This window comes from Dasypus novemcinctus, chromosome X (assembly GCF_030445035.2).
Source record: "Dasypus novemcinctus isolate mDasNov1 chromosome X, mDasNov1.1.hap2, whole genome shotgun sequence".
Classification (NCBI taxonomy): Eukaryota; Metazoa; Chordata; class Mammalia; order Cingulata; family Dasypodidae; genus Dasypus; species Dasypus novemcinctus.
In genome coordinates this window covers 163,067,434-163,139,522 of record NC_080704.1, presented here as the reverse complement: position 1 = coordinate 163,139,522, position 72,089 = coordinate 163,067,434, and the positions used below count along the sequence as shown (strand labels likewise).

The 72,089-nt window shown below is 37.5% G+C and overlaps 1 pseudogene; it reads left to right on the top strand.

Annotated features, from left to right (window-relative positions):
• Window positions 1-38,760: 38,760 nt before the first annotated feature.
• On the top strand, window positions 38,761-48,363 carry LOC101426677 (kinesin-like protein KIF13A pseudogene; annotated as a pseudogene).
• Window positions 48,364-72,089: the final 23,726 nt, after the last annotated feature.

The window sequence follows — 72,089 nt, the reverse complement described above, 5'->3', positions numbered from 1 at the left end:
GTACCTTTAGCAAGACTAACCAAGAAATAAAAGAGATAAGTCAAATTCTTAAATTCAGAATTAAAACAAAGGATATTATTTTTTTTACTTTTTAAATTTTTATTTTATTGAAGTATATCACTCATACATGTACACACATAAACAAGTGTATATAAAAGATTGTGAACTTACAAAATAAACATACATAACATCACACAGGGGTCTCATACATCACCCCTCCACCAACTCTTTGCATTGGTGTGAAACGTAAAACAAAGGATATTATAATAAACCTTGCAAAAATGTTTTAATAAAGACTAAAAGATAATTCTATGAACAACTGTACATGGAAAAATTAGATAACTTATAAGAAATAATCAAATTCCTGGAAAAACACAAATTATCAAAACTGACTCAAGAAGGAATAGAAAGTAAGAATCAACCAATAGCAAGCAAAGCCATGGATTCAGTAATCAAAAACCTTTCAAGAATGAAAATTCCAAGACCAGATGGCTTCAGTGGTGGTTTCTTCCAAATATTAAAAGAAGCATGAGCACCAATTCTTCTCAAACTCTTTCAAGAAGTATTAGAGAAGCGACTGCTTCCTAATTCATTCTAATTGGCCAGAGATTCCATCAAGAATCTGTAAAAGCTATTGAATGAATTTTACAGAAGTAGAGGTCAACATGCAAAAGTCAGATGCTTTCCTATACACTCTCAGTGAATACCCAAAAAGGAAATTAAGAAAAATACATTTACAGTAATATCAAAAAGAATAAAATAATTAGGAGTAAATTTAAACACAGAGATACAAGACTTGCACACTGGAAAGTACAGAATATTGTTGAAGAAATTGAAGACCCAAAGACATTCAAAGACATCCTGCATTCATGGATTGGAAAACATAATGTTGATAAGATGGCAATACTATCCAAAACACTGTAAAAAGTCAATGCAATACCTAAAATATACCAACAGCCATTTTATCAGAACTGGAAAAGCTGATCCTAAAATTCATATAGAAATGCAATTGTTCTTGAATAGCCAAAACAATCATGAAAAAAAGAATAAATGTGATGGATTCATACTTCCCCAGTTTTAAACTTACTACAAAGCAATAGCAGTCAAGAAATCGTAGGACTGGCGTAAGGATAGAAAAATAGGTTGATAGAATAATATTGAGTCCAAAATAAATCCTCACATTTATGGCCAAGTAATGTCTGACAAGGGTGCCAAAACAGTTCAAGAGAAATAAAAACAAAATATGACATATATAAACCTAAAGAAATGGCTAATGTAAGTACTGACTAGACAGTAATAAAGCTGAATGTTAATGGATTAAACTCTCAAAAGACAGAGATTGGCAGAATGGATAAGGAAAATGACCCATCTATATGCTGTCTATAAGAAACTCATCTTAGGTCCAGGGACACAAGAGTTGCAAGTGAAAGGTTGGAAAACAATTTTATAAGCAAACAATAACCAAAATAGGCAGGAGTAGTATACTAATATCAGACAAAATAGATTTTAAATATAAAACTATTGTAAGAAACAAAGGACACTATATATTAACAACAGGGACAATCTATCAAAAAGAAAGAACAATCAAGAATATTTATGCACCTAACCAGGATGCCTCAACATGCATGAGACAAACAATGGAAAAAAACTAAGGGGAGAAATAGATGCTTCTACAATTACAGTGGAGGATTTTAAAACACCATTATCACCATTCATTGGAACATCAAAACAAAGGGTTAATAAAGAAACAGAGACATTGAATGATATGTTAGAGGATCTGGACTTAACAGATATATAAAGACCATTACACCCAACTACAGCAGGATATACATTCTTCTCAAGTGCACATAGCTCAATCTCCAGGACAAGCCACATGTTAGGTCCCAGAAAAAGTATCAATGAATTAAGAAAGATAGATATTATAAACAGTAATTTCTCTGAACACAACAGAATGAAGCTGGAAATTAATAAGGGGCAGAGAACCAGAATAGGCAAAACACACTTTGAACAATCAGTGGGTCAAGGAGGAAATTGTAAAAGAAATTAGTAAATAACTTGAAACAAATGAAAATGAGAACACAACATATCAAAACCTATGGGATGCAGCAAAAGCAGCACTGAGAAGGAAATTTATAGCCATAAATGCTTATGTTTAAAAAGAAGAAAGAGCTAAAATCAAAGACCTATCTGCACACCTGAAGGAAAAAGAAAAAGAAACTAATCCCAAAGCAAGCAGAAAGAAAGAAATAACAAAGATTAGAGAAGGTCTAAATGTAACTGAGAATGAAAAACACTAGAAAAAATTTACAAAAGCAAAAGCTGGTTCTTTGAGAAGATTAAAAAAGTGACAAATCCTTAGCTAGACTAACAAAGAAAAAAAGAGAGAAGATGCAAATAATAAAATTAAGAAACGAGGGAGGAGATATCACCACTGATCCTACAGAAATAGAGTATTATAATAGGATACTTGGAAAAATTGTATGCCAACAAGATGGATAAATTAGATGATTTACAAATACAAATCTCTAGAAACACACAAGCAACCTACTTTTTTTTATTTTTTTATTGACTTTGTAATAATATTACATTAAAAAATATATATATATGAGGTCCCATTCAACCCCACCACCCCCACCCCACCTCTCCCCCGCCCCCAGCAACACTCATTCCCATCAACATGACATATCCATTGCATTTGGTAAGTACATCTTTGGGCACCTCTGTACCTCATGGTCAATGGTCCACATCATGGCCCATACTCTCCCCCATTCCATCCAGTGGGCCCTGTGAGGATTTACAATGTCCGGTGATTGCCCCTGGAGCACCATCCAGGGCAGCTCCATGTCCCAAAGATGCCTCCACCTCTCATCTCTTCCTGCCTTTCCCCATACCCATCAGCCACCATGTCCACTTTTCCCAATCCAATGCCACCTTTTCTATGTGGACATTGGATTGGTTGTGTCCATTGCACCTCTATGTCAAGAGGAGGCTCAGATTCCACCTGGATGCTGGATGCAATCCTCCCACTTTCAGTTGTAATCACTCTAGGCTCCATGATGTGGTGGTTGTCCTTCTTCAACTCCATCTTAGCTGAGTGTGGTGAGTCCAATAAATCAGATTGTAGGAAGCAACCTACATTGATGAAAGAAGAAACTGAGTAATCCAACAGAACAATCACAAGTAAGGAGATTGAATTAGTCATCAAAAAACTCCCAACCAAGAAAATTCCAGGTTTCACTGAGAATACTGAAAATCGTTCTGGAAAAATTGAAGCCAATCCTGCTTAAACTCTTCCAAAGAATAGAAGTGGAAGGAACATTAACTCATTCTATGATGCCAACATCACCCTAATACCAAAAGTACATGAAGATGCCACAGGAAAATAAAACTACAGACCAATCTCTGATGAAAGTAGATGTTAAAATATTCAACAAATATTTGCTAATCATATTCAACAACGCATCAAATTAATTATGCACCATGATCAAGTGGGTTTTATCCCAGGTGTGCAAGGATGGTTCAACATAAGAAAATCAATCAATCTAATATACCACATTAAGAGATTGAAAGAAAAAAGTCACATGTTATCGCTATTGATGCAGAAAAAGCATTTGACAAAATATAGCATCCTTTCTTGATAAAAAAAACTTTAAAAGACAGTAATAGAAGGAAACTTCCTCAAAATGATAAAGGGTATATATGAAAATCCCACAGCTAACATACTCAATGGTGAAATGCTAAAAGATTTCCTATCAGATCTGGAACAAGACAAGGATGCCCACTGTCACCACTCTTATTTAACAATGGTTAGAGGTACTTGCTGGAGCACATAGGCAAGAAAAAAGAAATAAAAGGTATCCAAATAGGAAAGTAAGAAGTGAAAATTTCACTATTTGCAGGAGACATGATCCTATACATAGACAGCTTCAAAAAAAACTACAACAAAGCTTCTAGAGTTGACAAATGAATTCAGGCAAATGGCGGGATATAAATTAACATGTAAAAATCAGTAGCATTTCTATAAACTAATAATGAGCAGTCTGAGGAGGAAATCAAGAAAAAATTCCATTTACAATAGTTAACTAAATAATCACATATCTAGGAATAAATTTAATTAAAGATGTTAAGGATTTTTATAAAGAAAACTATACAACATTGTTAAAGGATATCAAAGAAGACCTAAATAAATGGATGAATATTACATGTTCATGGATTGGAAGACTAAACCTTATTAAGACATCTGTCTTACCCAAATTGATTTACAGATTTAATGCAATCCTGATAAAAATTATAACAGCATTTTTGTCTGAACTGGAAAAGCTAATTATAAAATTTATTTGGAAGGGCAAGAATTTCTGAATAGCCAAAAACATACTGAAAAAGATAAATGAAATTGAAGCAATCACACTACTGGACTTTAAAGCATACTACAAAGCTATAGTGGTCAAAACTGCATGGTATGTATATCACTAAAAAAAAGCTAAAAAATGTAACATGGAACTGTATAAGATAGTAAAACCATATTGAAATATGAATAAGGGTAAAATTGCCTAGATAAACTATTTCCTTTGAAGCTGAACAAATGTATGTTAATAATGCAAGATGTTAATATCAGACCAAAAAAAACACACATTATGCTAAGTAAAAGATGCCAGACACAAAGTACTACATATTTTATGATTCCATTTATATAAAATGTAAATATATATCTATTTATAAGGGTGAAATTAGATTAATGGTTATGTAGAGCTGGGCAAGGACTGCTAAGGAGTGTGGGGTTTTTCTTTTTGAAGTAATGAAATTGTTTTAAAAATGTTTGTGGTAATGAATGCACAATATTATGATTATACTAAGAGCCATTGATTATACACTTTGGATAGATCATATGGTATGTGAATTTATCTCAATAAAACTGCTTAATAAACAAATAAATAAATGTGCAAGAATAGCAAGAAATAGCAGAATAGCCAGCTATAGCAGGGGAAGCATAGAGAGATGGAGAAGTCAAGAATAAAAAACAAAAAACAAAAAAACTGCATGGTATTGGCACAAGGATAGACATACTGACCCATGGAAGTAAATTGAGAGTTCTGATATAGATTCTTGAATATATGGTCAACTTATATTCATAAGGCCACCAAGCCCACTCAACTGGGACAAAATGGCATCTTCAACAAATGGTGTTGGGAGAATGGATATCCATATCCAAAAGAACAAGAGAGGATCACCATCTCATGCCCTGTACAAATATTAACTCAAGTTGGATCAAAGATCTAAATATAAGACTAAGACCATTAAAACTTCTGGAAGATAATGCAGGGAAGCATCTATGAGATCTTGTAGTAGGAAATGGTTTCATAAACTTAATGCCCAAATCACAATCAATGAAAGATAAAGTAATTAAGTGAGACTTCCTCAATATTAAGAACTTCTACACATTAAAAGAGTTTGTCAAGAAAGTGAAAAGGCAGCCTATTCAATGGGAGAAAATATTTGGGAAACACTTATCGGATAAGGGCCTAATATCCTGCATATATAAAGAAATCCTATACCTCAAAAACATAAAAGCAAGCAACCCATTTAAAAATGGACAAGACATAGTAGTTGCTGAGGGCAGGGAGAGGGAAGAAGAGATGTGATGTGGGGGCATTTTCGGGACTTGGAATTGTCCTAAATGATATTGCAGGGACACATGCTGGACATTATATATCCTGCCATAACCCACTGAATGTACTAGGGGAGACTGTAAAGTACAATATAAACTATGATCCATGCAGTGCAGCAGGGCTCCAAATGCAATGAATGTGTCATAATGATGAAAGAGGTTGTTGATGTGGGAGGAGTGGGGTCAGGTGGGGTGGGGGGTCTATGGGAAACTCTTATATTTTTTTTAATTTTTTGAATGTAACATTTAAAAAATAAAAAGGCAAAAAAATAAGATTAAAATAAAATAAATAGAAATGGGCAAGAGATTTGAATAGACACTTTCCAAAGCGAAAATACAAATGGCTAAAAAGCACATGAAAAGATGTTCAACATCACTAGCTACTAGGGAAATGCAAATAAAAACTACAATGATATGATGATTGACCATCCTCACCACCACACCAGGGGACTGAGAGAGACTACAAATACAAGCAGGAGAATCCCATTCCCAGCCATGTGGAATCTAAGCCCCCTCTCAATTTAGAGTTAGAGGGGACATTACCATCCCAGGGTCCTCAGGATGGAGGAATAAAATATGGATTAGAGTGGACTTACTGGTATTTTACTATAGAATTATTGTGACTCTAGCAATGGAAGAAAATCTATCATTGTTGTTGAGACAGTGGCCATGGGACTTGCTGAGGGCAGGGAGAGGGAAGAAGAGGTGTGATATGGGGGCATTTTTGGGACTTGGAGTTGTCCTCAGTGATACTGCAGGGACAGATGCAGGACATTATATATCCTGCCATAACCCACTGAATGGACTGGTAGAGAGTGTAAACTATAATGTAAACTATAATCCATGTTGTGAGCAGTGCTCCAAAATGTATTCATCAAATGCAATGAGTATGCCACACTGATGAAAGAGATTGATGATGTGGGAGGAGTGGGGGGTGGGGGGTGGGAAATGGGGGTATATGGGAACCTATTATATTTTTAATGTAACATTTTGTGTGATCTATGTATCTTTAAAAAAGATTAAAAAGCTACAATGAGATATCATCTTATACCTATTGATTGGTGGCTTTAAAAAAAACAACAGAGACTTACAATCATTCAAGAGACATGGAAGGGAATTCTCATCCACTGCTGGTGGGAATGTAGAATTTGACATTGTAGACCACCGTTTGGCGGTTCTTCAAGGACCTTATAGGGAAGTGGATTTGGCTCAACTGATAGAGCATCCATCTACCACATAGGAGTTCCAGGGTTCAAACCCAGGGCCTCCTGACCCCTGTGATGAGCTGGCCCACGTGCAATGCTTTATGCGCACAAGGAGTGTGGTGCCATGCAGGAATGTCGCCCATGTAGGGAGCCCCATGCACAAGTAGTGCACCCTGCAAGGAGAGCAGCCCTGCACAAAAAAAGCACAGCCTGCCAGGAGTGGTGCCGCACACATGGAGAGCTAATGCAGGAAGATGATGCAACAAAAAGAGACACAGATTCCCAGTGCTGCAGACAAGAATGTGAGCAGACACAGAAGAACACACAAGCGAATGGACACAGAGAACAGACAATGGCATTGGGGGGAAGGGGGGAGGAATAAATAAAAAATAAAAAACAAAAAGAAAAAAAGAACCTAACTATAAAATTGCTATATGATCCAGCAATTGTACTGCTGTGTATATATCCAGAATAACTGGAAGTAGGGACATGAACAAATATTGCACATCAATATTCATAGTAGCATTATTCACCGTTGCCAAAAGTTGGAAGCAACCCAAGTGTCCATCAGTAGATGAAAGGGTAAGTAAAATGTGGTGCCTATGTACAATGGAGCATTACTCAGCTGTAAGAATGGATAACGTTTTGACACACACAACAACACAGATGAAAATTGAAGAACTTATGTTGAGTGAAGTAAGCCAGTCATGAAAGGAAAAATATTGCATGACCTCACAGATATAACCTAAGCCTATTGAGCAGACTCACAGAGATAGAGTCTGGAAGTTAGGTTATCAGGAGACAGACAGAAAGGAAGTAGAATGTGGTGAGCCAATTCACAATATGGGCAGAAATTATAATGAGCTGAAAGGGGGTGGTTTGACAGTAGAAGGAGGTGATGGTGGTGCAGGACTATGAGTGGGATCAACAGTGCTAGAATGGGAGGGTGAGCGGGGTTGTTGGGTTGAATTATCCATGGAAATTGGGGGAGGGCTGGAGGAAGGAACAGGTGAATTCTGGGATTTGTAGGTCTGTGGTTGGAACTACAACAGTGGGAATGTCCTTTTGGCAAATATGGGGGGAGGGACACTGGTGCAGGGCATCAGTGGTGAGGGGATACATGTGATAGGGTGCACCTGGGGCATGCTCTTGTGGAATATTAATGCGTTCATATCCATTTCATAGGGTGTTATCTCAGTGGGTGGAGACTTACACAATAAACAAGAAAATATTAAACTTCCATCCTGGGGAGTCCTGTTATGCTCTCAAAAAGATGGGTGAGAATCTCTCAAGTATATAGGCAGTGCCAAATAAAAGAAATCAGACCAGTATGTCAAGCACTTAGTGGTTACCATAGTTTCTGATGGGAGAGGCAGAGAAGAAAGGGTGGAACATAGTACATTTTTAGGCCATTGGAATTGTTCTGCATGATTTTGTTGTGGCAGATACAGGCCATTATATATTATTTCAAAACCTATAAAAGTGAACAGTGCAAATTGTAAACCATTTACCATTGTTAGCAGCAATTCTTCAATTTTTGTTCATCAATTTTAACAAATCTACCATATTCATGTAAGATGTTATTAACAGGGGAAAATGTGAGAGTGGATGGGAATGGGGTATATGGGAATCCCCTATATTTTTATATGACTTTTCTGTAACCTAAAGCTTCTTTGAAGATAAACTGAAAAAAAAATAAGACCATTGGGGAACATACTGAAGAAATTGTCAGTCTTTTCTACACATGCCTCTTCTGTCACTTTTACTGAACCTGTGGTTGGCACTAGGGATGGTCCATACTCTGGAAACTTAAATCTCCGGACTGCCCATGTGCCAGCTGGGCCCTGAGACTCAGCAGAGTGGCGACTCCTACTCTCTGGTTCGTTGGTCTTATCCAGGTCAGCTAACTGGGGGGTGAAGATGGTCAACCACCACACCAGGGAATCAAGAGCACCTATAACTGAAAGTAGAGGAATTGCATCTATCATCCATGTGGAATCTAAGCCCTCTCTTGATCTAGAGGTGGAGAGGACATCACCATCCCAGGGTCCACAGAATGGAAGAATAAAATATAGACTAGAGTGGACTTACTGATATTCTACTACAAAACTATTGTGACGAGTAATAGAAGAAATTGTAGCATCGAGGTGGAGAAAGTGGCCACAGTAGTTGCTGAGGGCAGGGAGAGGCAAGAAGAGATATGATGTGGGGGCATTTTTGGGATTTTGAGTTGTCCTTAATGGTATTGCAGGGTCAGATGCTGGACTTTATATATCCTGCCATAACCCACTGAATGTACTGGGGAAGAGTGCAAACTACAGAGTAAGCTATTATCTGTGTAGTGCAGCAGTGCCCCAAAATGTGTTCACTGAGTGCGATGAGGATGCCTCAATGATGATGGAGGTTGCTGGTGTGGGAGGAGTGGAGTGGGAGGGGGATATACAGGAACCTCTTATATTTTTTAGTGTAATATTTTTTGTGATGTATATATCTTCAAAAAATATAATTTACAAAAATGATGTGGTGGGGGTGGGGAGTGGGATATATGGAACCTCTTGTTTTTTTTTGTTTTTTATGTTTTTTAATGTAACATTCCTTGTGATCTATTCACTTTAAATTTTTAAAAAAAGAAAAACAATAGCAGTAATGGTCCAAATTAGATGGCCCAAACTGCCCACGGCCAAAAAAAAAAAAAAAAAAAAGATAACGTATTACAGTGATGAAAGGCACAATGCAAAAAAATTTGGTTTTCTTTTGTGGGAGGTTTTGGACGACATAAATGTTACAACTATGTCAGGGGAGGAGCAATGGTGCAGGGTGTCAGTTGTGGGGGGATATGTGAGGAAGGACGCACCTTGCAGCATGCCTCTATGGCATATGAATGTGTTCATGTGGTCTTGGGGTGTTATCTCAGTGGGTGGAGACCTACACATAACCAACAAAATATTAAATTTCTATTCTGGGGAGTCCTGCTACATTCTCTAAAAGAGTGGCAAAAATCTCTAGAGCACACAGGCAGTGCCAAGCAAAAGAGGACAGATCAGTATGACAGGTCCTTGATATTAAAGCTTGTACTTATGAATCTTATTCTTGTAAAATTGAAACTTAGCCTAGTAGTATATAATGTCTGAGAGTTACCTCCTGAAAACCTCCTTGTTACTCAAGTGAGTTCACTCTGTAAGCCAATCCTGGAACATAAACTCATTGCTTCCCCCCACCTCCACCTCATATGGGATATGATTCCCAGGGATGGACCTCCCTGACACCAAGGGATTATTACCAAGGACAAAGACCTTGGCCAAAAGGGGGAAATATTAAATACAAATGAATTTTTATAAATGAGATTATGCTTATGCATGTCCAAGGAGGATCTCACTGACTGCCATATTAGACAAAACCTCAAGCAGGGGTGCTCCTGAGGGTTCTAGAGACATCTGGACACTACAGTGAGAGCAGACTACCCCCAAGAAATTGTCACCCCATCAGTGGGCTTTACCTTGGAATATATGATAACTTATCTCCCCAGTGTTTCAGAGTCATGCTCATTTATAATTTTCCTACACTTGGTTCTTCTGTCCCTTTTATTTGTACCTATAATTAGCACTATAAGCATTAAATATATGGCCCAGAGACTTAAGTCTTAGGTCTGTTCACATGGGGGTGGACAGATGATAATAGAAACATGCATCCAAAAAACAGAATATTTACGACTGTTCCATCCCTCTGCCCCCATGGGATCTAAGCCTCCTCTCAATCAGAAGCAGAGTGGGCACCACCATCCCAATATCCTCAAGATTGAGGAATCAACAAACATAAGAGAAGAATGCAACTATGGACCAAAGTAGACATACTATTATTCTGGTAATGGAAGAACTTGTAACATTCCTATAGACAGTTGCCACTAGAGTTTCTGAGAGGAGGGAGAGGGAAGAATAGGTGTAACATGGGGCATTTTGGGGACATTTGAATTGTTCTGCATGAAATTGCTATGATGAATACAGAACATTACACATTTTGTCAAAACCTATAAAATTTTGCTGTGCAAAGTGTAAACCATAATGTAAACAGTAGACTGTGGTTAGTAGCAATAGTTCAATATTTATTCACCAATAGCAATGATTGCACCATACTAATGAAAGACGTTGTTAATGGGGAAAGTGTGACGGGGGAAGAAGTGGGGTATATGAGAATCCCCTATATTTCTATGTAACTTTTATGTAATCTAAACCTTCTTTAAAAATAAAGCAAAAAACTTACTACAAAGCTATGGTCATGAAGAAATTGTAGGACTGGCATAAGGAACGAATAGATTGATGGAATAAAATTGAGTCCAACATAAATCCTCACATTCATGGTCAATTGATGTGTGACAACAATGCCAAGACAATTCAATAAGGAAAGAATAACCTTTTCAACAAATGGTGCTGGGAAACCTGGATATCCATACACCAAAGAATGAATGTGGACACCAACCTCACACCATATGCAAGCATTCACACAAAATGGATCAGCGACCTAAATGTAAGACCGAAAAATATAAAACAGAAGGAAACGTAGGTGTAAAGCTTTGTGACCTTGGATTAGGCAATGATTTCTTAGATATGACATCAATAGCACAAGCAACAAAAATATAGATACATTGCACTTCATCAAAGCTAAGAATGTTTGTGCGTCAAAGGACAATATAAAGAAAGTGAAAACACAACCTGCTGACTGGTAGAAATATTTGAAAATCATTGTTCTATTTTGCTAAAAGCTGCCAAAAGCAACATACCAGAAATGAGTTGGCTTTTACAATGGGGATTTATTAGGTTGTAAGCTTACAGTTCTGAGGCTGTGAAAGTGTCCAAATCAAGGCATCATCAGGAGATGCTTTCTCCCTTAAGACTGGCACATGGAGGTATCTGCTAGTCTCTCCATCCTCTTTCAGGCTTGATGCTTCAGCTTCTGGCCTCCTCTCTCCCAGATTACATTGATTTCACATCCTTGCTCTCATGGCTTTCTCTCTCTGCTCCTGCAGCTTCCTCTTCATGCTTCTGTGGGTTTCTCTCTGCCTGCTTTAGGGGGTTTCTCTCTGTGTCTCTCTCTGCATTCATTCTGGTTATAAAGATCTCCAGTAAGAGCATTAGGATTCACCTTACTGTAATAACCTAATCAAAATTTCCCACCTACAGTAAATTCACACTCACGAGTGGATTAACTCTAAGTACATGATTTTCTCATGTCCATCTGGCTTCAAACTGTCACAATCATATATATGATACATGTCTGGATACTAAACCAGAATATACAAAGGATTTTTATAATTCAATATGCAATAACTCAAAAGACAAATAATCCAATTAGAAAGTGGACAAAGAACTTGACTGAACATTTTACCAAAGAAGATACACAAATTATCAGCAAGTATACGAAAAGATGTTTGACTTCATTAGGAATTAAGTAAAGGCTTATCAAAACCAAAATGAGATTATGGGAAGATGGTGGAGTAGAAGGCTCCAGGACTTATTCCTTCCACTAGAATATCTATTAAACAGGCATGAACTGTCTGAATCAACTATTATGAAGCTCTGGAGCCAGAAGAACACTGTACTACATCTAGGGAAAAGGCTGATAAACTATGGTGAAGAAAAGTAAATTACTATATTCTCATGGTGTCTAAAGACACCTATGTCCAATCTGGTGGCAGGCTGCCATAGGAAGCAACCCCTGGCTAATTTACTGGAGACAGAAAGGAACATAAAAATCCTCTTCCCCAAGACCAGGGGTGGGCATGATTGATCCCTGATCACAGCTTTTGATTAGTGACTTCAGATCACTGGGGGCCTTGTCTGAGAGTGGCCATCATTACAACCTACCCTGGACAAAGATTATGGAATAATGAAATAGAAAATAATAATAGAGAGACAAAAGCAAAAGTTGGATCTTTGAAAACATCAATAAAATTGAAAAATTTTAGCAAGATTAACAAAGCAAAAAAGAGAGAGGATACTAATAATGGAAATTAGAAATGAAATGGGGACATTACTACTGTCCTTGCTGAAATAAAAAGGAGTATAAGAGGATATTATCAAAAATCTATGCCAAAAAGTTAGCTAATCTAGATGAAATGGACAAATTCTTAGAAACACACAAACTACCTACATTGGCTCAAATAGAAATATTACTAGAAGATCTCAACAAATCAGTTACTAGTAATCAGATTGAATCAGTAATCAAAATCTTCCCAATAATATCTATAAAAAAGTCCAGAATCACATGGCTTCATAGGGGAGTTCTACCATATATTCCAAAAAGATTTATCTCCAATTCTGCTCAAACTCTTCTAAAAAAATTGAAGAGGAGGGAACACCCCTTCATTCATTCTACAAGACAAATATTAGCCTCACAGCAAAGCCAGATGAAGATACCACAAGAACTACAGAACAGTATCTCCTATGAATATAGACACAGGAATCCTCAATAAAATACTAGCAACCCAAATCCAACAACATATTAAAAGAATTATACACCATGATCAAGTAGTATTTATTCCTACAAGCCTGGTTCAACATAAGAAAATAAATTAATGTAATACACCAAATCAACATAATGAAGAACAAAAACCACATGATCATTTCAATTGATTCAGAAAACACTAGGAATAGATGGTAACATCCTTAACAAGATAAAGGGTATATATGAAAAACCCACAGCTAACATCCTACTTAATGGTAAAAGCCTGAAAACTTTCCCTCTAAGATGAGGAACAAGACAAGGACGCCCAATACCATCACTTTTATTGAACATTGCACTAGAAGTTCTTACCAGAGCAATTAAACAAGAAAAAGAAATTAAAGGCATTCAAATTGGAAAGGAAGATGTAAAACTTTCCCTAATTTCAGAAGATATGATCCTCTATATATAGAATACCCTAAAAATCCATAACAAAGATAATAGAGATAATAAATGAATTCAGCAAAGTGGCAGTTAACAAGATCAACACCAAAATACCAGTAGTGTTTCTATATACATGCAGTGAACAATAAGAAGAAGAAATCAAGAAAAAAGTCTATTGACAATAATAACTAAAATAATCAAATATCTAGGAATAAATCTAACCGTGAAAGTAAAAGATCTGGACACAGAAAACTATAAAACATTGCTAAAAGAAATAAAAGAATACCTAAATAAATGAAAGAACAATTCATGTTCATGGATTGGAAAACTCAATATTGTTAAGATATCAGTCCTACCCAAAGCAATTTATATTATAGATTAGTACAATCCCAGTTGAAAGCCTAACCATCTTCTTTGCAGAAGTGGAAAAGCCAATCATCAAATTAATATGGAAAGGTAAGGGGTCCTGTAAAACTGAAGCCATCTTGAAAAAGACCAAGTTGGAAGGCTCAAACTTCTCTATCTTAAAACATACTACAAAGCTACCATAATAAAAAGAGCATGGTACTGGCACAAGGGCATACTTATAGACCAATGGAATCGAATAGGGAGCTCAGAAATCTTCCTCACACTTATGGCCAATGGATTTTTGACAAAGAGGCAAAGATCACCCAATTGGCAAATAGTATCTTTTCAACAAATGATGCTGAGAAAACTGCATCTCCAATTGCAAGAAAAAAAAAAGTAGGAAGATCCCTACCTCACCCATTACATAAAAATCAATCCAAAATGGATCAAATATCTAAATAAAAGAACTATAACTGTCAAAATCCTAGAGGAAAACAGGGAAGCATCTTCAGGACCTTGTGTGGGACAATTGTTTCATAGACTTCACTCCCAAAGCACAAGAAATTAAAAAATAGATAAATGGAACCTCATCAAAATTAAAACCTTTGCGCTTCAAAGGACTTTGTTGTGAAAGTAAAAGGAGAACCTATATAATGGGACAAAATATTTGGAAACCATGTATCTCATAAAAGTTTAATATTCAGTATATATAAAGAAACCCTTCAACTTAACAACAAAAAGGTAAACAACCCAGTTAAAAAAATGGGTGAAAGCCCTGAGTAGATATCTCTCCAAAGAAGATGTACAAAGGGCCAGAAAGCACATGAAAGGATGCTCACCATCATTAGTCATAAGGGAAATGCAAATCAAAATCATTATGAAATAGCCTTTCACACCCATTAGAATGGGTGCTATTTTTTTTAAATGCAAAGTATCAAGTGTTGGAGAGGATACGGAGAAATAGAAAAACTCATTCATTGCTGATGGGAATGCAAAATGGCAATAGCCACTGTAGAAGACAGTTTGACAGTTCCTCAGAAAGCTAAGTATAGAATTACCATATAACTGGCAATACCACTATTAGTTTTTCACCCCAAAAATTGAAAGCAGGGACTCAAATATACATTAGCAAACTGTTCATAGCAGCATTATTCGCAATTGCCAAAACATGGATGCAATCCAAGTGTCCATCAACTGACTAATGGTTAGATAAGATGTGGTATATAAACAGAGCCAACCAGTGATGTATTTAGAAAAATACCTTGGCCAAAATGGGGAAATATTAAGTACAAAAGAGTTTTTTTGGATAAGAGATTTTCAAAGTGATGGGGAGATCATTCCAGAGGTTGTGTTTATGCATGTCTCAAGCAGATCTCACTGACTGCCACAGTAAACAAAGCCTCAAACAGGGCTGCTCCCAAGGATTCTAGAGACATCTGGACACTATAGACAAGGAAACAAGTGCATGAAATCAGCACCACATCAGTGGGCCTTACTTTGGAATATATTATAACCTATTTCCCAATTATAACAGAATTAGACTCATTTATAAGTTCTCTACTCAAGATTCTTCTACCCCATTTATTTGAACCCATAATTAGCACTATACCCATTAAATATATATGCCAGAGACTTAAATCTTAGGTCTGTTCATATGCAAGTTGAGCCCTGAATCTCCGCAGCATTACTGCCAACATGTACTCTTCGAGCTCATCAGATTCGCCCAGGACAACTAAAGAAATGATGATGATGGACAACCCATATCCCAAAAAGTAAAGAGTATCTACCACTGCAAGAAGAACAGTTCCTTCCACCTGCCCCTTAATATCTAAGCCCCCTCTCAATCTGAAGCACAGTAGGCATCACCATCCCAAAATCCTCAAGCTTGAGGAATGAACAAACATAAGGGAGGAAAAGAACCATGGACCAAAGTACTTATTACTATTGTAGTAAAAGAAGAACTTGTAACATTGATAAAAAGATAGTGATTACCAGAAGTTCTACAGGAGGGATAGGGAAGAATAGGTAGAACACAGGGGACTTTTACGGTATTGGAATTGATCTGCATGACATTGCAATGAGAGATACAGGCCATTAAATATTTTGCCAAAACCTATAAAATTGTGTGGTGCAAAGTGTAAACCATAATGCAAACTATAGACGATGGTTAGTAACAGTGCTTCAATATTTGTTCATCAATTGTAATAAGTATGCCACACTAATATAAGATGTTATTAATAAGGGAAAACGTGAGAGGGCTGGGGGTGGCATATATGGGAATCCCCTATATTTTCTATGAAACTTTTCAGTAATCTAAACCTTATTTAAAAATTAAATTAAATTAACCCCATCCTCAACAAAAAGAAGAGAATATGTTGTTCAATTTCCCCGCATTTGAGAATTTTCTATTTCTCACTGTTGTTGATTTATAGCTTCATTTTGTTTTGACTGGAAATTATACACTGTATGATTTCAAATGTTTTTAAATTTATTGAAACTTGTTTTGTGAAATGAAATGTGGACTATCCTGGAGAATGATCCACGTGCACTCAAAAACAATCTATATTGTGTTTTTGTTGGCTGCAATATTCTATATGTATCTGTTAGGTCTACTCCCTATCAAGTCCTGTTCTTCCTAATAAATTTTCTAATTAGAAAAATAAATGTATATACATGTAATGGAATATTATTCAGCCAAAATAAAGAATTAAGTACCAATAGACATGAAAACATGGATGAAACTTGAAGATATCATTTTGAGTGAAATAAGCCAAACACAAAAGGACAAATATTACATGATCTCAGTGATTTGAAATAATTAAAATAAGCATACTCATAGATTCTGAATCTAGCATATAGGTTATCAGGGGATGGGGTGGGGATAGGGAATAGGAAGTTAAGGTTTCAAATTATAGGTTTCCCATTTGGAATGATAGAAATGTTTTGGAAATGAATGGTAGTGATGGCAGCACAACACATGCAATTAACAGCATCCGAATGTAATTAAAAACAGAAATGTCGGATTATGTATATGGTAACAGAATAAAAATGAAAAGATTATACTTGGAACTACACTACACAAACTGTGAAACTTATGTAAAACCATGGAATTTAGTTAATAGTACAATTATAAAAATGTGCTTTCATCAATTGTAAGAAATGTTCCACAAAATTGCAAAGCATTAATACCAGAATGATCTATGGGATCCTATATTTTATGTGTGATTATTCTGCAAACCCACAATTTCTCTGATAAAGAAAACAACCACAATGATTTCACTTCACACCAAATTGGCTATACTCTAATTAGATAAATACATACATACATAAATATATAAACAAACAAATAAATAACAAAATAACTATTGGTAAGGATATGGAGAATAGAACCTTCATACACTGCTGATGGGGATACAAAATGTTGCAGCCAGTTTAGAAGCAGTTTGGAGGTTCCCCTGAAGTTAAAGATATCATTACCAAATGACCCAACAATTCCATTTCTAGGGATATTCCCAAAAGAGTCAACGAATACTTGCACATGAATGTTCATTTAGCACTATTCACAACACCCAAAAGGTGAAAACAATCCACCTATCAGCTGATGAAGAAATAAACCAAATATGATATATCCATACAACAGAATATTATTTAACCCTAAGGAAGAAATGAAGCGCTGATATATGTTACAATGTGGATGAACCTCAAAAACATGAGGCCCAGTGAAAGAAGTTAGACAGAAAAGGTTACGTATTGAACAATTCATATGAAATATCCAGAGTAGGTAAATTCATAGACAGAAAGCATATCCGTGGTTGCCAAAGGCTGGTGAGAGGAGGAGTGACTGTTTGATGAGTAATTTCCTCTTGGAGTGATGAAAAAATTTTGGAACTAGATAGAAAAGGTGGTGTACAACATTGTGAAGATACTAAATGCCATTGAATTGTACACTTTAAAACAGATAATTTCATGTCACATGAATTATACTTCAATTTTAAAAATTAGAGTGGGAAAAAAAAAACACGTCTATTTTTTTTCCACTAGCCTATGCATAGAAGTCTTTCCATGCAAGACATCTTCCTTTTCTTCATCCCCCATTTCCAATTAATTGCTGAAGTCCATCAATTCTGTTTTTGAAATTACTCTTATTTCTTCCTTGCTCTTTGATACCACGAGCACAGACCTTCATTACCTCTCATGAAACAAGTGCACTAGCCACCTACCTAGTCTCCTGTCATCCACTCTCTCTCCTCCATGCTGTCCTGCATTCTGCCACCATGTTAATCTTGCTAAATACTTGCTTTGATTGTGTTAGTCCCTATTTCCCATCAAGAACTTTCAATTGTTCCCCAGTGTCTACAATGCCTTCACCTGTAAACTGGCTATAATAATAATATATACTTTAGAAGGTTGATGGGGTTTAAGATATATTTAGGGGATTTGAATCTCTGGACTGACAATGTGATAGCCAGGTCCTGAGCCTCAACAGACTCCAGCACCTACAATCTGATTTATTGGACTCACCACACTCAGCTAAGATGGAGTTGAAGAAGGACAACCACCACACCATGGAGCCTAGAGTGATTACAACTGAAAGTGGGAGGATTGCATCCAGCATCCATGTGGAATCTGAGCCTCCTCTTGACATAGAGGTGCAATGGACACAACCAATCCAATGTCCACATAGAAAAGGTGGCACTGGATTGGGAAAAGTGGACATGGTGGCTGATGGGTATGGGGAAAGGCAGGAAGAGATGAGAGGCGGAGGGCGTCTTTGGGACATGGAGCTGCCCTGGATGGTGCTTCAGGGGCAATCACCAGACATTGTAAATCCTCCCAGGGCCCACTGGATGGAATGGGGGAGAGTATGGGCCATGATGTGGACCATTGACCATGAGGTGCAGAGGTGCCCAAAGATGTACTTACCAAATGCAATGGATGTGTCATGATGATGGGAGTGAGTGTTGCTAGGGGGAGTGGTGGGGTGGGGGTGGTGGGGTTGAATGGGACCTCATATATATATATTTTTAATGTAATATTATTACAAAGTCAATAAAAAAAAAAGAAGGTTGATGGGAAAATTAGATTATATATCTAGCCTAGTTCCTGACACAGAGTTAAGCATTCAATAAAAGGTAGATCTTATTACTGAGAGAGGAGGCTAATTAGAAGTCCGAGTTGATATGCTGAACATTTTTCTGTCAATCAGTGGGGGATTGTTTAGACTGTTATATCAGAAGAGACACAAAAAGCAAGGCCTTAGGTATGTTTCAGAAAACTGCGATACAATCAGACCAAAATGCTGCATCTGAGTAAAATTAAGAAATGGCACCATAAATGTAGTAGATGAGTAAAAGACTCAAGTTGATGCTGTGTATATACTCACGGCGAACAGTAACTAATAGAATATCAAGCACTTAATAATCTTATTAACTACTAGAATAAAATAAATCATATACTCTATTTCTTTTTTAGCGCATTATGTAAAACAATGCACCTCTGAAGCAAAGGGGAAGTAGATGTTGCTTTCAGAATCATTTCTGAGTATCAGGGCATCATCACAGTGGTGCAGATGAAGAGCACATAAAAGGTTGCAGATAAAAATGGCTTCATTTACATAAATTAGCATTAAATTAACATCAACCTGAAAAATACCAATTCTTTTTGAGAGGAACTTCCAAATGCAGGCTGTAAAAGTTCAATTTTTTAAAAAGTTTTTAAAATTCCTTTAAGCCTGAGATTATTTATCATAGCTGTCTCTTTAACAAAGTGGACATCTGAATGTCTAAAATAGGCTCTCTGGGCTTCTTGTCATTAGTGGCACCAAAATACCTTTAGGCTTGGGCACAAGAGTAGCACAACTGGCATATGGTCATGTCGGGGCATCTGTTCTGGTTTCCTGAGGCCACCCTTGATTAGTTTTTATCTTTCATTTTTTTTTCATAATTGTTTTATTTCCTCCTCTGCAGCCCATGTCTGGAACTGGCCACAGCCCACCTACTCACATTGCTTTATGTAACACCAGCCATTGCACCTCCATTGTCATGTACTTAGGCTCCCATAATGCAATTCCCTTTACCTGGAGACTCTTCACCCTACCCTGATGTGCACACTCCCCTGCAGCATCCCTACCTGCCAAGGTTTGTCTTTCAATGTTATGTTCAACTCAAATGTCCTCCTTGGAATCTTAAATGATAACCTATCCATTATAAGAGTAATGAGCTACCCCTGGCTACTAGGCTGCTTCATGATATAAACTGCATGCAAAAAAAAAGGAGGGGGTGCTCCTCCTCAAGCTATGTTCTATATTCAGAATTTGTTTAACTTTTTTGGGGGCACTTATCTTCTTTGGCCAATGTCTTTAAGGGGAAGACCCAGCAAAATTCTTTAAATATAGTACAGGCCTGATATATATTTATTGAAAAATAGAATTAAAGGCATAATTCAAGTTCCTTGAAAAGACATTGCTCCCTTAAATGAATCCTTCTAGCGGAAAGATAGCATTTCCACAAGCAAATCAAGTTGTCTGACTTCACTTCCTGGACAGTTGAAGTACCTGGAATCACACAAGTTCATCTACACCCTACCACATTAAGGAAAATGGTGACAAATTGAATAATGTTCACATCCATAAATCCCTTAAACTCAACTAAAACGAATGCAAATCTTCTGTAAAAATAATGTTGTCAATCCATTTTGTGCAAACGACTGTATCAGAGCAAAAGTTGTTGTAGTAGAGATTTGGGGTTTTTTTACTTCTTTTTTTATTTTTTAATTCTTTTTTTAATATTACATTAAAAAAATATGAGGTCCCCATATAACCCCCACCCCCCTTACCCCACTACTCCCCCCATAGCAACATTCTCCTCCATCATCATGACACCTTCATTGCATTTGGTGATACATCTCTGAGCATTGCTGCACCTCATGGTCAATGGTCCACATCATAGCCCACACTCTCCCACAGTCCACCCAGTGGGTCATGGGAGGACATACAATGTCCAGTAACTGTCCCTGCAGCACCACCTAGGACAACTCCAACTCCTGAAAACGCCTCCACATCTCATCTCTTCCTCCCATTCCCCACACCCAGCAGCCATCATGGCCACTTTCTCCACACCAATGCCACATTTTCTTCGATTTGTAGTAGAGATTTGAAATTTAAAAATGCCTGAGGGCAGGGAGAGGGAAGAAGAGATGTGATGTGGGGGCATTTTTGGGACTTGGAGTTGTCCTAAATGATATTGCAGGATGAGATGCTGGACATTATATATCCTGCCATAATCCACTGAATGGACTGGGGGAGAGTGCAAACTACAATGTATACTATAATCCATGCGGTACAGCAGTGCTCCAAAATGCTTTCACCAAATGTAATGAATGGGCCACAATGAGGAAAGAGGTTGTTGATGTGGGAGGAGTGGGGGTGGGGTGGGGTATGAGGTATATGGGAACCTCTTATATATTTTAATGCAACTTTTTTTGTGATCTATGTATCTTTTTTAAAAAAAAAAACGTTTAAAAAAAGAACGTCCATCCTAAGTCACTTGGCAAAATGACTGGCCAAAATTAAGAGGATCTTATCCAGGAAGAGTCACAAAAAATAGCATGTTGAATGAGGTGTGTTCAAGATATAGTGACATAGAGGTGCAATGGACACAACCAATCCAATGTCCACATAGAAGAGATGGCATTGGAATGGGAAAAGTGGACATAGTGGACGAAGGGTATGGGGAAAGGCAGGAAGAGATGAGAGGTGGAGGCGTCTTTGGGACATGGAGCTGCCCTGGATGGTACTTCAGAGGCAATCACCGGACATTGTAAATCCTCACAGGGCCCACTGGATGGAATGGAGGAGAGTATGGGCTATGATGTGAACCAATGTATATGAGGTGCAGAGGTGCCCAAAGATGTACTTACCAAATCCAATGGATGTGTCATGATGATGGGAACGAGCGCTGTTGGGGGGGGGAGAGGGGGGGTGGGGGGATGGGGTTGAATGGGACCTCACATATATATATTTTAATGTAATATTATTACAAAGTCAATAAAAAATAAAAAAATTAAAAAAAAAAAAGATATAGTGCTGACCATCTTCTGTGAGAACAATTCTATTTCCATAGAAAAATAAGAGTTTTTTTTTATGTGTGAAAAGATAGTGCCTGTAGGTCTTTGTGAATACCTTGAACCCTATGGTCCACTCCATAATTATGCATATCTTTCTACAATGAGTAAGAGGAGTACAGTGAGGTAATCACATAATATGCAGCACATACATAAAGTGTTTAATTGAAGACACAGCTAGACAATATGTCTGCTAGCCTGGAACATCATTGGACTTACATATTATTCAAGATAATGTAAATCATTGACTCAAACATTTGGGCCTCAGGATCCCTTTACACTCATAAACATTTTTGAAGACCCCAATTTATTTTTAATTATGTGTGTTATATCTATCAATATTTACCATATTTGGAAATAAAGCAAATCTTTTTTAAAATTACTTTATTAATGCATTTAAAAATAAATACTAACAAACCCATCAAAAGTTAACATATGTTTATGAAAAATAGTAAATATTTTCCAAAACAAAACAAATTTAGTGAGAAGACTGGCCTGTTTACTTTTATGCAAATCTCTTTAATACATAGCCTATGGTAGAGTTTCATATTTGCTTCTGAATTCAATCTATTTTGATAAGCTGTTTTGGATGAAGCCTATGAAGAAAATTCTGCCTCACACTGATAATTAATTGTAAAACTAAGGATTCATTTCCAGAATGTGTTCACTGGGTACAGTGGATGTGCCACAATGATGGAAGAGTTTGTTGATGTGGGAGGGGTTGTGTGGGTGGGGTGGGGGTTATATGGGGACCTCATATTTTTTTAATGTAACATTTAAAAGAAAAAAATAGAAAAAAATAAAAAAATAAAAATCACCCAAAGTGAGGGGAAAAAAAGGAGTATCTTAATAGTATTTTCAAATAATTGTGGCTATGGTTCTTGGGCACAATATCAAAACTCATCAAGGAGTAGTTTATTAAAACTTAGTTGTAATGTGGAAACTAAAAGCATATCAAGGAAATTTTTATACTCATTTACATTAAAACTTACCAGTCACTCTTGCATCTTGAATAGATCTTTTCCCTATGTGTTATTTTACAACATCATTCATCAGTCATCTGGAAAATGATGGTTCACAAGTTAAGCAGATTGTTTGTTATTAGACAATATTCAAAAAATCACATTTATTTGCACCACATCAATCTCATCAAAAAGTATAAGTGTTAAGAAGCTATTTAAACTCATGGTAAGAATACAAGTTTTCCAAGATTCTAGTTTTCACTTGAAAATTCAATTTTTACCATTAACAACAAATTCTGGCCATTGTTTTTCTTAAAATAACACTCACTGCCAAATATCCATGCCTGAATAACCTAAGTGGCCATCAGGTTCTCCTTTCAAGAAAAATGGTATATGATGAAAAAAAATGGCTAGTTCAGCTCACAACACAAACAATTGTGCAAGTGCATTTCCTTGAGACAACCATCATGCTTTGGTATGCAGTGCAGCAAAAGTGCTTTATACCTACTTCCCTTTTCATCGCACAGAATATTTAAAAGGTGTATATTATAGGGTTGATATTTAATAAAATTAATAACATTTACTGTTTCATCAAAGATATTCTAAAGTGAAACTTAGTGTTTTCTTTACTATGAGTACATGGTGGTGAAGAAACCAATAGTTCAATTTGGTGCCACTGTCTTAATTTGGGCTAATGTGCCAGCAGTTTCACCCACCATTGCTTTAGCATCATCAGTATAACTGTCAACACAGTTGTTCCAAGATAAACTCTGAGATTCAATAACATTATACTACATTCTGAATATTTCAGAACCCTTTGTGCTTCATGTCCAGAATTCACATTAAAGAAGATTTTCTTCCATGATGAGTTGGTGTTCATACTAGATGAATTTAAAAAAAAAACAAATAGAAAACCCAGTTACCTCTATAGATCATTCACTTTTAAGGTGGAAGTATATTTCTGAAAACAAAATATTAACTCAGCCTTAATGTTTGCAACTAAATGTTTAAGTCAACAAGTTACTTATCATTGGAAAGTGGCAGCATCATTATTATTTTTAAAGATTTTTCATCAAGCAAGTAGTTGGCAAAGTTAAGTGCACACAGTTTTATTATTCTCTCAGCTATTGTGTGCTCTTCTCCAGTCAATGAAACACAATAAGCTATCCTATATGATGATTCCATGGATTTTCAATTTATGGTTCAAAAATCTATAACAAACAATACTAGGCTTTTAAATAGTTCATCATGTCTATACACAAAATATTCAATTCCTATTTAAAAATTCTCAACAATTGGTTTCAAAATGATGTACCAACTTAAGAGTCTTCATAATACTACTAAAAAATGTTCTACATAAGGCACAATAAGGGACATTATTGCTGAGGAAAACATAGATTACATCATATTTTTGTTATCTTATTTCAGTTTCCACCCATCTCTTTGGAGTAGATTCTTTCCTTCCAGGAGTCAAAGAACTACCTGATATGTATTTTTAATCATTTTTTTCTTTTAAATAATATATTTTATTTAACCCAATATATCTTAAATATTGTCATTTTAGCTCTACTAGCTTTGTTGTTGGTTTTTAGTACTTTCCATATATAGGATCGTGTCATCTGCAAATAATTAAAGTGATACCTTTCCAATTTGGATACTTTATTTCTTTTTCTTGCCTAATTGCTCTGGCTAGAAGTTCCAGTGCTATGGTGAATAAAAGTGGTGACAGTGGGTATCAGTTTCACATCATTAAGTATGAATTAGCTCTGTGTTTTTCCTATTTGCCCTTTGTCATGTTGAGGAAGTTTCCTTCTAGTCCCATTTTTCTAAGTGTTTTTATCAAGAAAGGATATTGAATTTGGTCAAATGTCTGTTCTGTGCCAATGGAGATGATTGTGTGGTTTCTCCCCTTCGGTTTCTTAACTGATTTTCTGTGTTGAACCACCCTTGCATACCTGGGATAAAACCCATTTGATTATTGTGCATAATTTTTCTAATTTGCTGTTTGATTTAATTTGCAAGAATTTTCTTGACTATTTTTGCATCTATATTCATAAGGGAAATTGGTCTATAAATATCTTTTCTTGTAGTATATTTATCTGGTTTTAGGTTATGTTGGCCTCATAGAATAAGTTAGAGTTCCTTCCTGTTCAAATTTTGGAAGAGTTTGAGCAGGATTGGTATTAATTTTTCTTGGAATGTATGGTAGAATTTCCCTGTGAAGCAATCTGGTCCTAGGCTTTTCTTTTTTGGGAAGTTTTTAATGACTGACTCAAACTCTTTTCTTCCTTTCTTGCAATTGGCCTGTTGGAGTCTTCTGTTTCTTCTAGAGTTTGTGCAGGTTCTAGGCATTTGTCCATTTCATCTAGATTGTCTACTTGGTTAGCACACAGTGGTTCATAGTTTCCTCTTATGATCCTCTTTATTTCTGTGAGATCGTAGTAATGTCTTTCCTCTCATTTCTGATTTTATTTGTATCTTCTCTCTTTTTTTGTCTGTCTAGCGAAAGTTTTGTCAATTTTATTGATCTTTCAAAGAACCAAGTTTTGGTTTTGTTAATATTCTTTTTTGTTTTTTTAATTCTCTATTTCATTTATTTCTGCTCTAAGCTTTGTTATTTCTTTCCCTCTGCTTGCTTCTGGTTTAATTTACTGTTCTTTGTCTAGTTTCTCCACATGTGCAGTTAGGTCTTTGATATTATTTCTCTATTATTTTTAATATAAGAATTTAGAGCTATAACCTTCCCTCTCAGCACTGCCTTCACTGTATCCAATAAATTTTGATATGTTGTGGTATTGTTTCAATTTGTCTCAAAATATTTACTGCTTTCCCTTGTAATTTCTTCTGTCACCCACTGGTAGTTTAAGAGTGCTATTTAACTTAACATATATTTGTGCATTTCCCAGTTCTCCACCTGTTACTGATTTCCAGCTTCATTACATAACAGTCAGAGAAGATGCTTTGTATAATTTTACTCTTTTTAAACTTATTAAGACTAGTTTTGTGACCCAAATTGTGGCCTATCCTGGAGAAGGATCCATGTGCACAAAAAAGAATGCATTTTCTGTTGTTTTGGGGTGCAACGATATGAATGTTTTTTATTATTCATGTTCTCTGTTTCCTTATTGATCGTTTTTCTAGATGTTCTATCTGTTGAGGACAGTGATATATTGGAGTATCCACCTATTACTGTAGAAGTGTCTATTTCTCCATTCACTTCTTCACTTTACCAGGGTTAGCCTCATGTATTTTGGGGCAATATGGTCACATGCATAATTATTTATGATTGTTATTACTTCTTGATGAAGTGACCCTTTGATTAATACATAGTGAACATCTTTTCTCTTGTAACAGCTTTTGACTTAAAGTCTATTTGCTCAATACTAGTGTAGCTACCCCAACTCTTTTTTGTTACTATTTGCATGGAATAACTTTTTCCATTCTTTCATTTTAAACCTATTTGTACCTTTGAGTCTAGGGTTAGGTTTTTGTAAGCAATATAATTAGATGCTTTTTATCATTCTGCCAATCTGTGTATTTTGGTTTGGGAGTTTAGTCGGTTAACATTCAATGTTATTACTATAAAGGCAGTACTTACTTCAGCCATTTTTTTCTTTAGTTTTTACATGTCATATATTTTTGAAGGTCTTTTCCATTATTAAAACCTCCTTTTCTTTTTAAATGATCTTTTGTGATAAATCTAACCATTTTCTCATTTCTGTTTTTGTACTGAACACCTATATCAATAACCTATAAATTTAAAAATATGCCAATTTAGCTTCAATAGCATACACATTCTCTTCTCCATATCATTCTGATTCCTGTCTTTATGTTGTTTTTATCTCCATTTACCACTTTATATTTTGCAATCCATAATTAGGAAACATGCCTTTTTCTTGTTCAATTGTTGTCTTAGTTTGCTAAAGGCTGCCAGTGCAAAATACCAGAAATGGGTTGGCTATTACATTAGGAATTTATTAGGTTAAAAGCTTGCAGTTCTGTGACTGTGAAAATGTCCAAACAAAAGCATGATCAAAGATGCTGTCTCACCAAATGTTGGCTACTGGTGATCCTGGACTCCTGCTGCATGGCAAGGCACAACGGCAACTGGTCTCTGCTGAGGTCATTCCCTTTCCCTCTAGACTCACTTTCTCCTGGAGCTCAGCTTTGCATGATCAGGCACATGGCAATGTATAATGGAGACTCTGATGGTCTCTGGAGTGCAGCTCTGGGTGATCAGGCATATGCTTAGCCTCTCCCCTCTCCTCAGGGTCTGTGTCTTTCAACCACTCAGGGGCCTCTTTCTATGTCTCTGTGCTCTACTGATTTTAGCTTTTCAGGGTTTCTCTATCTCGGCTGCTTTTCTCTGTGTAAAGCTCTTATCTCTCCTTTATTTTCTCAAATCTTTCCACCCCTTCCCTTCTCTTCTCCTTCTAGGACATCCTGATTTATATATTTGCACACATCATTTGATAACCCAAATCCATGAGACACTGTTCAATTTTTTCTATTCTTTCCTCTAACTATTCTTCTAACTGCATGATTTTGAATGTCCTGTCTTCGAGTTCCCTGATTCTTCCTTCTGCCTGTTCATATCTGCTGTTGTATGCCTCTAGTGTATTTTTTAGGTCAATAAAAGAGTTTATTGAGAAATGAGAGAAAAGGAAAGAAGTACATACCCAAGATGTGGATGTGGGCTCCTCCAGACAAAGAGCAGCATTTTGGGTTGAGGGGCTGTCTTTATTAAAGCCATTATTCTCTCATCCCCTTTCCTAATTTTGGAGGAGGAGCCCCAGCTGTTTGCTGTTCTGATTGGTTACCCCACCTGTTAGATCTAAGGGGGTCAATGATGAGGCCTTTTGTTTGGGGTTATTTGGGACCAATGGGTAGACCTGTTTGGAGGTATCCAGGGCCTATCTTTGACCCCAGAAAGAGTTCCAAGTGGGACCTTGTGGCCAGGGTCTCGCAGGGTCTTTCCAACTTTTTTATTAGTAGCAGTCTTCCCTCAGGGGGTTTCCAGGCAAGGTCTCATGGCCATGTTCTCTACCAGCTCCCAGCTGTGACTTGTCTTTTCCTCTTTTCCTTATATTAACCTGCCTCAACTCCCCACTCAGAGAGATTACACTCTTATTCTTATGGAAAAGCTGAAGCACAATGGTCATTCTTCTGTAGCTGCTTCCTGCTGGTTAGGATAATAGTCCCTGCCTGACAGGGTGTAAAACTCTCTGACTCTTCAATTGGGGTTGAGGAAAGATGGGTCTGACACCATGGTTGGAAGTGAATGAAATCCCTGCCTGACTAATATCTTGTTCTGGAAGGCAACGATTCTGGAACAAATAAACTTAGTTAGAATTTTGAAGATACATGGCCCCACTATAAGGATAAGGAAGATGGTGGTAAGTAGGTCCAAAAAGGGGGTCAGCCATAACAAATTGGACCATGAGAGTGAGAAAAGCCAAGTGCCTCCAGAGACTGCATCTTCCTGAAGTTGGTGGGCTTTATCTTGCAGGTTTTGAATGTTGTATAAGACTATTCCAGAGCAATTTACATAGAAACAGACATGTTCCTTCCTGTGCTGCTGTTAGCATGTTTAGTGCCCTGGAATTTTGCAGCACAACAGCAGCAAGAGCTTCTGTTTGCTTTCTAAGAGCTTCTAAGGCATGGGTAGTTTCTTCTATGCTGTTGGTTAACTCCAGATAGAAGTTGTGGTAGCCTTGCTGGATTTGGTATAAACTGCCAACCCTAGTTCCCACAGCTGTGGTTAAGCCTAGAATAGGTGGAATGGGTATGAGAAGAGGCACTGCCCTTTTAGTTATTGTATAGTGAGAAAATAGAGGAAATGACATGGTGAGGTTCTCAGGATCATAGTAGATTGATGCAGTAATGTATGCTAGTGAGCATAAGCCAGTCCAAAGGGGAGGCAATGAGAAATAAGCATTGTTTCTGCAGAGAAAGAAAATTCCATCTTGTTAGTTTAAAGTAGTAGTAAATGTAAGATTAGATATTGGTGAGCTGGAGCCCTTTTCAAAGCTTACAGTTACTAGTTCACTGGTTCATCTGCTAGCAGAAAGCACTGACATACTCCTGTTGGGCCCTGGTCATGAAACAAATGCCTCTCTGGATGTCCCAGACAAGGTTGGCTTCTCCTCCCAGAGCAAAGGAGTCTGGTTTATGACATGCCCAAGACATCTTTGGTGAAGAGTTTTGGTCAGCGTAAGTTGTGTTTAGAAGTATAGAATTACAAGAGCCAGCAGGGCATCCCTGATAGTACTGGGCAGTGTTTGAGCCCCTTACTATTCCTCTCCTAGGCTGCTGAGCCTTGAGTGGGTCTTTGGTGCTGGTAAGCATTGTGGTGTTGATAGGGTGCTGGGTTAAGTAGATGTCTGGCCCCCAAATTTGAGGGGGAGTAGTCAGCATACCTAAGTGTTTGACCTGCTGGGGGGCCATCCAGATGGTGTTGCAGGAGGTAAAATTAAATTGGCCCAGGAAAGGAGGGGAGAAGGAGTATTGGGAGGCATTGGAGTAGATACAGATGGGGAAAGTAGTGTTGTTTTGTATGTGAACTGAAGTGTATAGAGTTCTCAATAGAGGAAGAGAGGTAGGTTCTAAGGTGATGCTGCTAGCTCAGAGTGTTATGAGAAGCTGATTGATGGGTTGTCAGTGTTCTACCACTGTACTGGGTGATATTGTGGCAAGAGACCAGACTGTGAGGTAGGCAGTTGCCCAGTGCTTGGGAGCAACTGGCCAGGCCATGGATGCTTCTGGTTGGGACACACAGAGCAAACATGAGGATTTATTGGCTAAACTGGCCACGTTTTGTACAGGATTCTTTTTAGGGGTGTCTTATTTGCCTTCCTCCTAGCAATAGGATGATATAGTAGAATACGTGAAGCTTCATTTTAGCTAGAGTTAGAGGAAATAGCACATAATTTATGTCTTCTAGTTTCTTGGCTATGTCACATAAAATAATTTAAGAACATGCCAATTTAGTTAGGCTAGTGTATTAGTCAGCTAAAGGGGTGCTGATGCAAAATACCAGAAATTCATTGGTTTTTATAAAGGGTATTTATTTGGGATAGGAGCTTACAGATACCAGGCCATAAGCATAAGTTATTTCCCTAACCAAAGCCTATTTTCACATGATGGAGCAAGATGGCTGCCAATGCCTGTGAGGGTTCAGGCTTCCTGGGTTCCTCTCTTCTGGGGCTTGCTTTTGTCCAGGTTTAGGTTTCCTCTCCATCCGGGTCTCCAGCCTAAGGCTTCAGCATCAAACTCCAACATCAAAAAACCCTCAACTCTGTCCTTTGCCATTCTTTTTATCTGCAAGTCCCCACCCACCAAAGGGTGGGACTCAATGCCCTACTGACAAGTAATCAACCCAATATAATCTCATATGCTCAGGGGAAAATGTCAGTTTACAAACATAATCCAATATTTTTTTTTGGAATTCACCAATAATATCAAACTGCTACATCTGCTACATCCAGTAAAAGAGTTCATTGAGAAAGAGAGAAAAGGAAAGAATTACAAGCACAAGAAGTGAATGCAGGCTCCTCAAGGCAAAGAGGAGCCCTCTAGTGTATTGGTGTTTTTTTTTTTAAGATTTATTTATTTATTTATTTCCCCTCCCCCCCCCCGTTGTCTGTTCTCTGTGTCTATTTGCTGTGTCTTCTTCTTTGTCCGCTTCTGTTGTTGTCAGCAGCATGGGAATCTGTGTTTCTTTTTGTTGTGTCATCTTGTTGTGTCAGCTGTCTGTGTGTGTGGCACCATTCTTGAGCAGGCTGCACTTTCTTTCGCACTGGGCGGCTCACTTTACAGGGTGCACTCCTTGCGCGTGGGGCTCCCCTACCTGGGGGACACCCCTGTGTGACACAGCACTCCTTGCATGCATCAACACTGTGCATGGGCCAGTTCCACACGAGTCAAGGAGGCCCAGGGTTTGAATCATGGACCTCCCATGTGGTAGATGGACGCCCTAACCACTGGGCCAAGTCCGCTTCTCTCTAGTGTATTTTTAATCTCTTCCATTGCACTTTTCTGTCCCATAATTTCTGCTATGCTTCTTTATATACTTTCAAATTTTTCTTTTATGCTCACAAATTAGCTTCTTAATATCTTTTATCTCCTTATGCATGTTTTCCTTCATCTCATTGAACTGCTCTAGGAGATTTGTTTGAACATCTTTGATTAGTTATTGCAAATTCTGTGTCTCCTCTGAAATTTTCATTTGTTCTCTTGACTAAGACATATCTTCCTATTGTACTTTTTTCTGATGTCTAAGCATCTGAGTATTTTGATATATTAACTCTGAAGATCAATTTCTCCCTCTTGTCTAGGGTTTTATTGTTGATTGATTTTGTGTTAAGACTTTTCTTTGATGCTTGTTCCAACTTATTCTAGACCTTTACAGTAGCCAATATTTATTCAGAATTCCTCAGCTCTTCAACATCTGATTCTTGTCCTGGATATGCAGTACAATTTTTAAGATTGCCATTTTTGTGCCCTTGTTTCACCTCCAAGAGAAAGCTTCCTTTACTCTGTTTCTCCTCTGGGAGTCTTGATCTATAAAGTTTGTTTTTGTGAAGAATTTTCTCTACAGCTCCTATGACTTGTTTAAATTCTCTCCTTCAATCAGTGTCCCATTTTTGGTTAATTTTTCAATTCTGGGACCCATCCCTTCTTACAGCAGTAGAATGTCTTACATAGCCTTCTGTTTAATCTTTTTCAGCATCCATACTGAAAGTGAAATTTTTAAAATTTCTACATTTCAAGCAAAGATCCATCATTAATTATAAGAAAATACATTATAGACACATATTTTAATTATAAAATAATACTTTATAAAATTTTAATTCTTCAAAATATTTAATAATTTATTGAAAATGAAGATAATAAAGTGTACTCCTGTATGCTTAAGGAAACATAACAATTTAAAATATTTACTGCATGTTTCTGAGATTACAGAAATCAAAGCAGGTAAAATTGAAGATAGCTACTAAGAGAGAATAGAGGTACAGAAAACAGATGGAGTTTATCTCCAAAAATTCACATATTTATACCCTAAACATACCACATTATAAACTCTAGAAAATACAGGAATACATAAGCACACATTCTATTAGTAATAAGCATCAGAGCAATGATGTCATTGAATATTACATAGCCTCTGGAAAATTCTTCGTACATTCATGACAGAATTAGAGAGAAATAGGCAAATAACATCTTAGAATTTTTATGAAAATTGTTGTGACTTTGGATATCCTATTAAAAGGTCTCAGAGACCTCTTGCCAATGGACCTTGGACCACACTTCAGGGCCTCCTGGTATAGGCAGTGGCTTAACAAAATGAAAGTTTATTTCTCACTTATATAAGATCCCAAACAGATCAAATGACCCTACTCTTTCTTAATACCATACTATCTTAAATATAGATCCTGAAGCAGAGGAAAAGAGAGAAGAGTTCATGTGGGATATTTAAGAACATGTCTGGAAGAAATTTATGTCAATTCCATACACATCCCATTTGCCAGAATCGAGTCATAATGCCCTAACATAAATGAATGGTAGTCTGCAAAATGTAAAGGATCTCATGAATTTCTGCTAAACATTGAAAGTCTGTCATAATTGTACTAAAGTAAAAAAAAAGTCTGTGTCATACGATACTCAAACATAAACCCAATATGCACCAACTTCCTCTAATGAAATTCCAAGTAATCCACATTGGATTTTAGTACCTTGAATTCTGGGACTATGTCTTTCTTTTTTTTTTAATTCACTTTTTTCAAAAATATTACATTCAAAAAATATGAGGTCCCATTCAACCCCACTGCCCCCAACCCCCACTCCCCCCACAGCAACACTCTCTCCCATCATCATGACACATCCATTGCACCTGTAAGTACATCTCTGGGCATCGCTGCACCCCATAGTCAATGGTCCACATCATAGCCCACACTCTCCCACATTCCATCCAGTGGGCCCTGGGGGGATCTACGATGTCCCATAGTTGTCCGTGAAGCACCACCGAGGACAACTCCAAGTCCCAAAAACACCTCCCCATCTCATCTCTTCCTCCCATTCCCCGCACCCAGCAGCCACCATGGCCACCCTTTCCACACCAATGCCACATTTTCTCTGTGGACATTGGATTGGTTGTGTCCATCACACATCTATGTCAAGTGGGGGCTTAGATTCCACATGGATACTGGATGCAATCCTCCTGCTTTCAGTTGTAGGCACTCTAGGTTCCATGGTGTGGTGATTGACATTCTTCAACTCCATGTTAGCTGAGCAGGGTAAGTCCAATAAATGAGAGTGTAGGAGCTGAAGTCTGTTGAGGTTCAGGGCCTGGCTATCATATTGTCAGTCCAGAGATTCAAATCCCCTAAATATATCTAAAACCCCAACACCAACTACAATTCCAGTAAAGTAGCATGAAAATCTTGTGAAAAGAGATCCCATCTGAGTCCAGTTCCATCACACAGAAACACCAGCTCCAAAGAAGGGCCATCTGACATGCCAGTGAACCCCATCTGCCATGACCATAGAACCCGTGGGTCTCTTTAGCCCTCAAAAGAACCAATACCTGGGGTTGTATCTACTTTATCTGTCTCTTAGACTCTGCTCAGTTGTGCATAAGGGCAATCCTTCTGACAACCTCCAGACTCTTTTTTAGAGACTCATAGCCATATAAACTCATTTCTCCTTTCCATTTCCTCCTTACATTAGGTCAAACAGCATTTTAAAGTCATGTTATTATATGTAGACAGGGATATTCTACTGATCCGCATTGAACCTTTAATTCAAGGTCATTTTCTAGTTGCATCTTCAGCTGGTATTAGTTGGTGATCCCTCAGTGCCAGGGAGGCTCATCCCCGGGTGTCATGTCTGTCCCACACTGGGGGGAATGCACTGCATCTACATGCTGAGTTTGGCTTCGAGACTGGTCACATTTGAGTAACATGAAGGCTATCAGGAGGAAATTCCCAGGCACAATGCTGCTCTCGGACTTGTTCTTATTGCAGGTGTATAGGCTCACAAGCATAGTCATTAGTATCAGGAGCCCACTGTTGGACCCTCATTCCTTCCTGGTTCTTACCATTGCACCTGGGGGACTACCACTGCTCCCCTAGGGACCACGACAGAGCCCCCCCCGCCAGGAACCCAGTACCACCCCAGATGTTGTTTTTAATTGTTTCCACTATGAGTATATCTAAACATTACCATGCACCCTGGACATATGCCCTGTATAACTCCCTGTCAACCATATATAGCCTGTCAATAACATCCCATATCAGTATTCCTCCGCTGCCATTGTTGAACCACTCTGTGATCCAAAACTTCCTGTAAAGTGAATCCCAATATAATGTCAGGTTCCCTTACTAGTAAAATGGAATATAGCGTTGAGTTTAAAGGTTAGATCTAGAGTACATATTGATTTGGAAAAATTTCTACATCCTACCTTTTTCTTTTCTTTTTTCCTAATTATTGAGCTTCTCTTCACAAGAGTCTTAGATCACAGTAATTCATATATACAATATACAGTACTCCCACACATCCACCATAAAACCTTTTCCCTTCCACAGCAATAATCTTTTAACTTATTCATATCATATTTACTGAGACTGATGTACAGACTCCGAAACAATAGCTTTCAAACAAGGTGACATCTGTGCTTACAATGTGGTCCATACTTTAGGATATAGTTTTCTAAATTTTTAGTTATCCTATGTTTTACATTATGGTTTACGTTATTAGTCTGTAGTCCCCTATATGTTTTCGGTGTAATATTACATGTTTTATATTCATCCTCGTGTATACTCGCGAAACTCCTCTCTTGCCCCCACATTTATCTTGGTTCCATCCATTCCACATCCATTTTCCCCTCCCCTTGGGGCCCACAGCAACAGCCAATCTCCATTTCCCGAGGAGCCATGTCCAGAGATACTTGCAACAGTGTTCAGGGCCTGACTTGCTCAACTACCCTAATGCCCTGGGAGCCACCCTTTCTCTCGAGAGATACAGTTCTCTCTATTTGATGGCATTAGTCCTCCCCAGGATGTGGGTCCACCCCAACTCTCTCTTCTTGGGTCTCTACCCAATGGTACAACCCACCCTGGAAAAATGAGCCTTCAGACATTCCCCAGGAGTCCGTCCCACATCAGACCATCCCCTCCGAGCATTCTAAACAGGTAACCCTCCTATTTATATTTTGATACGATTTTCTCAGCATTTTACTCTCAACCAACACCTGACACTATCCTATGTTCGTATGTTGCCCCTCCCGCCCCCCATCCGCCCATCCCCAGCCCCCCCAAATCCGTAAAGCCCCACCCAAAGGCAACCCCTTGCCCCCATTTTATCTCTTCTTTGTGCTCATAATTACTGCCAGCTCATCATAGATTCCACCCCTGCAGATGTCGGCTCACATCCTTCCTCCACCCCCCCGATTTCCTATAAGCCTATTTTCCAGTCTCTAGCTCTCTGAGGCAGATTGCTTATTTCATATCATTGAGGTCATGTAGTATTTCTCCTTCAATGCATGGGTTGCTTCACTCAACATAAGGTTCTCAAGATTCATCCATGTTATGACGTGTGTTTGTAGTGTATTTTTTCTTACAGCCGAGTAGTATTCCATTGTGTGTATATACCACATTTTATTGATCCACTCATCTGTTGATGGGCATTTGGATTGATTCCAACTTTTGGCGATAGTGAACAATGCTGCTATGAACATTGGTGTACATATATCGGTTTGTGTCCTTGTTTTCAGTTCTGATGGGTATATACCCAGCAGTGGTATTGCTGGGTCATATGGCAAATCTATGGTTAGTTTTTTTAGAAACTGCCAAACTGTCCTCCAGAATGGTTGGATCCTTCTGCATTCCCACCAGCAGTGGATGAGTGTTCCCCTTTCTTCACATCCTCTCCAGCATTTGTATTCTTCTGTTTTTTTCATAGCTGCCAATCTTATGGGAGTAAGATGGTATCTCATTGTAGTTTTGATTTGCATTTCCCTGATAGCTAGAGATTTCGAGCATTTTTTCATGTGCTCTTTAGCCATTTGTATTTCTTCTTTGGAGAAGTGTCTGTTTAAATCTTTTTCCCATTTTTTAAATGGGTTGTTTATCTTTTTATATTCAAGATATATGAGTTCTTTATATATGCAAGTTATAAGTCTCTTATCGGATATATGGTTGCCAAATATTTTCTCCCATTGTGTGGGTTCCCTTTTTACTTTCTTGACAAACTCCTTTGAGGTGCAGACGGCTTTAATTTTGAGGAAGTCCCATTTATCTATTTGTTCTTTTGCTGCTCGTGCTTTTGGTGTGATATTCATGAAGCCTGGGACTATGTCTTATTCATCACTGTATGTAAGGTCCTTGACATGAAGTCAAACTTGGAAAAGGACTGCAGAATTACACATAACAGATGACATGGCTGGAGAGAATCTCTGCATAGAGGATACAATAGTCTATGAATGAGAAAGAAAGTTCTTATTTTGTATTTCTCCTTGATCACTGGTGATAATAATGGCTAGTATTCATCACGGAATAATATAACCTAAAGTTTATGTACGTTCATTAAGATCATCATTCCACTATAAAATGAAGAACATCCCCTGAAATCATGAATGGTTGACTATTAGTTGGGCAACTATAGTAGCATCATTGATGACTAGCATTAAATCCAGCTCTCACAAGGTCAAGTTTTGCAGTAGAGAGGAAAATCTGTTCTGCAGACTCAATTGATTACAACTCGATAAAAATATGATTGCATTTCCTTATTTAAGGGACATTAAAACAGCATAGTGTCATATTACAACATTAATGTCAATACTGCCCTCTGCCCCAAGTTAGAATCCTATGATCCTGATTCTGTGGGTCCAAAAATATGCTATTATAAGAACACTGCAATTCTGCTTTATCCTGAATGTCAACAATTGATGACATTCATATGACTAGTTGCTCCACCAACTCCATCAGCCATTGAAATTTTAAAGAGATAATCAACATACTACCAAGTACATTACTATGAGAAGAAGAGCTGAACCATTTACCTATTTCCCAAAGGTTTGAGGGTACCATTGCCTAGATGATATGCTGCAGTACTGCTATAGTCATCAATTTCTAGGGTAGCTTCCTGAATTACAATGATTTCCCAAATATCTATGGGTGTATCCTCAATATCAGAGGATGTATGAAATGATCTTTCTTACCACTCTCCTTTAGTTGAGTATTCCAGAGATTAGTACCTGACCCAAATCAGGCTAGAGTCCTTCCCAACATGGTTTGAGAGTTAGTATCTCTTTGATATTAGTAACTACAAAATATAAAACTTGGGATCTGGCACGATATCATATTCTCCACCTTTGTGAAGGAAGCCAGTATGAAGTAGAATTGAATGGCCAGACAGAAAAGCAAATGAAAGACAGAAAGAAATTCCTTCTTCCAGTTATACTGAAGCCCTGTCCCACACATGGTTTAATTAATATACCCTTTCATTAACATTTTTAAATGTTTTTGAAATTTAAATGTTTAAACATTTTTAAATACTCCTATTTTTCCAATATTTTTCCCTAACTCCATCACACTCACCCAGGTCCTATGGCCATGGCAGATGGCTCTGGAGTTCAGTGCCTTGCCAGTGGGCCCTACTTTGGAATTTGTGCTCATTGATACTTATTCACTAGAGCAAACTGGTCATTTATAATAACCTCAGATAGAAAAGCCACATGAGTTTATTTTTACATGTTTAAAGGAGGTAAATCAGAATGACTTGGGTCTCATACAATATTTCTCTTTTATATTTTCTTAATTCTTCTTTAAAATTTATCTAAATCATAAATTACAATGAATCAACCTTTTTATCAAAGGTTTTTGAAGGAGAGAAGGAGTGTAGTTCAGTTATTTTAAAGAACAAAATATCAGAGAGTGTGTGTAGAAATATTTAACAGAACATTTCTCACTTTTTGATCAAAATGTTATTGCTTCTAAATCCAAAAGTCTTCGACAAATCCTCACTAACATACTGAGGAAGGCACAGAAGGAAGGAAAACTAAAAATAAACAGCTCAAAGAAATTGAGTGCAATTCTCAATAACTACAAGGTCAGTGCATTTGGATGAAGAAACTCAATCAGTGGCTTATGCCTACTTCTCCCCTAAAATAGGACAGCTCACCTGGCTTGATAGTAAAGACAGAGTAGTTCTAGTCTATGTTTTGGTAAACAATGATTTTGGAAAGATGACTTCTAATTCGAGGATGAATAAACATAGAGGCTTATTAAAAACTATTGAAGGACAAAAGAAAGGAAAAATAATGCCAAGCATTTAGAGAAGTTTAAGTCACTGAAAATCATGTACTATAGTCTCCAGAAAATATTTTAGAAACAGTTTGGCAACTTTGATAGGTACAAGAATACATTGCTCCTATGAAATACAATAGTAGAAAATCCATTTTAAAATTACTGAACTAATAAGAACATTCAATAATGAGTCCAGAACACCCCCACAATAAAAAGCAGCACATCGAAGGTGTCATCAGAGTAGGTAGGCAGGGTTCAACTCTCTGACAAAAGCAATGGAGGAAGGGCAAAAAAGCTGCCCAAGGGACCCGCTTTGGGGATCTCCAGACCAGGAGAGTGTTGCATATCCTCCAGAAAACCTAGAGACAGACAGACTAGAAGGTAAAATGAAAACCAGGAATTAATATCTGCCATGGCTGGAATTGGCTCCCATCCCCCACCCTCAAGGTGAATAGCCTTGATACCTGTGGCCCGCTGCAGTCAACTGTGAGGGGAACAGACATCTTCCTCCCTGGGAAGAGTAAGGGTGAGTGGAGGGTGGAGAGTGATTTCTCTTCAGTGAGTTTGGCCAGCAGAGTCTACTGTGAATTCCAAGTGGAGGTCTGCTGCTGACTAGGAAACTACAAAGAGAAAAAACACTTTTTAGAGTCTCTCATCCCAGTCCCCTTGGATTGGATATGCACCCCAGTAGTGAGTCCTTGGCCCAATTTTGGTAACTTAAGCTGGGCAATTTTAAAGATTTAGAATAAGTTGAATCAAATATCAAAGAAGAGTTGTGAAACAAAACCACGAGGCAAGAGATAGAAATCGACCATCAGAGTAAATTCACCAACATGTTCAGATGCCTAGACATCAGTAAAAAATACAAGCCATTAGGAAATAGGAAGAGACGGCCCAGCCAAAGGAACACATCAAATATCTTGAAGAGATACAGGATTTAAGAAAATTATTCAATTCAATAATAATCACATAAATCAAAATCAATTCAAGAAGTTGAAGGAAAATATAACTAAAGAGATAAAGAATATTAAGAAGACATTGGGCACCTGCTCACCCCTTCCTGGGCTGCAGGCACTCCTCACATCACACTCCCTAAGGATGGCCCATGGACCTCAGTGCTGCCTTGCAGAACACACAACAGAGAGGTGGTGGCCACTCACAGTTGTGTTGGCTATGTCAGTGATGTAGCATATGAGTGGCCACCTCAGAATAAGTGGGCACAGTGAGTGGCCTGGTGAGTGCTGACAATATGTTGTATACCTAGCCATAAGTTGCTATCTGAGTCTGGCCCATGAATCAACAAGAACTGGAACTGAATACCAAAGTACATGTTAGAGATGGAAGGAAATCAAAGGGTTCTGCGCCCTCCTCCTTATAACACCAAACAGGGAGTAAGGAAACCTCCTAAGGTTTGATTATTCCTTTTGGTCCATGAATGAATCAAACACTACAAAATATGCTGGTCAAGAAGTGGTTTTCAAGTGCTTTGAGGAAGGAATTCTTGAAAAGTCCTCTCAGGAGTATAATACTTGTATTTTTGAAAATGGCAGACAGATTCAGGAAAATCCTTCTCCATGATGAGCAATGCTGAGCAGCTGGGCCTTATTCCTAGACTCTGCTGTGCTTTATTTCAAAGGATCTTTTTGGAGCAAAATGAATCACAGTCCTTTAAAGTTGAGGTCTCCTACATGGAAATTTATACTAAAAAAGTTCAGGATCTTTTAACATTCAGAGGATGTAGGCAATCTCTTAAATTTTTAGAACATGAAGTTTTGGAACCATAAGTAGATGCTTTATCTCAAATGGCTATCAAAAACTTTGAGAATATTGAGCCATTGATGTCCAAGGGAAATATGTCCTGAATAGTAGCTTCAATCAACATGAATGAAGAAAGTAGCCATTCCCGTGTTGTGTTCAACATAATCACGCAAACACTTTATGACCTTCAAGCTGGGAGCTTGGGAGAGAAGGTCGGTAAGGTTAGCTTAGTGGACCTGGTGGAAACGAAAAGAGTATATATAAAACAGGAGAGTGACTGAAAGAAGGCAGCAAGATTAACAAGTCCCTTACAACCTTGGGGTTAGTTATATCATTACTGGCTGATCAGGCAGCTGGCAGGGATTAAAAAAAAATTGTTCCTTATTGGGATTCAGTCCTCACTTGGCTTCTTAAGGACATTTTAGGGGATAACAGCTAGACCTCCACGATAGCCACCATTAGCCTGGCAGCAGAAAACTACAAGAAGACACTCTCCACATTAAGATGCAGACTGAGCCAAAGGATTTTTAACTATGCTATTGTCAATGAGGATCCTTACACTAGGGTTATCTGAGAAATATGAGAGGAAGTAGAAAAACTGAGAGAGCAGCTCTCCCAGGCTGAGGCTAGGATGGTCCATGAAAAGGAGGAAAAGCTCAAAGAATCTTAAAATCTGGTAAAAGAACTAACTGTGACTTGGGAAGAGAAATTGAGGAAAACAGAAGAAATTGCACAGAGAGACAAGGGCAACTTGAAAGTATGGGGATTTCCCTTGCGATATTGCACATCAAGTTGAGATATGACATGTGCAATTTAGACAACCTAAATGAAATCCTGCTCTCAATGAACTCCTCATTTATTATTTAAAAGATCATGCCAGGGTGGGTGAAGATACTTCTCAGGATATATAGCTATTTGGTATATGAATTCAGCCTGAGCACTGTGAGATTGTTATTGCATCTGATAGGGAAGTTTGTCTTACTCCAAAAGAAAATGCAAGGTCCTGTGTAAAAGGCACCCCATGTGCAGTGTCACCCAGCTGTGCACAGTGATAGAATTCTGTGGGAAAATAACCACTTTTTAGAATTAATTTTCCTAAGAGGAAATGGCAAAATTGGTTGAAAGACTTTGAAAAAATATACGTCCACCAGAGAATAATCTGGATGCAGAATTGAAGCTTCCTCACAACTGGACTACAATTATGGATTTGCACAGATGAATCATGAAAACACTGAAAAACAATGACTCAGTTCAAAATGTGGTTCAGGTCATGGAGAAACAATACCTAGATGAAAAGAGGACTGCCCTTGAAGAGCAGTGGTTTATGTACGAGCAGTAATTGGAGAAGCTCTGGCAGCAGCTGTTCCCTGAGAGGTAGTCCCCAAGCAGTAGCCTTACCTACAGCAGCAGGACAGTCCAACAGATGGTGACTGAGTAAGCAGATGAGAGGGACAAACTTACCTGAAAAAGTCTGGCAAAACTGGGAGATCAGCTAGTTGAAGCTAATACCTTGGTGAAGGAAACAAACTTCTTAGCTGAGGAGATGAGCAAAATCATTCATTTCCAAGAGACTCTTCATATAATTGCTCCAAATCTCAGTACCAATAGAAATAGAAGGGCAATAGTGAGTGAGTCAGCTGTTCAAGTGAAGTGGAAACAAAAGAGTACCTACCCTTGGACCACTGAGAAGCTGGAGAATGAATTATAAATTTATATGAGAGAACTGTATCAAGAGAGAAAAGAGGAGGTACCAGGAAGATGGCATCATAGTAGGCCAGCAGGGCTCAACTCTCTCACAAAAACAATGAAGAAAAACTCAAAAGCTGTCTGAGGGACCTGCTTTGGGGATCAGCAGACCAGGACGACCGTGCTGTACACCTCCCAGGAGGGCAGAGAACAGAAAGACAAAAAACTTGGAACAACAAACAAGAGTTTCTAAACCACTGTGGTGGCTGGGAAGGTCTCCCATCACCCACCATCAAGACATTAAGCCAAAATGAAACCCCTGGATCACTGCAGATGACTGAGATTGGAACAAATATCTTCTTCCCTGTTAGAAGTTACAAGGGAAAAGGGAGGGTGAGTTGGATGGTTTCTCATCAGTGAATTTGGCCAGAGGAGCCCAATTTGAATCTCAGCTTTGACCTTACCAGAAACATGGGAAAACGAAGGTTGAAAGAAACAATTATCATGGAATGGTTCATGGAGTACCATCTGCTGGCTGATGATGAAACTGCAGAGAGAAAACTGCTTTTAGGTCTCTCTTTAGCACCACCCCCGGGAGAAAATCTGCACCCCAATAGTGAGTCCCTGGTCCAATTTTGAAACCTTAAGTTGGGCAATTTTAAAGGCTTAGAATAAGCAGAACCAAAAAAATGAAAGGGAAAAAAAAGCAAATGCAGTGCTGAGGGGGAAATTTATAGCCCTCAATGCTTACGTTAAAAAAGAAGAAAGAGCTAAATGGAAGATCTAACTATACATGAGGAGGAACAAGAAAAAGAACAGTAAACTAATCCCAAGCCAAGCCAAAGGAAAGAAATAGTAAAAATCAGAGGAGACATAAATAAAATCAAGAGCAACAACAACAAAATAAATAAAGAAAGAAAATCAACAAAACCAAAAGTTGTTTCTTTGAGAAGATCAACAAAATCAGCAAAACCTTAGCTAGACTGACAGAAAAAAAGAGAAAATAAAAATAAATAAAATCAGAAATGAGAGGGGGATATTACCACTGACCCTGCAGAAATAAGAGAAATCATAAGATGATACTATGAACAGCTGTACACCAAACCTAGAAATGTAGATGAGATGGACAAATTCCTAGAAACACATGAACAACATACATTGACCCTAGAAGAAAAGAAGGCCTCAACAAATCAATTACAAGTGAAGATATTGAAACAGTCATCAAAAACCTCCCAAAGATGAAAAGCCCAGGACCAGATGGGTTCACAGGTAAATTCTACCAATCATTCAAAGAAAACCTAATACCCAGTCTTGCTCAAGTGCTTCCAAAAAATTGAACAGGAAATAATGCTACCAAGCTAATTCTATGAAGCAAACATCACACTAATTAAAAAACACATAAAAATACTACAAAAAAAGAAAATTAAAGACCAATATCTCTAATGAATATAGATGTAAAAATCCTCAACAAATACTTGCAAGATGAATCCAAAAGCATATGAAAAGAACAATAATTATTATATACCACCATCAAGTGGGTTTTATCCCAGGAATGCAAGCGTGTACAACACAAGCAAATCAATTAGTGTAATAAACCACATTAATAAACTGAAAAAGAAAAATCACATTATCCTCTTGATTGAGGCAGAAAAGGCATTTGACAAAATACAGCATTCTTTCTTGATAAAAAGCACTCCACATGATAGGACTAGAGGGAAGCTTTCTCAACATGTTAAAATGAATATATGAAAAACCTACAGCTAGCATTGTACTCAATGGTGAAAGACTGAAAGCTATTCTACTGAGACAGGGATGCCCACTGTCACCACTTTTATTCAGTGCTGTGCTAGAAGTTCTAGTTAGAGCAATAAGGCTAGAAAAGGAAATAAAACTATCCAAATAGCAAAGGAAGAAGCAAACTTTTCACTATTCACTAATGATATGAGCCTATATCTAGAAAATGATGAAGAATCCACAACAAAGCTATGAGTTCAACGAAGTGGTGGGATACAAGATTAATACACAAAAACCAGTAGAATTTCTGTATATTACGAATGAGCAATCTGAGGAAGAAGCCGGGAAAATAATCCCATTTACAATAGAGACTAAAAGAATTAAATATTTAGGAATAAACTTGACCAAGGATATAAAGGACTTGCAATTGGAAAAATACAAACATTGATAAATGAAACCAAAGAAGATGTAAATAAATGGGAGGACCTTCCATATTCATGGATTAGAAGACTAAATATTGTTAAAAGGACAATTCTACCCAAATTTATCTACAGATTCAGTGTAAGCCCAACAAAAACTTCCAGCAGCCTTTTTTACAGAATTGGAAAGACCAGTTATCAAATTTATTTGGAAGGGTAAATTCCAGAATAGCCAAAAATATCTTAAAAACAAAGAATGAAGTTGGAGAACTCATTTCCTGACTTTAAGGCATATTACTTCATTACAGTGATAAAAATAGCTTGGTACTGGAATAAAGATAGACATGGTGACCAATGGAATAGAATTGATTGTTCAGAAATAGAGCCTCAAAATTTATGGCAAAATGATTTTTACAAGGCTGTCAAGCTCACCCAGCTGGGGAAGTACAGTCTATTCAACAAATGGTGCTGGGAGAACTGGATATCCATATTGAAAAAAAAGAAGGAAGACCCCTATCTCATACATTATACAAAAATTAACTCAAAATGGATAAAATACCTACATATAAAAGCTATAACCATAAAACTAGAATAAAATGTAGGGAAACAGCTGGAAGATCTTGTTCTATGTGGTGGTTTCTTAAACATTACACCAAAACCATGAGCAATGAAAGAGAAAATAGATAAATGAGACCACCTCAAATTTAAACACTTTTGTGTTTCAAATAGCTGATAATAGTTTGATATCTATGTTATATAAAGAGATCTTACAAGCCAATGATAAAAAAGGATATCAACCCAATGAAAAATAGGCCAAAGGCTTGAACAGACATTTCTCCAATGAGGAAATTCAAATGGCCAAAAAGCACATAAAAAAATATTAAACATCATTAACTATTAGGGAAATGCAGATCAAAACTATACTGAGACATCACTGCACACCTAATAGAATTGTCATTATTACAAAAACAGAAAACTATAAGTGCTGGAGAGGATGTGAAGAAATAGGAACACTCGTTCACTGTTGGCAGGAATATAAAATGGTGCAGCATTTGTGGAAAAGTGTTTGGCAGTTCCTCAGGAAACTAAATATAGAACTGCTGTATGATCCAGCAATCCCATTACTAGGAATATATTCAGAATAACTGAAAGCAAGGACTCAAACTGATATTTGCACACCAATGTTCATAGCAGCACTATTCACAATTGCTAAAATATGCAAACAACCCAAGTACAAATCAACTGATAACTAGATAAACAAAATATGATATATATGTACAATGGAATACTATTCAGTTGTAAGAAGAAATGGCATTGGGATGCATATGACAACGTGGATGAACCTTGAGGACATTATGATGAGTGACAAAAGCCAGATACAAGAGGCCAAATACTGTATGTTCCCACTAATATGAACTAAAATTGTAAATGCTTGGAAATGAACAGAGTTAATGGTAATACATTATGGTGAGTATAAGCAGCACTGCTGATTTATACATGTGATTGTGGCTGAAAGAGGTAGTCTGTGGATGTAATATTTCAATTGAAATGAAGCTAGAGAATAATGTATGAACTGTACAACATAGTGATTTTAGCGGTGGATGAAGAATGGTTAATTTTGTAAGAAAGTTCTTCCTTTACAAAGTGTTAAGTATATGGTGTTACAGGGAAAAATTACAACTAATACAATTTATGGATTATAGTTAACAGTAATATTGTAATTTTTGCAGCAATGACAAAAAAGATACTATATCAGTTCTAAGGGACCACAATGGGGAGGGGTATAAGTGGGTATGGGATTTTTCCTTTTGGAATTAAAATGGTCTAAAATTGATTGAGATGATGATGATAGCATAACTCTGCAGTGATTCTTAGAGCCACTGAGTGTACACTTTGAAAGGATTGTACAAAGAATGGGACTGTATAACACAATGAATTCTGTGGTGAACGATGAACTGTGGTTATCAGAATATGAGAACATTCTCTCATTAACTATAACAAGTTTATAATTCTAATACAAGGTTTCATTAAAGAGGTGAGTTGGGGAGAATTACACCAAATTAAGATATTGGCTATAGTTAGTAGTAATGTTTTGACAATGTTCTTTCATAGATTTTAACAATTGTTTCAAAAAAGTGCAAGGTGTTGGTGGTATGCTAATGTATGGGAATGCTGTATGATGATAGGCATGTTTATTTTATAAGTTCACAACTTATATTATACATTTACTGTTATGGATGTTCATGCATGAATGATAAACATCCATTTAAAAAGTTAAAACCTCATAGAAGAAAGTGTAGGAATACATATTCAAGATCTTGTAGTAGGCAGTAGTTTCTTAAACCTTACACCCAAGGCATGAGCAACAAAAGAAAAATAGATAAACAGGGCCGCCTCAAAAGTAAAGAAAATTTGCACCTCAAAGGACTCTGTCTAAAGCATAAAAAGGCAGCTAACTCAATGGGAGAAAATATTTGGAAATCACATATCTGATAAGGGTTTAATATCCATGATATAAAGAGATACTACAACTCAAGAATAAAAAGACAAATTACCCAATTAAAAAACTGACAAAGACCTGAATAGACATTTGTCAAAAAAAAAAAAAATTGGCCAAAATAAATACATGAAAAAATGTTCAACATTTTTAGCAATTAGGGAAATGCAAATCAAAACTACAAAATAAGGTATCATTTCACACCTATTAGCATGGCCACTATTAAAAAGCCAGAAAACAAGTGTTGGAGAGAATGTGGAGAGATAGGAATGCTTATTCACTGTTTGTGGGAATGTAGAATGGTACAGCCACTGTGGAGAACTGTTTGGCAGTTCTAAGGAAATTGACTATAGATTTGCCATGTGACCTGGCAATACCACTGTTAGGTATATAGCCAGAAGAACTGAAAGCAGGGACATGAACAGACACCTGCACACTGATAATCACAGCAGTGTTATTCACAATTGCCAAAAGATGGAAACAACCAAGGTGTCCAACAACCAATGAATGTATAAACAAATTGTGGTGTATACAAATGATGGAATATTATGCAATGCTAAGAAGAAATGAAGTCATGAAAATAAGACAACATGGATGAACCTGTAGGACATTAGTTTGAGTGAAGTAAGCCAGGCACAAAAGAACAAATACCGTATGATTGCACTATTATGAACTAAATATATTATGTAAACTCATGGAGTTAAAAATTAGAATATTAGTCACCAGAAAATAGAAAGATGGTAAAGAATGGAAAGCTGAGGGTTAATTTGTGCAGAATTGGTAAAAAAGGTTGTGTGTAAATCTTTGGAAAGAAATAGAAATGTTGAAAGCACATCTTACTGTTTTTAACTAGCAGAGTTATTATATGGGTATGACAGTGGTTGAAAGGAAAAGTCTAAGGTCATGTATATTACTAGAAGGAAAGTTAAAAATGTAACATGGGACAGTATAATATAGTGAAACCTCATGTGAAATATGAATATGGGTAATATTGCATATATAAGACTGTTCTTACAAAATATAAATACAAATAAACTAGAGAGACAGGAACAGAATAGCAGCTATATGTGGCAGGGAAAGCATAGAGATTGAGAGGTGATGAGTTGTTTTGTTTGTTTTTATTTATTATTATTATTGGAATAATGAAAATGTTCTAATAATATTGAAGTAATGAATGCACAACTATGTGATTATTCCAAATACCATTAATTGTACACTTTGGATGGATTTATGCTTTATTAATATGTATTAATAAAATTAATTTGTTAAAAAAGAGTGGAAGGAGAAAGTTTCTGAGGCAAAAAACTCTTTGGAAAATGAGATGATTTCTATGAAGCCCAAGAGAATCACAATCTAATAAGAATGCCTAATGTGTTCTTGGAGTACCTCTTCTGTGATCATCAGCTAGCAGGGGGCATTGCAGGGCACCTCCATGTGGAATTGATATGCATTACCAGAACAGTTACCAGCATGTGGTAAAGGATGGCTCCTCAGGGAACTCCAGTGAAAGTGGGGGCCTAGAAATCACAGACAGGAGTGGAGAGATCATTTAATGAGTCAAAAAGCTTACATGCCAGGTTTAAAAAAGGGGGCAACTGGGCTTCCCCTAAACCTTTTGAATTTTGTCCTCTGTCAATACACTCTTCTGGGACCAGTATGATTCTATGGTGGCCACTCCAGTGGTGCACCCAGAGGTGCCTTCCCTACAGTTCAAGGATGTTCAATATACAGTTACTTTCCCTCACTGTGAAATTTACTATTTGCATGGAATATCTTTTTTCTAACCTTTCACTTTCAACCTGATTATGTCCTTATGTCTGAGGTGAGTCTCCTGTTGAAAGCATATAGATGGCTCACATATTTTATCCATTTTGTCATTGTATGTCTCTTGATTGGGGAGTTCAGTCCATTACCATTCAATGTTATTACTGTAAAGGCATTACTTACTTCATCCATTTTATCCTTTTGCTTTCTGTTGTCATATTTTACTATTGTCTGTCCTTTCACCCTTTAAATTGCCCTTATTAATAATCTTCCTTTCTACATCTTCTCCAAGTCTCCCACCCTTGTCTTTTCCTTCCAGACAATAGCACTCCTTTTAGTATCTCTTGTAAATCCTGTCTTTTGGAAATATACTCTCTCAGTTTTTTATTTGTCTGTGAAGAATAAACTCACCTTCATTTTTGAAGGACAGTTTTGCCAGATACAGAATTCTTGGCTAGCAGGTTTTTTTCTTTCAGTACCTTAAATACACCTAACCACTTTCCTCTCTCCCCCATGGTTTCTGATGACAGGTCAGCACTTATTCTCATTGAGGTTCCCCTGTATTTGATGCATTGATTTTCTCTTGCTGCTTTCAGAATCCTCTTTTTACCTCTGGTATTTCTCATTCTGAATAGTAAATATCTCAGAATAGGTCTACTTGGATTTATTCTGTTTGGGGTGAGTTGTCCTTCTTGGATATTGATATTTATGTTATTTCATTAGGGTTGGGAAATTTTCAGTCATTACTTCCTCAACTATTCTTTCTGCATCTTTCCCATTCTCTTCTTCTGGGACACTGAAAAAGCATATGTTTGTGCATGCATTTCGATGTTGCCATTCAATTACCTAAGTCTCTGTTCCATTTTTTCCATTCTTTTCTCCTGTCTTTTTGAGTATAGAGGCTCAGTCTTCCAATTTACTAATTCAATTCTCCATCAATTCAAATATGCCATTATATGCCTCTACTGTATTTTTAATCCCATCTATTGTGTCTTTCATTCCCATAAGCTCTGTTATTTTCTTTGCAGGCTTTCACCTTGTTTTTATGAAGACCCACTGACTTCTTTCATTCTCAAATCTAAATTAAACAGTTTATATTTTTAACATGCAAAAATTCTGCACCAATTAAATACAAAAAAGTTGGAAATGATATAAATTAGTTTTTTTCTTTCTCTTAATCAAGCAATAGTAAACTACTACAGTCAACTCACTGTACACAAAAATCATGAATACCCAAGGCATGAGCAATAAAAGGAAAAATAGATAAATGGGACCTCCTCAAAATTAAACCTTTTTTTCTTCAAAAGACTGTCAAGGAAGTAAAAAGGCAGCCTACTCAATGAAAAAAAAAATATTTGGAAACCACATATCCAATAAGGGCTCAACATCCAAGTTATGTAAGGAGGTCACACAACACAAAGATAAAAAGATAAGCAACTCAATTTAAAAATGGGCAAAAAAATTTGAATAGACATTTTTCAAAAGAGGAAATACAAATGGCTGGGAACACCACTACATTCCTTTCCTCAGTCAGTCCCACCCACTGCTCCACAAGCCAGGTTTCATGTTTCACATTATCCTCCATTTTCTTTTTTATTGTTTACTTTTTAAATCTCTTCCTCTAATTATTCTGTCATTTAAAGAGTGCATCAGACTACCTCTCTTATATAATGTAAATCTTCTTCCTTGTAACTGTTCAGCCCTCTTTGGAGTTTGGTGGACCTGACTGTTAGGCCAAAAGTTACATGAAAAAAAAAATGTTCCACATTAATAGTTACTAGGGAAATGCAGATCAAAATTACAAAACCTTATAGAATGACCATTATTAATAAACAGAAAACTACAAGTGCTGGATAGGATGTGGAGAAGTAGGAAAACTCCTTCACTCTTGGTGGGAATGTAGAATGGTGCAAACTCTGTGGAAGTCAGTTTGGCAGTAACTCAAGAAGCCGAATATAGAACTGCTGTATGATCCAGCAATCCCATTATACTAGGAGCATATTGAGAAGAACTGAAAATAGGGACATGAACTGACATTTGCACAGCAATGTTCATAGCAGCACTTTTCGCAATTGCTAAAATCTGGAAATAGCCCAAGTGTCCATCAACCAATGACTGGATAAACAAAATGTGATATATACATATGATGAAATACTGTTTAGCTGTGAGAAGCAATGAAATTGCAATGCATATGACAACATGGATGAACCTTGAGGACATTATATTGAGAGAAATAAGTCAGGCACAAAATTAAAAATATTGCATGGTTTCACTAATATGAACTAAATACAATCAGTAAACTCTGTAAACTATAGAGTATAGGCTACTATACTCTAAACTATAGAGGTAAACTATAGAGTATAGGCTACTAGGAGATAGAATGTGAGTTGAGACTGGGAGCTGATTCTTGATGCCTGTAGAATTTTTATTAAGATTCATTGTAAAAGTGTTAAATGAGTACAGTCAATGGTAACACTTTATCGTGAGTATGACTAACACTGCTGATTTGTAAATGTGATTGTGGCTGAAATGGGGAGTCTTTGGACTTAAATATCAATTGAAATAGGGAATAATCTAAGGGAATGTATAAGATAGTGATTTTGGTGGTGGATGAAGACTGTGGTTAATAGTACAAATATAAGAATGTTCTTCTTTTACAAAGTGTTAAGCATGTGGTGATACATGGGAAAATTATAATTAATATAACTTATAGAGTGTAATTAACAGTAATACTGTAATATTTATGTAACAATAGCAAAGAAGAAGAAGTTATATCAATTCTAAGTGACATAACAACAAGGGATTATAAAAAGAGGGTATGGGATTTTTCTTTTTGGAGTAACAAGAACATTCTAAAATTGACTGAGATGATGACAGCACAACTCTGTGATGAAAATGAGAGCCACTGAGTGTGCACTTTGAATGGACTGTATGAAGCATGGGACTATATAACACAGGAGATCCTGTGGTGGTAGATGGACTGTGGTTAACAGAACAAATATGAGAACGTTCTCTCAGGAATTATAACAAATATATAATATTAATACAGGGTGTTACTAATCAAGTGGGTTGGGGGAAAATACACCAAATGTAAGATATGAAATATAGTTAGTTGTAATATTTTTATGAAGCTCTTTCCTGGTTTGCAACAAATGTTTCACAACTACGCACGGTGTTAGTGGTGGTGTGATGTATTGAAGCCCTGTATGATGTTATGAATGTTTGTTTTATAAGTAAACAAACTTTACTATACATTTCTTGACTACATATGTTCATTCATGAATGAAATAAAAACCTACGAAAATGTTCAAAATTGTATTTGAATATAATACTACTTGTACTACATAAAAGGCATTAAATATATTCAAAAGAAAAAGTCTCTGGAAGAAACAAAACTTGTACACAATGCATTATCTTTGTTGGTGAATTATTTTTCTTGTCTTCTTGATATTTTCTATATTGTAAAAAGATTATACAATTAGAATGCTTTGTTTCATATAAGTAACAAACAATAAAACATTATTTTGAAATAATAGTTTATCCTTTGATATCAAGGGATTCTTTCCCTGGGCTTTGTTCCATTATTCTAGGTCAATAAGTTCACATACCTATAGTAATTTTAATTGGCTTCCCATCATCATTTATTTTGGTTTATGATCATAATCTTTGGTTAGTCTTAGTTCATGCCTGTTTTCCTGATGTAATGATCAGTAACACCATGGTTCACTACCAAAAGTGGCCCAGCTTGGAAAATGAAGTATATGGTCACCCTATTTTTAAAAGAAATGCTTTCTGGTTGTGATTCTTAGCACCTTTGTTATCAGCACCATCATCCACACCTTACATTTATGGTTCAGGATCCGCACCATTTTAAGAAGGTAGTATTTCTCCATTGTGGTTCATTGTTAGATGAATGTTTAAAGGGTATATAGAGATATTACATTAGTATTCAAACTAAGATTTGTCTTCTGCAAAACATATTATACACCACCTCTACAAACAATTTGAAAAACTATTTTTAAAAGAATGCCAGGGGTATAATCCAATACAAAGACCATGATCTTGTTCAAAGGAAGACAAGGGAGAGAGAGACAGTTTAGATTTTCTCAGCTCTAGTGAAGGATAATCGAATTCAGGGTAAATCAAGGTCTAACTGATAAAAAATTAAATGCAGTCTTGTGACTATAAATGCTTTCCTGAGGTCCCATGGACCATGTTAACCTGCCTTCATTGTCCCCTAAGGTGAACAGAAGTGATAAAGTAAAAATCTCTTTGCAAGGTAGTAATTGTTCCCGTTCCAGGGTGGTAACCACAAAGAAATCTATTTTTCAGTTGTATCCTATTATATTTTTTTCCTTTTCACCTTCACACTAACCTCAATGCACTGCTGTTTCTGTATCATCTCAAATGCACCAAAGTAGTATTTTAGCTGATTTCCAATTTCACTGCCACTTCAAAAGCTTGTGTGCCATGACTATCCTTGGGAGATTTACTAATGGAAGACATGAGTAGGAAGAATGAAGGCATAATAATAAAATTACTCTTTTTCCCAAACCTTTTTCTTCAGCATCCCTTTGCTACACAACATTGGTTACCCTGCTTCTAATTTATAAACAACAAAAAGGCTCTTCTATAAAATTAAATTACAGGACATCTTTCAAAATCAGTACCTGTGATGACTCAAACATCAGGTTGATAGAACTAATTTTTCCTAAGGGTTTCATACAATTGATGATTATTATTTTCTCCCATAATTTTCATTTACCTGACTAGAAACAATTCAAAATATTCAAGGTGGGTAGCTAGGTGGTGTATATTGAGTGAATAGCTATGATGTAATTATGATAGTACCCTAGAGTATGCTATTTTTTAGCAAACAAAAGCAGAACATGCAGTACTCACACATAATTACTGATCCCTCCTCACTAAAGAGCCATGGTTTGAGTCCCTTTGCTTCCTGTCAGTTCAGAATTATGGTTTGTGAAATTGAAAGTCAGTTACTGAATTTCAATGTGTTCACTATCTGGTACTCCTGCCTCAGAGATGGTTGCCTTACAAAGAAAGAAAGTGTGTATTATAATTTTTCCATGTTTCTCTTTGAAACCCTTTCATAGACTCTGGGAGAAGAACGTACAATAGAGAAACACTATCCAAAAACATCTATTCTCACAAATGATTTTTTGTGTATTGCTGTAATTAAGCTACTTTTAAAGAGCATTACATAACACTAGTTTGCCATGCTGTGGTTACTCTTCATTACCTTCCATATGGAGCACAAACCCCCTCAGACTGACATTCAAGGAACAGTCACATAAAAATTCAATTGTATATTCCAAGCTTATCACCTATTACCTGCATTTGATAATTCGTAAGCACTTACTATGTGCTAGGAATAGTACTTGCACTAAAAGGGAAATAAACCATTCAAAATATAGGCTTAACCCTAAAAAATTATAGTCTACTAGAAGAATAAAGACCTATACATAACTCTAATACAGTAGAAAAGTTTTCAAAAAGTACAGGTAAGTAAAGTGCACAAAATAATTACAATTTAAGATGAAGGAAGCAATTTAAGATGAAGGAAGATGTCATATAATTATGACATTTTGGATTTACATCTTAATATGAGAACTCTAAGTTCCCTAGAATAGAACTGTCTTTCAATGCACAAGACAATCAAGTCCAGAATTGTATCAGTCAGAAATCTCTCCCAGTTGATATTTCACTGCTTCCTTATATAAAAATAGCAATGTCTATATTAATGATCCTGAGATAGTGAAAGAGCCTGTTGTCCTTTTGACAACACCTAAAAATGATTAAAACCATAAAATGGTAGAGCTGGCTGGGACAGATGGGAAAACCAAAGTACAGTGAGATTAAACCGTACTCCGTGAATCACACAACCAGTGGCAAAGCCAGAATCAAAATCTAATCCTGACTACTCTACTACTCTTTCCCCAGCCCCTCAGGGCCCACAGTGACACCAAGCTTCACTGCTTAAAGGACAAGATTCACAGATACCTGCAACAACGCTGAGGGCTTAACATACTAGTCTGTCCTCCCCCATTGGGAACCACCCGTGCTCGCCAGGGACACCCGCCCTTCTGTTTGAGAACATCAGGCCTCCCCAGGATGGGGGTACAATACTTCCCACTCATTGTATGGGTCTCCATCCATTGAAATAACACTATGACAAGATGAGCCCTCACACACTCCCTAGAAGCCTGCCCCAGGTGCACCCTGTGCCAGATGTCCCCCGTCAAACACCTTAAACCTGTAACCCTTCCTTTATTATATTTTCTAAAGAGTTTTCTCAACATTATAGTTTCAACCACATACCTGACAATCTCCTGTGTTCACCTGCTCCAGAGCAATGCACTATGAATGGTGAAGTAGGGAGATACAAGGATCCAACCCTCACCTGAAGCAAAGTTTAAGCTGTCAAAAACTGCCAGAATCAATCTTTTAGGAACTTCAGAACTTAATCAAAAACTAACAATAAGGGAGTAGTGGTTGAGACCTGCTTCCCATATATGAGGTCGCAGGTTCAATCCCTGGTTCCTCCTTAAAAGAAAAAAAAAAAACTTAACCAGCAGATTGCTTAATGAAGAAAGGGGTTGCTGAATTTCATTTAAAATACTGTTGTGGCATTTTTGCTTATCTGCCTACCATGCCCCATTCCCCAGCTTGGTGGCGGCTGTGGGGACAGTGTGAATTTCTGGTACCAAAGGGGACCATATGGACCTTGTTCTCCAAGAACTGTGGTTGTGCATTTTAACATGGGAGAACTGCTCAGTGCCTTGCTTTTGTTTTGATCCCTCAGAAATTTTTCAGGGATGGATCAGCCTCCTAGACAGTGTTTGTTGAAAGCATTTAAAGGTACAGTCTCATGTGCCAGCTGGGCCCCGAGCCTCAGCAGAGTTGCAAAACCTACTCTACAGTTTGTTGGACTTACCCAGATCAGCTAACAAGAAGATGAAGATGATCAACCACTACAACAGGAAACCAAGAGTCTACAACGGCAAGCAGGAGAATTGCATCCCTCAGCCATGTGGGATCTAAACTCCCTCTCAGGAAATGGACTTGGCCCAGTGGTTAGGGCATCCGTCTACCACATGGGAGGTCCGCGGTTCAAACCCCAGGCCTCCTTGACCCGTGTGCAGCTGGCCCATGCACAGTGCTGATGCGCGCAAGGAGTGCCATGCCACGCAGGGGTGTCCCCCACATAGGGGAGCCCCACGCGCAAGGCCCCATGCGCAAGGAGTGCACCCATAGGGAGAGCCTCCCAGCGCGAAAGAAGGTGCAGCCTGCCCAGGAATGGCGCCGCCCACACTTCCCGTGCTGCTGACGACAACAGAAGCGGACAAAGAAACAAGACACAGCAAATAGACACAGAGAACAGACAACCGAGGCGGGGGGGGGGGGGGGGGATTAAATAAATAAATAAACCTTTTAAAAAAAAAAAAACTCCCTCTCGATGTAGAGGTGGAGTGGACATCACCATCCCAGGGTCCACAGAATGGAGGAACAAAATATGGATCAGACTTACTCATATTCTACTATAGAAGTATATAGTGACTCTAGCAATGAAAGAAATTATATCATTGATGTGGAGACTGTGGCCGTGGGAGTTGCTGAAAGCAGGGAGAGGGGAAAACAGGTGTGATATTGGGGCATTATTGGGACTTGGCATAGTCCTGAATGATATTGCAGGGACTGATGCAAGACATTATATATCCTTTCGTAACCCACTGAATGGACTTGGAGAGAATGTAAACTACAACATAACCTATAGTACATGCTGTGTAGCAGTGCTGCAAAATGTACTCATCAAATGCAATGAAAGTGCCACACTAATGAAAGAGGTTGTTGTGTGGGAGGAGTAGAGAGTGCGGGGAGTGGGGTACCTTGGAACCTCTTATATTTTTTATTGTAACATTTTATGTGATTCTTGTATCTTTTTTAAAAAGTTAATAAAAAAAAGGAAAAAAAATAAAGGCACAGACCTGCCAATGCTGCCTGTAGCAAGGGACTACAGACAGAAAGAACAGACTGAAAGAAAGTGAATGGGGAAGAAGATACATGGGGGAACACATGTTTTGAAAAGTTCCTATGTATATTCTCCATAGAATATACACAAATGCCAAGAAGCACATGAAAATACGTTCAACATCACTAGCTTTCAGGGAAATGCAAATCAAAACCACAATGATAGGCCAATTCATAGCATCTAGGGTGGCTATAATCAAAACAAGGGAAATCAAAAGTGTTTACAAGGATGTGGAGAAATTAGAACCATCATACATTACGACTGGAGCATCATATTTGAAGCAGATGACATATATTCAGCTATATGAGATCTCATTCATTTGCTTACATATTAGTCACACAATTCACATGTGAGAAAAGAAGGAAACAGCCAAAGAGGAAACATTAAGCAAAGAGTGTTAGCATTTATGGAGTACATATATTTTTACATAAACAGTCTCAGGTCATATCCTTATATTACGAATGGGGAAATGGACTCAAAGAATTACTCAAGATCACTTACATTATAGTAAGTGACAATGTTAGGATTCAAATCCATGTCTGTCTGACTATTATATAAAAGCAATGAGAAATTTACCAATCTAAAGTTATGCCCAGGCCAAGTCTATGCAGTCAAAGACATCAGGATTTGAGTATTTTTTTCTTGCAACTCTTTACTTTGAGGGTTTACTTCAGGTAATGCCAATCTGGACATATTAAATCTGAAACTAATATTTCAGCAGCCATTTTCAAAAAAAAGTACGGAACATAAGAATAGATATTTTCCATTACTACCTCCAGAACCTCTTTCTTATATGCATTTTATAAACAAAGATCCTCTTTTCCAACTCTGACAACAAGAAGGGACCTAGGAGCAAACAAGAGAAGAGTCTTTCATAAAACTTGATGGAAAAAAAAGGATAGAACAAAGAGTGGCACAAATTCACTTTAAAGTGTGTGCCATGATAGGGAATATCTTCTCTTGATTATCTCAGAAAATAATATCAGTGGCCTAATAGCCATGATTTCATAAGACATAAATGAATTTTGCTCCCTAATTAATTGTTTGAGAAAACAAAATGAAGATGAAAATGTTATCTGCTGCCATTTCAATTTTTAATTCACTAACCAAAATTAGCAGTAAACTTCTTAGGAATTTTATCCACTTAATTATTTCTTCATGTAAACTATTTTCTAAAATAACCTTTGTACAGTGCCACTGAATTTCATTATTATCCATTCAGAACTGATGTTCCTGTCTTAAACACTATTTTTTAAGATTTATTTTTTTATGACTTTTGCTGTGTCTTTCACTGTGTTTTTTTTTTCTTGTGTCTCTTGTTGCATCATATTGTTGTGTCAGCTTGCAGCGCTTACCCGTCACATCAGCTTGCTGTCTTGTTTGTCCTCTTTAGGAGACACCAGGAACCTCCACTCCTTGCTTTGTTATGTCTCTCATTTTTCTTGTCTTGTGTCTTTTTTTGCATCAGCTTGCCATGCCTGCCTGTCATGCCTGCTCACTGTCTTCTTTAGGAGACACCAGGAACTGACCTAGGGACCTCCCATGTGGTAGGCGGTTGCTCAATTGCTTGAGCCACATCTGCTTCCCCCTAAACACTATCATACAATTCAAATATACTCTACATTTACAATCAAATTCACCTTCAGACTCCAATTTGGTTTTTATATTTTTTGACAAATTTTATTGATACATATTAATAAAGCATACAATTTATCCAAAGTGTACAATCAATGGTATCTGGTATAATCACATAATAGTGCATTCACCACTTCAATCATTATTAAAGCATTTTCATTATTTCAATAATAATAATAATAATAAACAAACAAAAAAGAAAATTCCTCACCTTTCTATCTCTTTTTCCCCTGCTGTACCTAGCTGCTATTTCTGGCGATTCTTGCACAATTATTTATTTGTTTATTAAGCAGTTTTATTGAGACATATTCATATACCATATGATCTATCCAAAGTGTATAATCAATGGCTTTTTTTAGCTGTTAAAACGTCCTGTATTGTAAAACTGTAAAATAAATAGACAAATTGAAAGAAATAACAAATTTTAAAAGAGAGTGCAAGACTAGGTTAGATTTAATATAATCGATTATAAAAAATAGCATAGCAACAAACATTTATAAATGTAAATAATAATTCAAATATAATAGAAATTAATTACAACATAATTCTAATTTTTATACTATAGCTCTAACAATTGGATATAATAATCTCTAAAAATGAAATTAATTATTGGTTTAGTTATTTAATTTCCATTTAGGCCATAATTCTTTCTAGATAATCAAATTCCTATTTGGGAGTTTGTCACATCTTATTGGAATGAATTACAGCAGATAACAATTTACCAACACATAATTTTATGAAGCAGAAAAACTCAAAATCTTTTTCAACAGTAGTCACGCTAAATCATTATTAATCCAGATAGATTATTTAATTAAAATAAGAGTCAGAAAAAGAAAGGGTTAAAGAAAAATGAAGTATCCAAAAAATATCTCTTCTCCAGCCCTCCTCAATTAAAAGCAAGTATTTATTTTGTATGAAAAAAATTCCAGAACACTGATTGCAGGAACAATTTGCCAGTTGCACTGAGTAATTATTGTTCATATACTATAATGTTGTTATTTTACATCATCTGGTCTACTCCAGCTCTATTTTGGCTACTGTTTGCATGGAATACGTTTTTCCAACATGTCACTTTTAACCTGGTTGTGTCCTTATGTCTGAGGTGGGTCTTTTGTAGACAACATATAGACAGCTCATATTTTTTTATCCATTCTATAAGCCTATGTCTTTTTTGGGGGGAGTTCAATCCATTAACATTTAATATTATTACTGTAAAGGCATTACTTACTTCATCCACTTTGTACTTTGGCTCTCTGTTGTCATATGGTTCTATTGTCTGTCTTCTTATCCTTTAGTTTACCTTTCCTAATAATCTTCATTTCTAAACTCTTCTCCAAATCTCTCACCCTTGTCTTTTCCTTTCAGGCTAGAGGACCCCCTTTGGTATCTCTTGCAAATCTGGTCTTGTGGTAACACATTCTATCAGTTTTTGTCTGTGAAGACTTTCACCTCACCCTCATTTTTTAAGGACAGCTTTGCCAGGTACAGAACTCTTGGGTGGCAGTTTTTCTCTTTCAGTACCTTAAATATACCATACCACTTTCTACTCACCTCCATGGTTTCTGATGAGAGGTTGCATTTAATCTTATCAAGTTTCCCTTGTACGTGATGCATTGCTTTTCTCTTGCTACTTTCAGAATCCTCTTATTCTCTAATATTTGTCATTCTGAACAGTAGGTGCCTTGGAATAGGTCTAGCTGGATTTATTCTGTTTGGGTGCATTGTCCTTCTTGGATATTGATATGTATGTCCTCCATCAGGATTGGGAACTTTTCTGTCATTATTTCCTCAAATATTTTTTCTGCCTCTTTTCAATTCTTTTCTTTTCTGGGACACCGATATTGTGAATATGTGGGCATTGTCATTCAATTTCCTGTGACTCTGTTCCATTTTTTCCATTCTCTTCTTTTCTGTTCTCCTGTCTTTTCCAGTTCAGATGTTGTCTTCAAAATCACTAATTCTGTCTTCGAGCAACTCAAATCTGCTCTTATGTGCTGCTAATGTATTTTTAATCTCACACATGGGTTAACATGGATGAATCTTGAGAACCTTATGTTGAGTGAAGCAAGCTGGGCATTGAAGGACAAATAGTACATGATGCCTCTGATATGAGATAAGCAAACAAAGCTGTCTCAGAGAGCTAGAACTGGATGATAGTCTTACAGGAAATTGGGGTAGAGAGGAAGGTTGTGAGCTCCATTGTGTCTTTCATTCCCATAAGATCTGTTACTTTCCTTTGCAGACTTTCAAATTGTTCTTTATGCTTACCCACTGTCTTCTTAATATCCTTTATCTCTTCAGTCATATTTTCTTTAAATTCCTTGAAGTGATTTAGGAGAGTTATATGATTATCACTGATTAATTGCATTAAATCCTGTATCTCTTCAAGATATTTGGTTTGTTCTTTTAGCTGGGCCATCTCTTCCTGTTTCCATGTATAGCTTGTAGTTTTTTGCTGATGTCTAGGCATCTGAATATGTTGGTGAATTTACTCTGATGGTTAATTTCTCATTCTTGCCTATTTTTTTTCCACAGCTCTTCTTTGATATTTTGTTCAAATTAGTCTTTAAAATTGCCTGGTTTAAGTTTACACAATTGGACCAGGGGCGGACTAGTGGTGTGTACACTTTCTCCCAGGGGTAGGATACCAAGAGTACAGAAACAGTTTTTGTCCATGCAATTTCCAAACTGGACAGCAGATGGCGCTAGTCAGTGTACTTTTCCATGGAGTTTTTTCAGTCTCAGCATTCCTGTGTTCCTGTGTTGAATCTCCATATCAGAGATTCAAAGAGGGCTCTGCTGGCCAAATTCACTGAAGAAAAGCAACTCGACCTCCCTTCCCATTTCCCTTGAAATGGCTGATGGGGAGAAAGTTGTCTCTTCCCCTTTCAGTTGGCTGCAGTTAGCAGGGGTTTTACTACATCTTAATATCTTGGGGTGTGGAAGGGGAGCACTTCCCAGGCACTGCAGGGGATTGTTAACTCACATTTGTCATTTTGGCTTCTTTGTCTTTCTTTCCCTCACCCTCCTGGGAGTTGTGTAGTACTGTTTTGGTCTGCTGACTCCCAAAGCAGGTCCCTCTGACAGCTTTGGGTTCTTTCTCCATTGTTTTTTGAGAGCATTCAGCTCTGCCTATTTAGTCCATCACTATCTTCCCACAATCCTTTCCAATTTGTTTTTTAAATTATTCAGTTAAAAAGATACTTTTATTGTAATCCACACAGTGATATTTGTATGAATTGACTAATTAAATAACAATTGGGAACCACTGGAGGAAAATGAACTTCATCTGATTTGAGTGGCAGAAGGCACTTTAGCCACCATTACAATTGACCAAGCATCAATAAACAGAAGAGAAAACTGTTAAATAATCACTGTTTACCACAGTGTGGTGGTTTGAAGCTGTATGTACCTCAGAACACATGTTCTTAAATCTAATCCATTCCTGTGGGTGTAAACTCATTTCAAGTAGGACCTTTTGATGAGGTTACTTCAGTTAAGGTGGGCCCAGTACAATCAGAATGGGTCTTAATTCTATTTCTGGAAGTCCATTATAAGCAGAATGAAATTCAGAGAGAGTGAGAGAAAGCCAGAGGGCGCACCCAGAAGCTGAACATCAACAGATCCAAAAGAGAAAGGGTAGGTAAGAGATGCCACCATGCGCCTTGCCATGGGACAAGTTAAGGACCAAGGATTGCCAGCAGCCAGCCCCAGAATGCCACAGTCTTCAGGGAGAAAGTATCCCCTTGATGATGCCTTGATTTGTAGTTTTTCCTAATCTCAAAACTCTGAGCGAATAAGTTCCCAGTGTTTAAGCTGACCCATTTCATGGTATTTGCTTGAGCAGCCAAGAAAACTAAAACAAGCAGTAACCCCATAACAAAGTATATGGCCAGTCAGAGAATGGGAACAGGTAAGAAAGATGGCCATGATTTCAGGGCAATCTCCCAAAACTGTCCACAAACACCTCCATCAACAAATTGCTCAGTCCTGAAATTCTATTAAAGGATTTATACTTTAGTTTATGGCTTTAGAGCCTGTTAAAACATTAATCCTTTTAAAAGAGGTCACACTTGAAGCTTAATCTTCCTCATGATGTTCATCATATCCTATCCTGAAAGCAAGACTTATAAGAGAAAGAGAACTGGAAAACTGAGTACACTGAGATCCAAGCAAAGAAGACAAGGTGCAAAATATAATTTGGAGACCAAAGATGCCAGGAACAAGCCTAATTTTCACTGTGAAAAAAAAATTCCTTCCCAAAAGAGGGATCAACAAAAAACATCAAGTCATAGGGTGAGTTTCATTTTGGGGTAAGCCTAATGTTAACGGTTTGTCCTGAGAATGAGGGAGGTGGTGAGAACTAATTCACAGTGAGCTGCTAATGTGTGGCAAGTATTGTGATAAGCATTTGACTGTAAACATAGTTATTCCTAAACGTCTAAGGGAAAAACAACTGATTAGGAATCTACTGAAATAGTCCCTGCCAAAAGAACAAAAGACAAGCAAACCAAAACATACACACATAACAAGGGGCTAAACTATGGCAATGGTAGTGAAGAACTGATTTCAATTTTACCTAATTTAGTGACTGACTGGATGTGGACAGGTGAGGAAAAAGAGAAAGTGAGGAGTGCCAGGTTTGGCTTGGAAGACTGAGTGAGAATAGCTGGCAACATTATCTCTATACAAACTACAGGAGTCAGTGTGGATTAGGTAGGAGTAGTCAATTCATAATAGATAGGTTAAGTTTCAGTCACCTGTGTGATAGCCACTTGAGATACCTGGAGTTTAGGAGAGCAATCTAAAATTAAGACAGGGATATGGGAAGTATTAGCTCAAAGTAAATGTATTGGGTAATTTGTGGAAAGGGTGATGTATAAGATGGGGACTTAAAACAAGATCAATAAGGGTGCCCAACCCCTAAGAAACAACATTTTAAAAGGCAGGATCCATCATAGAAATTAAGGAGGAGCATACAAAGGTGTAACCAGAAGAGAATAACATCATGGAAGCCAAAGGAAGTTCATTTCAGGGAAGGAATGAGCCACAGTGACATTTGAGTGACCATTATCACTAGACTGATGGGGGTAGAAACCTGGAAACTAGATTTCCATAGGTTCAGTAGTGATGGTATATGGGAAAATGATACTTTCTAGAAGCTTGGCTGAGAAGGAAAGAAGGGTGTGGTTGTTGCTAGAGGGAGGATGTTGAGTCAAAGGAACTTTTTCATTTGTTTTTATTTTTCGTTTAAGAGTGGGGAAAACTTGGCATTTTAACACACTGATGGAAGGAATAAACAGAGAAGCATAAATTGAGTATATAGGACAGAAGATAATCAGTGATTCCCAGAGGAGGGAAAAGGGAATGGAATTCAAAGCATAGGTAGAATGTCATACCTTAACCTCAGACTGTAAGAAAAGAAAAAAATGGTTTATAAGAGTAGATAGAGAAAGTTTGTAGGTTGGAAGTCAGGAAACTGAGGGAGCTGATATTTGGTAAAGTCCAATGGTAAACCTGAGAAAAATGAAGAAAGTTTCAAATAGTTGCAGAGTGAAAAGAGATTGGTGCGTCAACCCCAATTTATCACCCTTCCCTGCATCCACACTTGTGTCATACTCTTCTTGTGGACTGAATGTCCACTGCAGCTCCATGATTTAGGACTTGCCCTTGTGACTTGCTTTGGCCAATGCAACGGGGGCAGAAATAACAGCTTGCCAGTACTGAGCCTATACCATCAGAAGCCTCACATGCTTTTGCTTGCCCTCTTGTGTCTCTGCCACCACCCATGAGAAGAGTATCCCCAGAGTAGCTGTTCCCCCTTCAACCTGGCCCCGGAATGAAACCTAGGGATCTGAACTGCCCCAGCTACCATGCCACTGAATCAGTCAGTGCACAGATCTACGAGAATGCATGATAATTTTAAGCCACAGAGTTTGGGGGAGGATTCTAACAGATGATTATTGTGGTACTATTTGACTAGGGAACTGACCAAAGGCAAGAAGATACATCCCTCTTGTATATGTCAACTGAAATTCAGAAGAAGGGAGGTGGGGAAAATAATTATAAAGAAGGCACTAGGCTCACAGAGCTTAAGTAACTTGCCCAAAATTATGGGCAAGCAAATTATGGAAAAAAGATTGAAACTCAGGCCTGTCCGATTCCAATTCCATGTTCTTTTTGCTATTTTATCTGCATGCCTGAGAAGCATGGTCTTGGAGGAATCAACATGACATACATGGAGTATTCTGAATGGAGATGACCTCTGACCAGCAAAGAAGTCTCCACAAGCCAGGAACCAAAACTTATTTTCTAAGGCTGGTCATATATGAGGAAGCACACTTTTATATTAGACGTTGAATTTCTAGAGGAGCTCCAAATTCCTATTTTAGGCCCATAATCTATTTTCTTTTAAAGAAGTAGTATGGAAGCATCAGTCTTTAGAATCAGACAGGTCTGGGTTTGAATCTCAGATATGTTATTTACTTGTTATGGGAACAGCAACAAGTCAGCAAGTTACTTAAAGCTCTTTGCACCTCAGTTTCCTCACAGGTAAAATGGACAAAATATACTTTGCCAGTTTGTTGAGGGGATATATAAACTAAGTTGGGGGTTTTTCCCACAGTAGATGCTCCATAAATGATAGCTCCTTCCTGCTTCTTATTGCAAGATTATTACCATCCTCACTTGATGTACCCTAATGCACAGGAATTAAAGAAGAAAGGACAACAACTACAAAGCAGGCTTCCACCGGACTTGAAAATTTTTTCTTCTTTATTTTCTTTTAAATGTTACTTTTAAAAAATATGAGGTCCCCATATACACCCCACCCCCCTCACCCCACTCCTCCCACATCAGCAACCTCCCTCATCATCGCGGGACATTTATTGCATTTGGTGAATACATTTTGAAGCACTGCTGCACCACATGGATAGTGGTTTATATTGTAGTTTACACTCTCCCTCAGTTCACCCAGTGGGCCATGGCAGAACATACAATGTCCAGCATCTGTCCCTGCAGTACCACCCAGGACAACTCCAAGTTCTGAAAATGCCCCCACATCATATCTCTTCTTCCCTCTCCTTACCCTCAGCAGCTACCATGGCCACTTTCTCCACATCAGTGCTGCAATTTCTTCCCTTACTAATCACAAAAGTTCCCCAGCAGAACACCAGTAAGTCCACTCTAATCCATTCCTCCATCCTGTGGACCCTGGAATTGTTATGTCCATCCCCCTCTACATCAAGCAAGGGCTTAGATTTCACATGGATGATGGATGCAATTCTCCTGCTTGCAGCTGTATTTTCCTGCTTGCAGTTGTAGGACTTGAATTTTTAAGAAATTTTTATGTAACAGTAAGTTCTTTCCCCGAAGGACAACAAAAAAATCTACTGCCTACTAGCCTTTATTCTAAACAAATGTAATTTGCTCCCCTTTCTTTTTCATCACTATTGCTCCAAATGTATCTTTGCCCTGTTTCCAATTTCTGCACGAATCAATGTACCGCCTTCCCTCCTGCACTACCGTATTTCTGTCCAGGCTGGACAGAAGGCAGCAAGAGTGAGGGACTAGGGAATGATCCCATCCCCTCTGCCTACCAAATCCTGACATCTGCCCAGTCACAGGAATGGATTCAAACAGCAGGGGAAGGATGTGAGGAAGAATCATTTTTATTGATCTCCTCTCTCAGCAATTTTGTTTCTCCTTTCATTTCAGCAGGGGTCATGTTGAGGGTGAGGGTGGAAGAATAAATGGCTTCTCTCTGTGACTTATTTTTGTATAATATTTCTATAATCCTACTTTACCCTTTTTTTAAACTAGTTTTCTAAAAAAGAAGCAAAAGTGACAGGTGAGTATAGTGATTTGTGTGTCAAACACAGAAATAATGGTTCTGGGTGGGCTGTAATAAGTATAATAGTAAAATCAATTTTAAAACACTAGCATTTTCCAAGCTCTTTCAATGTGTCAGGCACTATTAAAAAGGTCTTATATGTTGTCTCATCGAATCCTTATGTACACACTATTGAGTAGGCACTAGTAGTATTCCTATTTTACAGAAAGGAAAAATCATACACAGAAAGGTTAAGGAACATGTGCCACATCACACAGCTAAGAAGAAATGCATCCCGACTCATACCCAGTTGGGTGCCTCCTTTCTTAACCACTGCCCTAAACTGATCTTAGACTACTCTGCCATACTTAAGAACTGCATACTAGTTAAGTGTGTGTGGGCTCTGGAGTTAGATTCTCTAAGTCTAAATTCCAGTCCCATCCCCTTTACAGCTGTGTGATGTTTTGCATAGGATTGTTGCACACATGATATGAATTAGTGTAAATAAGACACAGGGACTGGCAAAAGCACTCAAAAAATGAGGGGGGGGGGTCAGTATTGCCTGGAAAAGCCAACATTCTCCTTTGTCATATACCATGAGAAATGTTCAGATATGGAGCAGTGGATTTGCAGCATCTCTTCTGTAAATTGAGCCCTGGAGAGATCTCCAAAACACTGTTTCCCTGATACGCTTCAAAACATAGAGTTCCTTGCTACTCAAAGTGTGGTGCATGGAACTAGTAACATTGGCATTTTCTGGGAGCTTCTTAGAAATGAAAATTCTCAAGTCCCATCCCAGACCTACTGAATCCGAGGACACAGTTTAACAAGATCCCTTGGTGATTAACTGGCACATTATCATTTGAGAATCTCTGCTATAGCACTGTAGTTAAGGGCACAGGCTTTGGATTCAGACCGACTTGTATCTGAAGCCAAGTTTTGTCAATTGCAAATTATGTAATCTTTGAACAGGTTCCTCAAGTGTCTGAGCCTTGGTTCCCTGACTATAAAAAGAGAATAATAATAATTCCTAGCTCCCAGAGTTGTGGAGAAGATTGGCATGCAAGGGTTGCCCAGAGAAAAAAATATTAATAACTAAGTTTTTATCAGCATCAGAGCTTCCTGCAAGACAGAGACAGGCCAGGTGAAAAGTTGTCCCTACAGAGTCAGCATATAGGAGAGGGAACACTTGGGGATGGATCAAGTCTGAAGGGCCACAACTGAAAATATTTTTGTTGAGCTAAGGTGAGGAGAAGAGGATTATCATGAGGCCAGCCTAGATCACAAGCCAAAGAGGGAAAAAAGGCAGGGGGAAGCATAGAGCTGAATGGACAAGGTAAAGATGTCATGATAAGAACAAGTTGAAGGTTAAAAGACAGGAGAAAGAGAATTGTGGAGTGTGAGGCCAGGTGGAGAGACGAAACCCAGTTCACAACACCAGGCATGTGGTAAGATCCTGCTATTATGCATTTGGTTCACATGGCCATAATAAAGGCAGCTCCTTAAAGGCACTGTATAGATTCCAGAAGTCTTTGACCATGGCGAACTTGATTTAGAGAAACACCAAGGACATCAATCCATCTCATATACTGTAAGCTTAATCCTTCCCAAGACTAGTCACATAAAGTAATGACTCACTGGGTACATGAAGAGGAATTTATCTCCAATTTCCAAACATGTATCCTTTTCTTTCTGCTTTGGAATACATGGGGCTTGACCATCCTTAAACAGAAGTACTTTCCTGGATGTACAAAATCCAAGGAGATAATTTTCCCCAACCCGATGAACTGAAAAAATATTTAGACTTCCTAAAGGATGGAATGGCAGTACTCCATGGTTTAGCTTTTTGCAATAGCACTCTCTAAGGGTTAACATGCTATTGATACGGCAAAAGGGAAATAAATCCCTTTAAATAGCAGCTTGTGCTTCTTTTTGATTTATCTTCTGCAATAGCTGATTTACTGTGTGTTTCTTCCATCTGGCAGGAAGCTAATCTGAATATGAATCAATCCTTGCAAAAATAACTACAGGAAATTTTAGACATCCATAACTTTCCAAAGTTTTTTTCCTCTCTTTAACAATAGCATTTTCTGTCATTCGTTCAGCTGAGCAAAGTTTTTCAATTGAAATGAAAGACGACTATTTAAGGGACTGTGCCATCTCATCCTGAATGCCTCCTTTACGGCTATGGACTCACATTGCTCATCTTCTAGGTATCTGCACATAAAAGAATAATTGTTGTTATCCAAGCAGTTTTAATCACGAAAAGAACATATTAATGTGATGTTCACAACTTGATAAGCAAAATGACCAAAAAATTCATCCTCAAATATCTGATTCTTCTTTCCTTGCAGTACATTTTGTAATAAGACTGTTTTCTTCTAATACTGGCTGTACCAACTGATATTTCGGATGCTGCTAAACAGAATGGAAAGGGAAAAAAAACTCTGGGCTTAAGTGTTTAGCAAATACCTCCTGGCTATTTTCAAAATCAGTACTTCCCAATCTTTCCCACATCCTGGCATACCTAGAAAATTATATCTGTACAGCATTCTGGGATAAATGGATGAGGCTGCTTGGCAGGAGGTAGGCAGCCCAGGGGCTCCAGCTGCTCCAGGCCCCATCAACCTACCCCAATAAATATCTTGGCACATCTGTAACCCATTTTCAGCAAACAAGCTCTGCTCAAGGTAACCCTGTTATACAGAATAGGGAATTATAAAAAAGGATATAAGCACACCAAAAGAAAATGGAAGTCACATCATACAGATTAATATATGAGTGTCTTTGGAAGAATTTTCAGGCAAGAGCTATGTGGCCAGGCCACTCCACAATGTTTGCCAAACTATGTTCCATAAAATGCTAATATTCCATGCCATATTAGTTGGTACTAAAGCAGTTTCTCACCTATTGTCAAATAATTTTGAAATATATTGGGTTAAACTGGTTTCATTACCATAGGGCTTTTGAACTCTTTCATGTGCTAATGTTATTTGTGACTCTTCTAGGAGATAGAGCTGCTCTGCCACATATGGTTGTGCAGATTGCACACTGCACAACTCTAGCAGTCTCCAGTCACATTGTAGGCTTTGACAGGGCACCCATTTAAGCAAATATAACCTATACATGGCTGCACGAAATGTATTTGACCGTAGAAAATTGTTTGTCCCAAATACCAGTTAATATCTAGTGGAACACGCTTGGTTCTATATGGACTGCCCTGACCCTCTTATTTATTATGCTGCATTTCAGAGATCCCATTTTCTAAGTAACTCCCCTCCTTTTTCTCAAGCAGATCAGGTATTCTTCTGCTTCTTGGAAGAAAGAACATGGACTTTGAAGTCAGAAAGATCTGAATTCAATACCAGCACTGCCACTTATTTACCAGCTCTGGGCTCTGATATTATCTATAAAATGTAAATAGCTCCTTGCATCTTGCAGGGTGGTTGTGCAAACTAAATGAACAAGCACACATAAAACTCAGGTACAGTGTCTGACACGTAGTATATAACAAGTACATCTCTTCTACTTCAGTGCATTTGCTCCTGTTGTTCCCATGGCCTGAAACGATTTTCTAGGCTCAATCTGCCTTTGAGGGTCTGTCTCTTTCAGGAAGTCTTCCCTGATGCAAGTGCTCCCTCCTTCAAACCTCTGCAGCACTTTCTTTGTAGTTCTTGCAAAGATACATTCTAGCACATTAGTCCTGATATTGGAATAATTGTGGCCGATTTCTCATCCCCCCTCCCACTACACTGTGAAATCTTTAACATTGTCTTGTTCACCTTTGATCCTCACCAGAACCTGGGTTATCTTAGGCACTCAATAGGTGTTTGTAGAATCTAACTGAATCAAAATAATAGAGCAGTAGGTAGGAACCTATTATATTTTTCACTGAAGAAGTGACTGGACACACATAGTTTGTGCAACAATCTGCCTGCTGGTATGCAGAGACAGTGAGAGCAAGCCCTGAAGATATAGTTTGTATAACACAAAGAAAAAAATTCTGAGTTTGAATTTCACAGATTGCTTGTATAATCAAAACCTTCTGTAAAGTCAAAGCCTTGAAACATAGGGATGATGGTGAACGATCTAATCATTAATTGTAAATTCAAAATTATAGTAAGTACTTTAGCAAAGAGCCCCAGACTCAAAGATTAAGATGTATGAAAACCTTGTCTCTTGAGGTCTCTAGAAGGGCAAATCTATAGTAAACATTATGCTAAACCACTTTAGAAATGTCTATTAAGATAATGCATTAGCTTATATTAAAATGTATACTGTGGGAAGCGGACTTGACCCACTGATTAGGGCATCCATCTACCACATGGGAGGTCCATAGTTCAAACCCCAGGCCTCCTTGACGCGTGTGGAGCTGGCCCATGCGCAGTGCTGATGCGCACAAGGAGTGCCCTGCCACGTAAGGGTGTCCCCGCGTAGGGGAGCCCCACACGCAAGGAGTGCACCCTGTAAGGAGAGCCACCCAGCATGAAAGAAAGTGCAGCCTGCCCAGGAATGGTGTCGCACACACGGAGAGCTGACACAATAAGATGACGCAACAAAGAGACAGATTCCCATGCCACTGACAACAACAGAAACGGACAAAGAAGACACAGCAAATAGACACAGAGAACAGACAACTGGGGTGGGGGTGGGAGGAAAGGGAGAGAAATCAACCAATCAATCAATCAATCTTAAAAAAAATGTATACTGTTCTAAGCATATTTAGGCAGCTTGTTTTTACATTAATAAAATATGTATGATCTATAGCCAGCACGGATCTCCCATGTGATAGACAGATGCCCTAACCACTGGGCCAAGTCCGCTTCCCCTGAGAGGGAAATATAGCCATGAGTTTATACATCAAAAAAGAAGAGCAAAAATTGAAGAACTAACTGCACATTTGGAGGAATTAGTAAAAAAAACAACAAAGTACCCCCACAGGAAGAAGAAAGAAAGCATTAACAAAGATAAGAGCAGAACTAAATGAAATAGAAAATAAGAAAGCACTTGAAAAGAGACAAAACCAAGAGCTGGTTCTTTGGGAAGATCAATAAAATTGACAAACCCTTAGCTAGACTAACAAAGAAAAAAAGAGAGAAGATGCAAATACACAAAATAAGAAAGGAGAAAGGAGATATCACCACTGACCCCACAGAAATAAAAACTATCATAAGAGGATACTTTGAAAAACTATATTCCAAAGAAAATGACAATTCAGAGGAAATGGAAAAATTCCTAGAAACACATAAGCAGCCTATATTGATGAAAGAAGAAATTGACAATTTCAACAAACCAATCACAAGTAAAGAGATAGAATCAGTCATTAAAAACCTCCCAACTAAGAAGATCCCTCGGTCAGACGGCTTCACAGGTGGATTCTACAAAACATTCCGGGAAGAACTAAAGCCAATCTTGCCGAAACTCTTCCAAACAATCGAAACAGAAGGAACATTACCTAACTCATTCTATGATGCCAACATTACGCTAGTACCAAAGCCAAACAAACACATCACAAGAAAGGAAAATTACGGACCAATTTCGCTAATGAACCTAGGCGCAAAAATCCTCAACAAAATACTTGCTAACCATATTCAACAACACATTAAACGAATTATACACCATGACCAAGTGGGATTCATTCCAGGTATGCAAGGATGGTTCAACATAAGAAAATCAATAGATGTAATACACCATATAAACATATTGAAGGAAAAAAAATCACATGATTATATCTATAGATGCAGAAAAACCATTTGACAAAATACAGCACTCTTTTTTGATAAAAACACTGCAAAATATCAGAATACAAGGAAATTTTCTGAAAATGATAAATAGTATGTATGAAAAATCCACAGACAACATCATTTACAATAGTGAAATCCTAAAATCTTTCCCTGTAAGATCAGGAACAAGACAAGGATGTCCACTATCACCTCTTCTATTTAACATTGTCTTAGAAGTACTTGCTCGAGCACTGAGGCAAGAACCAGATATAAAAGGCATTCAGATTGGAAAGGAAGAAGTCAAAATTTCATTATTTGCAGATGGCATGATCCTATAAATAGAAAACCCTGAGAGGTCTACAACAAAGCTTCTAGAACTCATAAATGAGTTTAGTGAAGTCGCAGGTTATAAGATCAATGCACAAAAATCAGTAGGATTTCTGTACACCAATAATGAGCAATCTCAGGAGGAAATCAAGAAACAAATGCCATTCACAATATTCAATT